The sequence below is a fragment of the Dasypus novemcinctus genome, chromosome 22 (genome assembly GCF_030445035.2).
Source record: "Dasypus novemcinctus isolate mDasNov1 chromosome 22, mDasNov1.1.hap2, whole genome shotgun sequence".
NCBI classification, from domain to species: Eukaryota; Metazoa; Chordata; class Mammalia; order Cingulata; family Dasypodidae; genus Dasypus; species Dasypus novemcinctus.
Genome location: NC_080694.1, coordinates 61099270 through 61171358, shown reverse-complemented (window position 1 = coordinate 61171358; position 72089 = coordinate 61099270). Strand labels below are relative to the sequence as shown.

At 37.5% G+C, this 72089-nt stretch overlaps 1 pseudogene; it reads left to right on the top strand.

The window, feature by feature from the left end:
* The first annotated feature begins 37871 nt into the window (after positions 1-37871).
* LOC101417256 (olfactory receptor 2M3-like) lies at positions 37872-46659 on the top strand (annotated as a pseudogene).
* Positions 46660-72089: the final 25430 nt, after the last annotated feature.

Below are 72089 nucleotides of genomic sequence, written 5' to 3'. Positions count from 1 at the left end.
CCACTCATCCAGCACATGGAGCCCAGGGATCAGGCATTGTGAAGGGCTGAGGTCATGAGAAAGAGTGACCTAAGTCATCCTTTGGCAAAATAAAGCAAGGTTGGGCAGAGATTCTGGACAAAGTCATATTCTTGAGGCTTGTAATTGAGGTGATTAAGTTAGAAGAGATGAGTAGATTAAGAAGCTAGACAAACAAAAAGGAGTAAAGCATGTATAGCGGGTTTCTGGATTTGAATTTTGCCCAGTAGGCGCTAGCAGAACTGATGATGATGACTTGAGCTATGCTTAAGACTCTCTTCAAACAGATGAAGAGTTGTGTGACACTCTGTGTATGAAAGCATTTGTCTTACATGCCAGGTCATCCATGAGATTTATCAAGCCAAAGCTGCTGCTTCCGGGGGATTCCTACCATACAAACCAGCATCATGTGCACTGGTGGCAAGTGGGTTTTTATTAGGCATATGGGCCTCTGCCTAATACTCATGGTGAAAATATAAGCCTAGCTCACAAAGAGAGTGACATTCCCCATGATGCCAAATCCAGTTTGAAAGAAAAACACAATTCCCAGGGTGCCATCCATTGAAATCTTTCTTGAATTTCATGGAATGAAGAACTGTGGGATAAGCTTCAGAATCTGTTTTTTAAAATTTCTCAATTTAGCAATTATTATCTGTGAGCTCAAAGAGGCATTTAAATAATTAACTGCTACTCTCTGGTTAATTTTGAGAGTTTTGTTTGGTGAAGGTTGCTATTATCACTTGCATTGCCATCATGAATTAGAAGATACCTGGCATTGAGCTAAATGTGCATAGTGTGATTATATATTTGTGTTGTTTAGCAATATTTGCACCCTCAACACCCTTCCTATCTCTATTTATTATGACCCAAGACTGCCCTGTATTCCTGCCTCTGGGAAGGAAGATGATAGAAGAAATTAGAGTAAAGAGTAAAGAAAAGTTTTTTAGACTTTAAATTTCAATGACTGAAAATGGAAATGAAAAGGGCATAGTCAGAGTCAGCATTCTATGGGGTAAAACCATCAGATACTTCTATCTTTACTACTATCTCAGATACTACTATCTTTACTCCATTTTACTTGAGTCCCATTAAATCTTTTAATTTATTTTTTAATTTTTTTAAATTTGAGAAGTTGTGAGTTTACTGAACAATCATGCAGCATACTATACAGGATTACCATACATCACCCCATCACCAACACCTTACATTGTGACACATTTGTTACAAGTGATGAAAGAACATCATCATAATATTGCTGCTATCTGTTGTCCGTAACTTACATTTGGTGTATTTTTTTCCCACAAACCATTCCATTATGAATACCATATATTTCATATTGTGTATTTGTTAAAGTTCATGAAAAAATGTTCTCATATTTGTAATGTTAATCACAGTCCCTCATTCACCACAGGGTTCACTGTGTTATACAGTCCCCTGACTTGTACAATCCATCCAAAGTGTACACTCAGTGGTTCTCAATTTCATCCCAGAGTCGTGCTGTCATTTATCTAAGTTTATTTCAGAATGTTTTCATTACTCCCAAAGGAAAAATCCCAACCCCCTAAATCACCCCAATTATTGATCCTTAACATTGATATAGTACTTTCTTTACTATTGCTGTAAAAATATTTTAATATTAGTGTTAACTATATACATTACATTGGTTGTATTTTTCTGTGTATTTACATGTTCTTAATATCTTGTAATAAAGGAACATGTTCTTAAGATCATCTCCTTGTACTATTAACCACAATTATCATCCATCAGGATCACTATCATACAGTCCCTAGATTAACCTCTAGCTTTCTTTCAATTGACATTAACCTCCCTAGACTACCCCATCATGCTCACTATAATGATTATCTTCAGTTCAATGCATTTACCCACAATTACAGTCCACCTTATTAAATATTCTACATACATTTAGCATCAGTTCCCCTTCTCAAAACACAGTCTAACTCTCAGTAGCCTATACGCTAGAGTTTAACTCCATGACTTTACTCATTGTATTTATTTAATATTAGTGAGATCATGCAATATTTGTTCCATATTGCATGCCTCCCCAGTTCATTTCTTCTTACAGCTGAATAGTATTCCAATGTATGTATACACCACATTTTGTTTATACATACATTGGTAATGGACACTTGGGTTGTTTCCATCTTTCAGCAATTGTGAATAACACCATTGTGAACATTTGTGTGTAAATGTGTGCTCGAGTGCTTGCTTTCAGTTTTTATTATATTCCTAGTAGCAGGATTGCCAGATCATACAACAGTTCTATATTTAGCTTCCTGAAGAATTGCCAAACTGTTCTCCATAGAGTCTGCACCATTTTACATTCCCACCAACAGGGAAGGAGTGTTCTGATTTCTCTGCATTCTCTCCAGCACTTGTAGTTTCCAGTTTGTTTGTTTGTTTGCTTTTTTAAACAATGACCATTTTATAAGTTGTGAAATGTTATCTCATTACAGTTTTGATCTGCATTTCCCTAGAATTTAGTGATATGGAGAATCTTTTCATGTGCATTTTTGTCATTTGTATTTTTTCTTTGGAAAAATGCCCGTTTAAGGGTTTTGCCCATTTTTAAACTGGATTACTTGTCTTTTTATTGTTGATACCCTCTTTACATAAAATGGAGATAAAACCCTTATTGGATATGTGGGTTCTGAAAAATTTCTCCCATTATGTAGGCTGCCTTTTCACCTTCTTAACAAAGTCATTTGGAGCACAAAAGTGTTTAATTTTGAGGAAGTTCCATTTGTCATTTTTTTCTTTTGTTGCTCATGCTTTGGGTGTAAGGTTTAGGAAGTCACCACCTACCACAAAACTTGAAGATGTTTCCCTGCATTTTCTTCAAGGAGTTTTATTGTTCTAGCTTTTATATTTAGGTCGTTGCTCCACTTTGAGGTAATATTTGGATAAGGTGTGAGATAGGGGTCCTCTTTCTTTCTTTTAGCTATGGATATCCAATTCTCCCAGCACCATTTGTTGAATAGACTGTTCTGGGTGGGTTTGACAGCCTTGTCAATATTCACTTGACTGTAAACATGAGGTTCTATTTCTGAATTCTCAGTTTGATTCCATTGCTCAATATGTCCATCTCTATGTCAGCACCATGTGGTTTGTACCACTGTAGCTAAGTAATATGCTTTAATGTCAGGGAGTGACGGTCCTCCAACTTATTTATTCTTTTTAAAGACATGTTTGGCTATTTATTACCCTTCCAAGTAAATCTGATACTTGGCTTTTCCATTTCTGCAAGGGAAGCTGTTGAGATTTTATTGGGATTATATTGAATTTGTAAATCAGTTTGGGGAGAACTGACCTCTTAATGATATTTACTCTTTCAAACCATGAACGTGGAGTGTCCTTCCATTTATTTAGGACTTCTTTGCTTTCTTTATGCAATGTTTTGTAGTTTTCTCAGTAAAGGTCCTTTATATCCTTGGCTAAGTTTATTCATAAATCTTTGGCATTTTTTTAGTTGCTATTATAAGTGGAATTTTTTTTCTGACTTCCCCCTCAGATTGATCATTAGTAGTGTATAGAAATGCTACTTACTTTGCATATTAATCTTGTAGCCCACCTCTTTTCTCAACTCATCTATTCATTCTAGTATCTTCGTTGTAGATTTTTAAGGATTTATAGGTGTAAGATTATATCATCAGCAAATAATGGAAGTTTTACTACTTCCTTTCCTGTTTTTATTTCTTTATCTAGCCTAATCTATCTTGCTCTAGTTAGAATTTCTACCACAATACTGTTTAACAGTGGTAACAGTGGGCATCCTTGTCTTGATCCCAATCTCAGTGGGAAAGCTTTCAGTCTTTCACCATTGAGCACAGTGTTAGCTGTGATTATACATACATGCATCAGACCACGTCAAAAACCTTCCCTCTTTTCCTATCTTTCAGAGTGTTTTTATCAGGAAAGAACGCTGTATTTTGTCAAATGTCTTTTTTCTCTATCAATCAAGATGATCATGTGATTTTTCTTCAATTTATTAATGTGGTTTATTACATTAATTGGTTTTCTTATGTTGAACCACCGTTGCATACCTGGGATAATACTCACTTGACTGTGGTGTATTATTCTTTGAATATACCTTTGGGTTCAGTTTGCAAACACTTGTTGAGGATTTTTGCATTGATACTCATTAAAGAGATTGGACTATAACTTTCATTTTCATAATGTCTTCATCTGGTTTTAGTATTAAGGTATATCTTCTTCATAGAATGAGTTTGGTAGTGTTCCTTCCTGCTCAAATCTTTAAAAAAGCTTGAGAAAGATTGGCATTAGATCGTTGTGGAATGATCTGATCCTGGAACTTTCATTTTGGGGAAGTTTTTTATGACCTTCATTCTCATTACTTGTGATTGTTTTTTTGAGGTCCTCTGTTTCTTCTAGGGTCAGATTGGGTTGTATGTGTGTTTCTAGTAATTTGTCCATTTCATCTATGTTGTCTAGTTTGTTGATTCATAATTGTAATAGTATCCTCTTATGGTCTCCCTTATTTCTATAGGGTCAGTGGTGATGTCCCCCCTCTCATTTATGATTGAATTCCTTGACATGTTCTGTTTTTATTCTTCATCAGTCTAAGAGTTTGTCAATTTTGTTGATCTTCTTGGAGACCCAATTTTTGATTTTGTCCATTCTCTCTATTTTTTTGTTCTCCATTTCATTTATTTCTGCTCTGTTCCTTATCATTTCTTTCCTTCAGCTTGTTTTGGGATTAGTTTGCTGTTCTTTTTCTGTCTTTAAGTCTCAAAAAGCTGGAAAGAAAAAGATGTACTAAAGAAAATATTTGTCTGACTGTGAATCTGATGACAGTAAATCAAAGAAGAGAAGAGATGGTGCTGAAAAACCCAGAGGCTCTGCTGGAAGGCTTGACCCTGTTTGATGGGGGCCACAGACAGAGATGGATGTTTCTTATGAATTGTGAAGGCACACAAGGCAGGTGTGGTGCCTGCAAAAGGGACAAATGTGAAGTGCCCTCAAATTGCAATTTCTTTTTATGAAGAGGCTAACTTGACATTCTTGTCCAGAAAGTTGGGCTCAATAATTGTTTGCATCATTGCTTCATATATACACATAATATCTTCAATTTTCAATTAATTAGTATGAAGAATAACTACATTCTAATGGAAATCAAGTTTGATATGTTTGTTTTGAAGTAGTAGTACTGGGGGAGTTGTTGGTGGTTTTTTAGGGGGGGCTTTGGTTTTTGTTGTGTGTTTTGTTTGCATCAATATCACTGGTTCCTTTGAACAAATGAAAGATTTCTGTGGTTGCATCACTTACCAGAGAAGAGCATTTGATACCATGGTTCATAATTTCCTCTAGGTTAGAGAACAGCTTTTACAAATGTGGGAAAATTTTTCTAGTCATTACTTAATTAGAACTTGTGTTTAACCCATATATGCCTAAGGACCATTCTGGAGATATTTTTGCTCATATATAGCCATATAAATGCAAAATATCTGTAAAACCCTGAGAGAAAAATTTACCACAACAAACAATCTTCCAAGCCAGAAGAGAAAACAAGGTAAAAATTGTAGTGTTTTCATTAGCCAAGCAAGACTTAGTTAAATGGGCATTTAAAGCTTCCATCTAGAGAGCCATTTCTTTATGGAAAATTGAAATCGTGTGTTGTACGGCTAAAAAGGTCATGCTTCATGGAAACCTAGTCGATGGTTAAAGATGTTGCAGTTTACAACCTGTTGGCATTAATGGGTAAAAAGACTTTTGTAATTGAAACTATTAACTTCCTTGTTTTTTCTTTTCCACCAATGCATTCTTTATATGTGGGTTCAATCTTTCCAGCATCTGGGTTACTGGTTCAGCACAAGCCAGGAAAAAAAAAAACTTCATAGTAATTAGAACATTAATCAACTGTATATTGTTTACTTTATTGTAAAAACTTGTGAGCAGTGGTCAATAAGTGGTTTTATATTCCTTTTAAAATTATGTCATTTACATGAGGTGCAGCAGTGCTCAGATAGGTATTCACCAAATGCAATGAATGTATCATGATGATGGAGGAGGTTGTTGTTATGGGGGGAGGAGTGAGGTGAGGGGTATGGGAGGAATATGGGGACCTCATATTTTTAAAATGTAATATGTGGTTTAGATGCATGGATGATTCTGGAAAAATACAGACTTGTTAATAGCAGTATCTTCTATTCTAGAATGGGACTGCTTTGTAAAGGAAAGTCATTTTGCACTGAATATTTTTCCATGTGCAGTTTTCACAATCATTAAAAGACTATGGTGAAATGCACAGAGGACTAATATGGGTAGAGGACATGAGGTGAGCTTTCTGCTCTATGGGCAGGTAAGCATGTGCTCTGCCTTTCCCTAAGTCAACTGAAGGGGTCTCCAGTAGATAATTTAAAATGATGGGCAGGAAGCAGATATGGCTCAAGTGATAGAGCTTCCACCTACCATATAGGTGGACTTGAGTTTGATCCCTGGTGTCTCCTGGTGAAAAAGAAGAGAAAGTGTGGCCACGGAGCAAGCCAGTGCCTGTGTGAGTACATGTGTGGTGAGCTAGTACCCGTGCATGAGTCATGCAGTAAGATGATGACACATCAAAAGAGAGACAAGGGGAGAGTCAAGGTGAATCACAGCAGAAACCAGCAACTGAGATGGTGCAATTGACAGGGCACCTCACCCCATCAGAGGTCTCCAGGAGTGAATCCTGGTGAATTCTAGACGAGAGAAAATGAGAAGAGGAAGCAACACAGACAGCAAAAACTTCCAGGGCTGGAGGGGAGGGGGTGTAAATAAATCTTTAAAAAAATAAAAGCAAGGGCAGGATATCACTCCTGTGGTATATTTTTGCCTGACTTCATATGGTTCAGCCTAGTGTCCCCCTCTGGAATAGACTCCTTGGGAGACCATGCTGGGAGCTCAGGAGAAACTCTTGTTAACCCTTTGCTATCCCTTGGTTACTATGGAGAATAGGAAGGGGATGTCTGTGCCCCTGCTGTAGGGAGCTTGGTTGAGCACAGCCTCTTGTTGCTGCTCATCTGCAGCTGTGGCTCTCAAGTGCCACGATTCATCTGGTTTTCCTCAGGAATGTCCTCAGAGACTAGAGGACTGTCATGAAGAGGAAGAGGTCCAGGAACATCAAACACATAACTGGAGAGCTCAGCGCATCTGAAGCTAAAGAACCGGCTGGAACCCAAGTGAGGCTGGAGCACCTCCTGGCCACTGAGCTTAGCTCCATGTGGAAGGTTTGTCCCTTTTCCTTTTCTGCTCTCACGAGTGGTGGGCTCAGGTGAGAGTTCCTGGAGAGTCTGACTCGTGTCTGAATGAAGGGAAGGGGAGAAGTATTTGAGGAAAGAACAGAAGAGGAAGATGTGTATAGAACACCTAGTTAGGTTTGGATCAGAAGCTCTGACTTATCTTCTGTGGGCCATGTTTTAAAGTTATTTTATTTTCAAATCACTTCCAGGAGTATTCTTATCAATCATGCATGATACCTCCCCAGTGGCCAATCTGGGACCTAGGTGATGTTTTTTCCTGTACTTCGGTTCTCAGACATCTGATATGTATTTAGCTATAGATCCAGACATATTCAGCACAAGGTGAGACCAGGAGTTCATACACAACTTTGTGTGGCTGATTCTTAATCTCCTCTTCTCTGAAATCTCTCTGGCACATTTAGGGTCTCAGGAACCCCACTTAAAGGACTTCTACCCCAAAAGTCAGGGCTTTGTTTTTCCCTCTCTCCTTTATACTTCCTGAAACTGAGTCTGCCTCTAGCTTAAATGTCAGGGTAATTAGAGAAAAAATAGAGAACAAAAGCAGTTCTATGGTCATGGCAGATGGGGTTCACTGCCATGGCAGATGGCCCTTCTTTGGAGCTGGTGTTTCTGCGTGATGGAATTGGACTCAGAGGGGATCTCTTTTCACAAGACTTGCATGCTACTTTATTGGAATTGTAGTTGGTGCTGGGGTTTTAGATATATTTAGGGGATTTGAATCTCTGGACTGATAATATGACACCCAGGCCCAGAGCCTTAACAGACTTCAGCTCCTACACTTTGATTTTTTGGACTTACCCCACTCAGCTAACATTGAGTTGAAGAAGGTCAACCACCACACCATGGAGCCTAGAATGTCTACAACTGAAAGCAGGAGGAGTGCATCCAGTATCCATGTGGAATCTAAGCCCCCACTTGACATAGATGTGCAATGGACACAACCAATCCAATGTCCACAGAGAAAATGTGGAATGGGTGTGGGAAGGGTAGCCGTGGTGGCTGCTGGGTTTGGGGAATGGGAGGAAGAGATGAGATGTGGAGGCATTTTCGGGACGAGGAGATGTCCTGGGTGGTGCTTCACGGACAATTACGGGACATTGTAGATCCCCCCAGGGCCCACTGGATGGAACGTGGGAGAGTGTGGGCTATGATGTGGACCATTGACTATGGGGTGCAGTAATGCTCAGAGATGTACTTACCAGGTGCAATTGATGTGTCACGATGATGGGAGAGAGTGTTGCTGTGGGGGGAGTGGGGGGTGGGGGCGGTGGGGTTGAATGGGACTCATATTTTTTGAATGTAATTTTTAAAAATAAATAAATAATTAAAAATAAATAAATAAATATAATACATAATAATTTAGAAAAACTAAAGCTAAAATTAAATTAAACATTGGGATAATAAAAAATAATTAAAATATTTAGAAATTAAGAAAAAAAAAAGCAGTAGAGATGTACCCACTGAATTAGACTACAATTCTCTGGCCAGGGTGAAGAGTTCTAGGTGTCTGCCTCACTGAAAGTTGCATTTTGCCACTAGAGGATGGTCACTACAAGATGGTGTGATTCTTGTCTAGGAGCTAGAGAAAAGGAGAGACCAACAAAAATAACCCTGGATACTGACCCCCAACTTTCATTTTCATAGGGACTCCCCTTACTACACTTAAGTCAAGAAAGAGATGGCTTCTTTCTGGATTCTTTCAGTCTGCACCCTCTAGGCAGTTCTGGAATTTGGGCAACTTTGAACCCAAGCTGGGAGATTTGAGAGAAAAGAAAAAACAGGAAAGAAAACCATCACCTGATAAGCTTTACCTTGAGTTCTGATTTCCTTTCCCAATTGCCCTGCTACCACTTACATTTAAGAGTCCTCCAATAGATGATGATTTCAGTTCAAGTGTTTAGTTTTATTTAGTAGGAAGCACAGGGTGATGTGTGCTTACACCATCTTGACTGGAACAATAATGTTTAAATTTGCATTTCCCTGATGGCTTATGCTGCTGAGATATTTGCACATCCTGTTTTGCCAAGTTCCTATTCAAGATTTTCTTTTAATTTGTTGGATCATTTTGATCTGTATAAAAATCCTTTGTTAAATATTGGATTACAAATAATCTGATAATCCGGGGTATGATTTTTCCTCTCTTAATAGGTACTATTGATGAAATGATGAATGTAGTAATTCTTAATTCATTAGTCTTTTATTTCATGGTTACTGATTTTGTGATCTGTCAACAAAAACTTTACCTATACCAAAATATTAAAGATATCCTATGTTTTCTTAAAAAAGTTTGATTTTCATATCTTTCAAATTTAGATCTATAATTCAGCATATTGCTGTGTGTACAATGGTGTGTAGGTGCAGTCAAATTTCATTGTTTGACATGAGTCTCTTAATTGGCACTTGAAACTCTTTATCAAAAAGACCAACTTTAACTCCCCTTACTTGCAATGTAGACTTCTTCAGAAATCAGGTGACCACAAAAGGATAACCTCTTTTTTTTGTTCTTTATTCAGCTCTTTGCTGTATCATTACCTTGGGCCAATTCTATTCATCCTTAATAACTGTAGCAGTGTCAGAGTATTGGTATCAAGTTGTATAAGTTTTCCACCTTTATTCTGCTAGTACAAAGTTAAAAATACTAAATCATATTTTCATACAAATTTTAGAATCAGCTTTTCAATTACATACAAAAAACCTTTTGTGTTTTAGACTTAGAGAGAGTACATTGAATTTATAGACTATTTTAGAGGAGTTGATATCTTAACAATATTTAAAGTTTCAAACTATGATCATAATCTATTCCTGAACTTATATGTCTTCTTTAATATCTAATTCATTGTTCTTCAAATATTTTATTAGATTTATTCCCACTTTAAATGCATTTCAGGGAAACGGACTTTGGCCCAGTGGTTAGGGCGTCCGTCTACCATATGGGAGGTCCGCGGTTCAAACCCCGGGCCTCCTTGACCCGTGTGGAGCTGGCCATGCGCAGTGCTGATGCGCGCAACGAGTGCCGTGCCATACAAGGGTGTCCCCCGCGTGGGGGAGCCCCACGCACAAGGAGTGCGCCCGTGAGGAAAGTCGCCCAGCGTGAAAAGAAAGTGCAGCCTGCCCAGGAATGGCGCCGTCCACACTTCCCGTGCCGCTGACAACAACAGAAGCGGACAAAGAAACAAGACGCAGCAAATAGACACCAAGAACAGACAACCAGGGGAGGGGGGGGGAATTAAATAAATAAATAAATCTTTTAAAAAAAATGCATTTCATATTACTATAAATTATGGTATTGATTTTTAAAAATATTTTTCTAATTTTTTGATTTATGTAGAAATGCCATCAATTTTTAAATATTCACCATTACTCCAGTTACTTTGCTGATTTCATGCATTAATTTGAGAGTTTATTTTTAAATTATTTTGCATTTTTAAAGAAAAATATATGATGAAATTGTCACTTTAAATTCTTCCTTTCAAATATTTATAAGTATTTTTCTCCCTTTATTGCATTGTCTAGGTCCAGCTACAAAATGCCAATTACAAGTTGTTACAATGGAGGTCCTTGTGTTTTTACTGACTTGGAGGGGAATCTGTAGCGATTTCCTCATAATGTATGATTTTAGGAACAGTTTCCTTGAGGATACACTTTATAAGAGTAAGGTTGTCCCCTTCTGTTATGAGTTTGCAGTGAACTTTCTTTTTATCAGAACAATGATTATTTTATCATATAATATTACGCATTTATTGAGATATGTATTTAGTTGATTATTGTTTCTTATTCAATGAAACCACAGATATTGATTGGTTGATTGATTAAATCAACTTTACATTTCAGGAATAATCCTGGAGTATCTTTCTTGTGTATCATGGTATTTATTATTTAAATTTTAATGTATTTTGGGTGTTCTATGTTCGTGAGATAATCACCTGTAATTTATCTTCCTATATTTATCTTGTCTATTTTTCTCAAGGGAGAATAGTGGGAAGAATTTTTGATTTTTATAGATTCCTGAAAATTTTCTGTTTTTCTGGGATTATGTGTTTTTAAATATTCATAACAATTCACCAGTGAAACCTTATAAGCCTGATGTTTACATTTTTGGATGATTTTAAATGACTGTTTTAAATTCTTTAATGGGTAAAGGAACACTAGATATTTGGTAAGTTTTTAAAGGGAATTTGTATATTTGTAGTTTGTGCAATTTCTCTGTTTTCAATTTTATATGAAAACATCAGTTCATGTCATTTCTTTATGTGTTTATTATTTGAAGGCTATGCAGTTATGTCCATTTATATATTCCTAAATTTAGTAAATGCTGTTTTCCTTGTTTTATTGTTGTTCTTTCTTGGGGTTTATCAGTTTTATTAATCTGACAAGGAAAACATCTTTTGGAGATAGACATACACACATTTATATATGGACATTTGTATCTGTTTCTAAATCTCTTTTACCATATATATTTTAAAAATCATGAATTCACACTGGGTATATTAAATCAAATTCCAATCTCACATCACAGGCCCTTTCTGGTTTTTAAACTATCTTCTCTTAGAGTGAGGAACATAACCCCCACCACAAAGTATGTGTTTACTTATTTGTTCAATCTTAAAATATATGTAAAGTAGTTTCAGAATTATTAGTCAATAACACAGTGAAAACTCAGACCAGTGACTGAAATTCAATATTTATGCAGAGTTCTTTTTGTTTTGACATTGAGAACATAGTCAAAATCCATTTTCTGTGCCATATACATAGAGTGGAAATATTTACATTCAGGTGCCCATTGTCAAAGCACATAGTAGTATGCCATAAGTTAATGACAAATATGGAACCATAGGAGGTGATTTTTAATAGATGAATAGTGTTAAAGGTATAGGTATATTTTAACTAAGATTTTGGAAAGAGTTAAACATTACTTTTCTCATCCATTGGAAGTTGCTTTTCTTATCGCTTATTGTCATTTAGAAATTGAGTCATATTAGAGTTCCATCTTATGTAGCTCACTTTTTGTCAGGATTTCTTAGGTTTTAGTGATAAATTGCTGACTTGATTGTCTCAATCAAACATGGTTTTCTCAATTAGGCATGATCTAGTGCAACTTTAGAAGTGTTAGCCCTCGATCAAAGCATGATGAGAGTATAAATAGGAACATTAGGAGAGAAAGAATTTGAAGATCCAAAAGCTAGTTGACATAAACATGCAGTAATAATAAGTTATGGAAATTTTCTCGAATTATTTTCTCAGTTCAACTAAAAAAAAAAATCTTCAGCTACAACAGAATATGCCTGTCCTTCATAGAAATTCCAAAAAAAGATCTCATTATCACTTGTGACAAAACTCACAAAATATCTTAAAAATTACCCTTATAATGCTTGGAATCTTCTAGGGAAAATTTTTTCCTGAGTGATTCAGAAAAAAGAGGGATAAGACTGGCTCCTCAAAAGGAAGACAGAATATGTAAAAAATGATAAACCATTCCAACTTAATTTGCACTTTTAAGTCAAGGCAAATTTTGGAGTAAAAAATTGAGAATACTGTACATATGAGAGAAAAAATATTATAAGCCGGGCTATGAAATTAAAAAAAAAAAGGTAATATCCAATCCTAGACATGAAAATACCAGTCAAATACATAACTACAAAATTGTTTCATTTTTAATTATGCTGATGCAAAAAGAAATAATGTCTTGAAACAGGTTTTAATATATATTTACAGGTGTACACTTTACACATGATAAAATAAGGTATAAGAAGAAAATATAAGGTATGACTTTGCATTTGGCAAATGTTCCTAGAGATGACAACAAAAGCACAAGCAACAAAAGAATAAACAAATAAATTGGAGTTCACGGAAATGCAAACTTTGTGCTTCAAAGGACAATTCAAAGAAAGTGGAAAGATATCCCACAGAATGGAAATTGTATGAAATAATATATACAAAGAATTCTGCTACTCAGTAATAAAAAGACAATAACCCAATTTAAAAATGAGAAAAGATCTGAAAAGACATTTCTCCAAAGAGTATGTACAAATGGCCAATAAGCATATAAAAAGATGCTCAACATCATAGATTTTGGATTAATGCAAACAAAACTGCAATGAGATACTTCTTACCCACTAGGATGATTAGAATAAAAAAGTCAGTCAGTAAGTGTTGAGGAGGATGTGGAGAAATAGGAACCCTGAGGAACTCCTGATTGGAATGCAAAATGATGCGGCCATTATGCAAAACAGCTTAGCAGTTCTTCAAAAAGTTGAGTATAAAGTTGCCAGATGATCCAGCAATTCTACTCTTAGGTTTGTACCCAAGAGAAATGAAAACATATGTCCACACAAAAACCTGTGTACAAATATTTATAGCAAAATACACAAAATAGCCAAAAGGTGGCAATAATCCAAATGCTCATCAACAGATCAATGGATAAAGAAAATGTGGTATATCTACACAATGGAATATTTGTCAGCCATTAAAAAGTGATGAAGAACTAATACAGTCTAACACATTGATGGGTCTTGGAAACAGGCTAAATGAAAAGAACGAGTGACAAATCACCACGTATTATATGGTTCTATTCATATGAAATGTCCAGAACAGGGAAATTTATAGAGATGGAAAATAGATCGGTAGCTGCTTGGGCCTGGTGTAGGGGATAAGGATAGGGAGTTGATAACTAAAGGGTACAGGATTTCATTATAAGGTGATGAAAATGCTCTAATACTAACTGTGGACAACTTTGTGAATATATTGAAGACTGTTAACTTGTACATTAATGAAGTATAATATATGGTAGGGGAATTATATCTTAAGTTTTAAAAATGATATGTACATATTTAATATTTAAATTCGGATATGAAAATGTGTGATAAGGCTCTTTGAAGAAATAATTTTTAAAAACTTGGCTACTCTGAAAAGAGTCAAAACAACATAAAATATTAAAGAAAGTAAAATTAGATTTAAATGTTAAATAGCAGAAAATACAAGCCAACACCAAAAACAGTGTTAAGGAGAATAACAAATCACAGGCAGCTTAAATTTTTATAACAATAATTGAATCTCTATATAATCAAGAATTGAATAATTTATAAATACAAATAAAATTTAAGAAGAAATGATGCACTTTGAAATGTGACCTGACAGACATCAAATGTTATTTTGTAATGATACCAAAATTTTTTTAAAATTATTGCTTTCATTAAATCCTTTGATGCCACCACCAGTGGCCAAACAAGGCTCTGGTATTTTCTCATCCAAGATGGTTTATAACATTCCATTCTTTTATTTCATGATGGGATCTCTCTCGTTTCAGCTGAGTTTCTGCACAGAAAGAGACTGGTGATGAAAATGGGGTCCCTGATGGGGACCATCTTCCTGTTCATTATTGGTGTTCTTGGAAATTCTCTCCTGGTCCTACCCAGCTTGATTTTCTTCACTGACCAAAGACCCAGTCCCATACATGTAATCATTGCTCAACTAGCTTTTGGAAATTTCATGCTTCTTCTCTTCAGGGGAATCCCTTTAGTAATTCTGAATTGGGGGAAGAAATAATTCCTGGATGATGTAGGATGTAAAATTCTCTTTTATCATCAAACAGTTGGATGTGGAATGTCCATCTGCAGCACCTGCTTCCTGAGTGGTTGCCAGGCCATCACTGTCAGTTCCCTCGCTGCCAAGTGGGCACATCTCAAGCAGAATGTCCTCAAGTACAGTATCATCTGCTCTTTCCTTTGCTGGGTGATCAAGACATTCATACATGTTTCTCTTCTAACAGATATAAATGGACCTAAGAAGTAGTTAATTATCACAAGTTGATTAGACTTAGGTTATTGCTATTGGGCTAGTGTTCTGACTTATCCAGCAATTGTGTACACTGCTCGAGATGTGATTTTTGTGGTTCTCATGATCTGGTCCTTGTTGGTCCATGTTGTACTTTCTATGGAGCACCACCAGCAAGTGTGACACATTCACAGTACCAACCTCTGTAACAGCACAAACCCTGAGATCAGAACCACCAAGAGAATTTTGCTGTTGGTCATTACATTTGTCTCATTTTACTCTGTCAGTTGCTATCTTCTCTTCTATATTACATATTTGCTCACTTTAGTGTCTGGATCCTGGATACATCTGCCATCATGACTCTTGTTTTCCCAACCATTAGCCCTTTTTTGCTGATGGCCAATGGCAGGCACATACTCAAATGTTGTGCTGTTTTCAGGGAGAAGAAATTACTCTACTGCAGGGGCTGTGGGTATTTCTAAATAATGACACAGATCATTTATTGCTGAGTTTAAGGTAAAAGATTCTGAAATGTTAAGGCAAAATTCTCTGAAAGAGTAATATTCTGATGGATCGATTATATTAAAATACAAGAGACAATTGAGTCTTTCAATAAACATATGATTTTCTGGTCCTTAGGGGTAAGGTAAAAAAAAAAAAAAACTAGGTCAATGAACACATTTTCTCCTACTACTGCCATGCAGTTCTTGCTTCCAGACAAATGTTAAATATGAGAATAGATATAACATTTTAATAAAGTCTATATTCCATAATTTGTTTTAAATTGACTGAACATTTTAAAAAATATATTAAAAAGTAAAGCAAAAATTAATTATGTTTCAGTGTTTTTGAACCATTAAAAAGACTACTGTTTTAGCCAAGCTCCTCCTAAAAAAGAAAAAAATGAAAAAGAATACTGCTTTAAAAATTAGTTTCAAGAAAATAAGTAATGAAAAAAGATACAATCACATATAAGTGATCAGATATTGAAATTTTTTCCTATTAAGAAATGTAACTGGACAGTTAAAAATTATGAAAATTATTTCTGAAACTACCACCCAGAAAGGCTAATATAACTTTTTTTCCTGAATAGGTCTCAAAATTGACAGAAAAATAAGAGTAAATTAGTAAAAGACATTGTGATGGTTAGGCTAATGTGTCAACTTGGCCAGGTAAGGGTACCCAATTCTTTGGTGAAGAAGCACTGGGCTTATTGAGGTAGAAGGTCATTTCATTGACTTGAATCATCAATGAGTTGGTTGCATCTATGGACATCTACAGCCAACTGAGACGATTGCTGTCAGCAATGAGTGATGTCTCATCCAATCAGTTGGAAGGTTTTAAAGGAGAAGTGATATCAGCATTTAGAGAGGGGATCCCCATCTCTACTTCAGACAGCCAGTTCCTGGGGACCTCATACAGACCTTCATAGGAGTCCCTGGCTTGCAGCTTGCCCTACAGAATTTGGACCTGTGCCTCCCCACAGTTATGTGAGGCAAGTTTATAGAACCTCAAACTGTTTACCGATATCTCCAATTGGTTCTGTTTCCCTAAAAAACCCCAACTAATACAGACATATTCAGGTATTCCAAGTGCAAATAAATAAAGGGAAAAATTCCAGCACAATGCCATTTTATGAATTAAGATTTTGTAAAATATTTAGGTGTTATTTTTACTAGCTTTAATAATACAATTTCACTGTTTTCCAAGGTATTTTGTGTTGGAGACATCTTGCATTAGTAACAGCATATAATCAATATAAACTTTGCCTGGAGAATTTGCACATTCACACAATAGCCTTAAACATCCATATAAACTTTACCAATATTGTTCTACATCTGAACATTTTAGAAAATAATAAAAAAAAAACCCTCGTAAAATTCTATGCAGCCAAAAAGAATTTGTTGCAGAATATTCATGATAAAATTATAAACAGTCCTTTATGTCAAAGTGGTCTGTGGTAAAGTAATTTTGATAAAATATTTGATAGGCTATTTTATAAGCTAAAGAATGAGTGACTGTGACAGAAGAGGCATGTGTAGGTAGATCAATGTGAGTCTATGCCTCTTCTGTCACTTTTACCGAATCTTTGGTTTGCACTAGGGTTGGTGTATACTCAGGAGACTTGAATCTCTGGACTGGCCTTGTGCCAGCTGGCCCTGAACCTCAGCAGAGTTGCAACTCCTACTCTCTGGTTCATTGGATTTACCCAGGGCAGCTAAGAGGGAGGTGAAGATGGTCAACCTCCACACCAGGGAACCAAGAGTGCCTACAACTGCAAGCAGGAAAATTACATCCATCATCCATGTGGGATCTAAGCCCCCTCTCAATATTGAGGTGGAGTGGACATCACCATCCCGGGGTCCCCAGGATGGAAGAATAATATATGATTAGAGTGGACTTACTGATATTCCACTATAGAACTATTGTGACTAGTATCATTAATGTGGAGAAAGTGGCCATGGTAGTTGCTGAGAGCAGGGAGAGGGAAGTGGAAATGTGATGTGGGGGCATTTTCAGGACTTGGAGTTGTCCTAAATGATATTTCAGGGACAGATGCTGGACATTATATATCCTGCCATAACCCACTGAATGTACTGGGGATAGTGTAAACTACAATGTAAACTATTATCCATATGGTGCAGCAGTGCTCCAATATTTATTCACCAAATGCAATGAATGTGCCACAATGATGAAAGAGGTGGTTGATGTGGGAGGTGTGGGGTGGGGGGTGGGGTGGGGTATAAGGGATCCTTATATTTTTTAATGCAAAACTTTTTATGATATATGTATCTCCAAAAAATATAATTAAAAAATGATATGGTGGGGTTGTGGGGAGTGGGGTATATGGGAACCTCTTGTATTTTTTAATGTAATGTTTTGTGTGATCTAGTAAGTGTAAGGAAAAGATATAATTTAATTTTTTAAAAAAAGAATGAGTGAATGTGAACAGTATATAAAAAGTACTGATAAAATGATCAGTGAAAAGGTTTAATTCAATAAGATATAATACAGTTGCATGAGGAAATACTAAGAATAAATAATTAATTATAAGCAGTGATTTTTAGGAAGATGGTGGGGTTTTCTAAGGGAATTATGAGTTCATTTTACTCTGTAATTCATCCTAATCTAAATTATCTTTTATCTTTTACAAACAAAATTTATTAAATAGAGTATAAATATCTTAATATTGCACTATAAAAGTACTGATTATAAATAATTTGAATCTCAATATTTAAATTTAGGCCAAACTAAGCAGTAATTTCTTCTATTTTGGTATTAGCACATACATACTCCCTCACCAGAGTTGATGACTGACTTTACATAGTCTTAAATGAGTTTTTTTCGGCAAGATGGTGGCTGCGTGAGCTTGCCTGGTAGTGTCTCTGCAGGGGGCGGCTGGGCAGCGTTGAAGGCTCTTTGGGACCGCGCTGTTTCGGGGATTTTTGCTGGTTGGAAGGTGTCTGGACATCAATTCGGTGGGAAGGTAACAGAGAGGATACATCTATAATATATAAACGGAGGTCCCAGCTGGGCTCGGGAAGTTCCCTCCTTGGGTGGGCGGAGCCGCGGTAGCGTGTGCTCCTGAAGCTCCGGAGCCGCGGCGGCCAGGGTTTTTGTTTTTTTTTTCCTTTTACTAGAGGCTTTGCGGTGCTGAGAAATTCGCGGATACTGTGCTGGCTGGTGGGGGATTGTTGGGACAAGACTCCTTTGCAGATTGATTTGGGGAGACAGACGGTGTTTCCCTGTGAAGCGGGGGACGATTTTGGTCGCGGGACAGGGGGGGTAGCGCTTCCGCCTGGAGCCCCATCCCCACAGGTCCGGCTGCCGAACTGCAACGGAATTGGATTTTGGACAATAAGGGGACACAATTGGGAGACTGTTGTAGGGTGCAGTGAGGGAGGAGGACACGTCTGGAAGCTGATTGGGGGATATTTTGCGAAGTTTGGGATTTCGGATCTTAGAGTCTGTTTTCGGCGTTTCCAGCTGAAGCCCACCCCACCCGGCGGGGCTTGGGATCTGGGTCATTGAACTGGCCGTGGTGTAGAGGCGCCCTCAAGTGGCCGTTGCGAGGGAGCACAGGGAGGGAGCTGTCCAAAGGCTGATACCCCGAGGAGTTAGGTGAATTTCAGGGATCAGAAATTCAATATAAAATTCGCGGATCTGGCTTCCCCCACAGGGCTGGCACCCAGCTACGGGGATCCCTGAGGGCTGTGTTGCACTGCGGGGCTCCTAAGCTTTCTGTGGACCAGATTTGAGCTTGCCAGGTCTGGGTCCCCTGAACTCTGGCGGTCCACACCCCAGACTCACACCTCTTGAGTCTTCAGTGTCTCAGACTTTCCACCCCTGAATCCATCACGCTCTGGGGTCTACCTGGGGTCCTTGAGTGCCCTGGACCTTAACGTTTGCGTTTTATCTTTATTGGTTCATATTGTTTTGTTTTTATTTTCACTTTATCTTATTTTTTACTCTTTTTGACGCCCTGATTGCTAATATTGCATTATCCCCTAGTCTTTTCTCCTAGCGTCTCCCCCAAAGTCCTTTTTTTTTTTTATACAGATATTTAGGGGTTTTTTTGGTTGTTGTTTTAGATAGTGTTGCAATTGTGACACGTGTATACCTGTATCTCTCTACCCCCTATCTGTTCCCCACCGTTTGCCTATCCTCTTTTTCTTTCTTCCTTTCTTTTTTTCTTTATTATAATTAGTGTTTTTTTTTTTTCGGTTCCCTCTTTCCCTCTTGTCCCTCATTTTCCACTTATTTTATTTTAATTCAAGTACACAATACGTGCTACAGGGAACACCTCACATTTGCTGGGTTTTCCCATCCTCCACTGCCTCATTTCTGTGTGAACTGATTTAGGCTACCTACACTATCCCTCTTCCCCTGCATCTTGATAACCACTATCATCTACTGTCTCTCCTATATTCCACCCCCCACCTCCCATTCTTTGATCCACAAAGTGTCTAACTCTTAATTTCTAATACCTTTGTTCTGTTTTCTGTCTGTTATCCACTCTTGAAACTATTACCTTTCTTTTCTTTTTCCTTCTCTCATGAAAACAATAGCTTTGTAGTTCATACCATATTCCGCCTATATTCAGTCATCTACTTCATAAAAGATACTCTACCTACAGCTATAACTCTATACAATCTACATGAATCTAACCTCCATCCTCCCAGATCTCATATTCTTGCTTTGTTAACATACATTACCAATACCACTTTACACTTTACCCTTGCTGACACAATTGCCTTTCCCCAACACTAATACTTTCTTCTAAAGTGAACTTAACCAACAACAAGTAACTTGAGTAAGAAGAAAAAAGTGACAAAGAGAAGATATAACACCTATGCAAAAATAACAACTAATTAACCTCCAAAAGCAGACAAAGAAGCTAAGGAACTGATTAAATTCGTCAAAATAAAGAGATGACCAGAAAGCAACAAAAGTCTACAAACCAAACCAATAATCAGGAAAACATGACTGAATCCAATCAACAAACCAATAATCATGAAGGGGAGCAAAACTTGGCACAAGCAATGAAAGAACTCAGAACATTTATCACCGACAAATTTGATGCAGTAATGAAAGAGGTTAACAACATGAAGACATCACTTGGAGGGGAAATTGCAGACATACGCAAAAACATAACAGATATGATGGGAATGAACACCACAGTTCAAGAAATCAAAAATACACTTGCAGCAAATATCAGCAGACTAGAAGAGACAGAGCAGAGAATTAGTGATGTGGAAGACAGTACCTCAGAAATCAAACAGATAGTAGAAGGGGTCAATAAGAAGATAGAAAAAATCCAATTAGGATTTAGGGACCTGAATGACAATGCAAAACGCTCAAACATACGTATTATAGGCATTCCAGAAGGTGAAGAGAAGGGAAAGGGGTCAGAAGGAGTGTTGCAGGAAATAATGGCTGAAAACTTCCCAAATCTACTGAAAGAGACAGATGTACATATCCAAGAAGCACAGCGCACTCCACAAGTCATAAACCCCAACAGGCCCACCCCAAGACATATACTTATCAAATTATCCAAGGCTCAAGACAAAGAGAAAATCCTAAAAGCAGCAAGAGAAAAGAAAACCATCACATACAAGGGAAGCTCAATTAGATTAAGTGCTGATTTCTCTTCTGAAACCATGGAGGCAAGAAGACAGTGGTATGATATAGTCAAGGTACTAAAGGAAAAAAACTTCCAACCAAGAATACTCTATCCAGCTAAACTAGCATTCAAACATGATGGAGAGTTCAAAATATTCACAGACAAACAGAAACTGAAAGAGTATACCAACAAGAAACCTCCCCTTCAAGAAATTCTAAAGGGAGTTCTGCAGGAAGAAAGGAAAAAACAGGAAAGGCAAAGTTGGAGGAGAGTATAAGACCAACAACAACAACAAAAAAGACCAAAAAAATATACAAACAAAATATGACAAACACAAATCCAATCAAAATATGGCTAACACAAATAATTCCTTGATAGTAATAACACTGAATGTCAACGGATTAAACTCACCTATCAAAAGATTCAGACTGGGACATTGGATAAGGAAATATAACCCATCCATATGCTGTCTACAAGAGACACATCTTAGACCCAGAGACGCATGGAGATTGAAAGTGTATGGCTGGAAAACAATCATACAAGCTAACAATAACCAAAAAAAGGCAGGAGTAGCTATATTAATATCAGACAAAATAGACTTTAAATGTGAAACAATTGTGAGAGACAAAGAAGGATACTACATTTTAGTGAAAGGGAAAATCTGTCAAGAAGATCGAACAATCATAAATATCTATGCCCCTAACAAGGGTGCCTCTAAATATGTCAGGCAAACGCTGGAAAAACTAAGTGAAAGAATAGATACATCTACAATTATAGTGGGGGATTTTAATACACCACTATCAACTCTGGACAGAACATCTCAAAAGAGAATCACCAAAGAAACAAAACATCTGAATAGTATATTAGAGGAACTCGATCTAATAGACATATATAGATCGCTACACCCAAACACAGCAGGATATACATTTTTCTCAAGCGCACATGGATCATTCTCCAAGATAGATCATATGCTAGGCCACAAAGAAAGGCTGAACGAATTCAGAAAGATTGAAATCATACAAAACATTATCTCTGACCACAGTGGAGTCAAGCTGGAGATTTGCAAGGGACAGAAGCCCAGATTTCACACCACGATTTGGAAATTAAACAGCACACTCTTAGAAAAACAGTGGGTCAAAGAGGAAATCTCAAAAGAAATCAATGACTACCTTGAAACAAATGATAATGATAACACAACATACCAAAATTTATGGGATGCAGCAAAAGCAGTACTGAGAGGGAAGTTTATAGCCATAAATTCATATATCAAAAAAGAAGAAAGAGCAAAAATCGAAGAACTAACTGCACATTTGAAGGAATTAGAAAAACAACAACAAAGTAACCCAACAGGAAGAAGAAGGAAGGAAATAACAAAGATAAGAGCAGAACTAAATGAAATAGAAAATAAGAAAGCACTTGAACAGATAAACAAGACCAAGAGCTGGTTTTTTGAGAAGATTAACAAAATTGACAAACCTTTAGCAACACTAACAAAGAAAAAAAGAGAGAAGATGCAAATACACAAAATAAGAAATGAGAAAGGCGATATCACCACTGACCCAACAGAAATAAAGACTATCATAAGAGGATATTTTGAAAAACTATATTCCAACAAAAATGACAATCTAGAGGAAATGGACAAATTCCTAGAAACACATAAGCAGCCCATATTGACGAAAGAAGAAATTGATGATCTTAACAAACCAATCACAAGCAGAGAGATAGAATCAGTTATCAAAAATCTCCCAACTAAGAAGAGCCCAGGGCCAGATGGCTTCACAGGTGAATTCTACAAAACATTCCGGAAAGAACTGACACCAATCCTGCTGAAACTATTCCAAAACATCGAAACGGAAAGAACATTACCCAACTCATTCTATGATGCCAACATTACCCTAGTACCAAAGCCAAACAAAGACATCACAAGAAAGGAAAATTACAGACCAATTTCTCTGATGATCCTAGACGCAAAAATACTTAACAAAATACTTGCTAATCGTATTCAACAATACATTAAACGTATTATACACCACGACCAAGTGGGATTCATCCCAGGTATGCAAGGATGGTTCAACATAAGAAAATCAATCAACGTAATACACCATATAAACAGATTGAAGGAAAAAAATCACATGATTATATCCATTGATGCAGAAAAAGCATTTGACAAAATACAGCACCCTTTTTTGATAAAAACACTCCAAAAGATTGGAATACAAGGGAATTTTTTGAACATGATAAAGAGTATATATGAAAAACCTAAAGCCAATATTGTTTACAATGGAGAAATCCTAGACTCCTTCCCTCTAAACTCAGGAACAAGACAAGGATGCCCACTGTCTCCGCTCCTATTTAACATTGTCTTAGAAGTACTTGCACGAGCACTGAGGCAAGAACCAGAAATAAAAGGCATTCAAATTGGAAAGGAAGAAGTCAAAATTTCATTATTTGCAGATGACATGATCCTATACATAGAAAACCCTGAGAGATCTACAATGAAGATTCTAGAACACATAAATGAGTTTAGTAAAGTCGCAGGTTATAAGATCAATGCGCAAAAATCAGTAGCATTTCTGTACACCAATAATGAGCAAGATCAGGAGGAAATCAAGAAACAAATACCATTCACAATAGTAAATAAAAAAATCAAATACTTAGGAATAAATTTAACTAAAGAGGTAAAGAACTTATACAACGAGAATTATACAAGATTGTTCAAGGAAATCAAAGAAGACCTAAATAAATGGAAGACTATTCCTTGTTCATGGATAGGAAGACTGAACATTATTAAGATGTCTATCCTACCAAAACTGATCTACACATTCAATGCAATCCCAATAAAAATCAACACAGCATTCTTTAAGGAATTAGAAAAACTCACTATGAAATTTATTTGGAAAGGAAAGAGACCCCGAATAGCCAAAGACATACTGAAAAAGAAAAACGAAATTGGAGGAATCACACTACCTGACTTCAAAACATACTATAAAGCTACGGTGGTGAAAACAGCATGGTATTGGCATAAGGAAAGCCACATAGACCAATGGAATCGAATTGAAAGCTCTGATATAGAACCTCACATATATAGCCACATAATATTTGATAAAGCCACCAAACCCTCTCAATTGGGAGACAGTGGCCTATTCAACAAATGGTGTCTGGAGAACTGGATAGCCATATGTAGAAAAATGAAAGAGGATTACCATCTCACACCTTATACAAAGATCAACTCAAGATGGATCAAAGACCTAAATATAAGAGCCAAGACCATAAAAACCTTAGAAAGCAGTGTAGGGAAACATCTACAGGACCTTGTAATAGGAAATGGATTTATGAATATCTCACCAAAAGCACGAGCAGCAAAAGAACTAATAGATAAATGGGACTTCCTCAAAATTAAAGCCTTCTGCACCTCAAAGGAGTTTGTCAAGAAAGTAAAAAGGGAGCCCACACAGTGGGAGAAAATATTTGGCAATCATATATCTGATAAGAAACTTATAACTTGCATATATAAAGAACTCCTATATCTTGAAAATAAAAAGATAAACAACCCATTTAAAAAATGGGAAAAAGACTTAAACAGACACTTCTCCGAAGAAGAAATACAAATGGCAAGAAAGCACATGAAAAAATGTTCCAAATCTCTAGCTATCAGGGAAATGCAAATCAAAACTACAATGAGATACCATCTTACACCCATAAGATTGGCAGCTATGAAAAAAACAGAAGAATACAAGTGCTGGAGAGGATGTGAAGGAAGGGGAACACTCATCCACTGCTGGTGGGAATGCAGAAGGATCCAACCATTTTGGAGGACAGTATGGCGGTTTCTCAAAAAACTAGCCATAGATTTGCCATATGACCCAGCAATACCACTGCTGGGTATATACCCAGCAGAACTGAAAACAAGGACACAAACCGATATATGTACACCAATGTTCATAGCAGCATTGTTCACTATTGCCAAAAGTTGGAATCAACCCAAATGCCCATCAACAGATGAGTGGATCAATAAAATGTGGTATATACACACAATGGAATACTACTCGGCTGTAAGAACAAACACACTACAAACACATGTGATAACATGGATGAATCTTGAGAACCTTATGTTGAGTGAAGCAACCCAGACATTGAAGGACAAATACTACATGACCTCAATGATATGAAATAAACAAGCTGCCCTAGATAGCAAGAGACTGAACGATAGGCTTACAGGAAATCGGAGGGTGGAGGAAGGATATGAGCCGATGTCTGCAGGGGTGGAACTTAAGACGAGATGGTGGTAAGTATGAACACAAAGAAGAGATAAAATGGGGGCAAGGGGTTGCCTTTGGTTGGGGCTTTACGGGTTTGAGGGTGGCTGGGGAGGGACGGTTGGGTAATGTTGCCCAAAAGTGGGGGGAGGGAGGGGTAGCATACGAACGCCGGAGAGGGTTAGGAGGTGGTGGAGAGTAAAATGCCGAGAAAATAATATCAAAATATAATAAAGAGGGTTACCTGTTTAGAATGCTCGGAGGGGAGGGTCTGATGCAGGACGGGCTCCTGGGGAATGTCTAAATGCTCATTCTGCCAGAGTGGGTGACACCATGGGGTAGAATCCCAAGTAGTGAGAGTGGGGGTGGACCCACATCCTGGGCAGGACTAATGCCACCAAATAGAGGGAACTCTATCCCTCGAGAGAAAGGGTGGCTCCCAGGGCATTGGGGCAGATGAGCAAGTTAGGCCCTAAACACTATTCCATCTATCTCTGGAAGTGGCCCCTCAGGAAACGGAGGTTGGCTGTCACTGTGGGCACCAAGGTGGAAGGGAAAATGGACGTTAAATGTGTGGAACCAAAGTAAATGGGGGGCAAGGGAGGAGTTTCTTGAGAGTACACAAGAATGGATATAAAACATGTAATATTACACCATAACATATAGGAGACGACAGACTGATAATGTAAACCATAATGTAAAACATAGGAGAACTAAAAATGTAAAGAACTGTGTATCCTAAAGTATGCACCATAATGTAAGCACAGATATTACCATGTTAGAAAGCTAATATCTCAGACTCTGTACATCACCTTAAGTAAATATGATGTGAATAGGGTGTAAGAGTAACGCTGTGGAAGGAAAAAGGTGTTGTGGTGGATGTATGGGAGTGCTGTATATTATATATATGCATTGCTGTGGTCTAGGACTCCTACGAAGAAATGCTGAATAATTGGGGGGGGGAAAAAAAAAAAAGGATAGGATGTGGAATTTTTTCAAGTCAACATTCTTTATCTAAGTTCTTTATCTAACTTTATCTAAGTTCTTTATCTATCCTTTAAACCCATCGCTATATGCCATTCCCTAGTAAGGGACCATGACATTATATTGGGCTTCAAATTTCGGGGAGTTCTGGATCACAGAGTGTTTCAACAATGGCAATGGAGGGATACTGGTATGGGATACCAATGACAGGTGATATATAGCTGACAGAACATATGTCCAGGGTGCATGGTAATGATTGGATATACTCATAGTGGCAACAATTAAAAATCCAGCAGGGGCGGTACTGGGTTCCTGGCCAGTGGTGCTCTGTCATGATCCCTAGGGGAGCAGCGATAGTCTCCCAGGTACAGCGGCGGGGACCGGGAGGGAGTGAGGGTTCAACAGTGAGCCCCTGATGCTAATGACTATGCTTGTGAGCTGATAAACCTAAAATAAGAACAAGGCCTAGAGCAACATTGTGCCTGGGAATTTCCTCCTGTCAGCCTTCATGTTACTCAAATGTGGCCAGTCTCGAAGCCAAACTCAGCATGTAAATGCAATGCCTTCCCTCCAGCGTGGGACATGACACCCGGGGATGAGCCTCCCTGGCAACGAGGGACCACTATCAAATACCAACTGATGATGCAACTGGAAAAGGACCTTATATGGAAGGTTCAATGCGGATCAGCAGAATATCCATGTCTACATAAAATAACATGACTTTAAAATGCTGTTTGACCTAAAGTAAGGGGGAAATGGAAAGGAGAAATGAGTTTATATGGCTACGCGTTTCTAAAAAAGAGTCTGGAGGCTGGCAGAAGGATTGCCCTCATGCACAACTGAGCAGAGTCAGAGAGACAGATAAAGCAGATACAACCCCCAGATATTGGTTCCTATGAAGGCTAAAGAGACCCATGAGAGTTATGGTCATGGTCGATGGGGTTTACTACCAGGGCAGATGGCCCCTCTCTGGAAATGGTGTTTATGTGTGATGAATCTGGACTCAGATGGGATCTCCCTTCATAAGACTTTCATACTAATCTGCTGGAGGTGCAGTTAACGTTGGGGTTTAAGATATAGTTAGGGGATTTGAATCTCTGGACTGATAATGTGATAGCCAGGTCCTGAGCCTCAACAGACTCCAGCACCTACAATCTGATTTATTGGACTTACCACACTCAGCTAAGATGGAGTTGAAGAAGGACAATCACCACACCATGGAGCCTAGAGTGATTACAATTGAAAATCGGAGGATGGCAGCCAGCATCCATGTGGAATCTGAGCCTCCTCTTGACATAGAGGTGCAATGGACACAACCAATCCAATGTCCACATAGAAGAGGTGGCATTGGATTGGGAAAAGTGGGCATGGTGGACGATGGGTATGGGGAAGGGCAGGAAGAGTTGAGAGGTGGGGGCGTATTTGGGACGTGGAGCTGCCCTGGATGGCGCCTCGGGGGTGATCACCGGACATCGTGGATCCTCACAGGGCCCACTGGATGGAATGGAGGAGAGTATGGGCCATGATGTGGACCATTGTCTATGAGGTGCAGAGGTGCCCAAAGATGTACTTACCAAATCCAATGGATGTGTCATGATGATGGGAACGAGTGTTGTTGGGGGGGGAGAGGGGGGGTGGGGGGGTGGGGTTGAATGGGACCTCACATATATATTTTTAATGTAATATTATTACAAAGTCAATAAAAAAAAATAATAATAAAAAGGCAACATAAAAAAAAAAAAACATAGTGTTAAATGAGTGTGTAATGCCCATGCCTAGCGTGCATAATATAGATTAAGACCCCTTTAAAATAGATACAATATTTACAATTACAACTTGAATTTTACAGAGAAGGAACTTTTATTTATAAATTGATACAAAAATGAGGAAATTGACTATTAATAAAGTGGTGATTTAGCAAAAATCAGAAATTATAGGCTTGGTTTTCACTATTCACCCACTACTGTACTATATTCTTCTATAAAATTATGCTCATCTTTAATATTTATTAAAAAATTTACTAGAGGTATGTGATTAAGTGGGTAAGTACATTACAGCATGCGTTTTAAAAATCAGATATTTTGGAAGCAAATCATACCAGTGATAAAAACCTAGCTCTCTTAGTGACTTGAGCTATTTTCTTGGCCTCCCTCAGGCTTTTTAAAAAATTTTTGAAAAGATTTATTTAGTTTATTTATTTCTCTCCCCATTTCTGTACAGTTGAAGTGATTTATTACATATGAAGAAACTTGCTGAGTATATGACTGCACTATTCCATTAGTCACTTTGTCTGATTGGGCACTCTTTATTATCAGCTAAATATTGAAATACATTTTATTATCAGGAATAAAAATTAACCTTTATCTTCAAAAATACTTTGTATATTATCATGTGTTGGTAAACTGACAGACTTCAGAGTTACTTAAAGATAAAAATTGTGGTATTTTTCGAATGATTCTAATGTCAAAAATTCAATGAGAAATAGAAACATTACAACAGTATGCTTTTCCAGCCAGAAACTTTCTTTGTTTATATTGCTTTGTGTCTTCTTGTATAGCTGTATTTTAATTTTCTTTATTTAGGTCATTACTTAATATGGACATCATATAGCATATGTGTGTATATATGTATATATATGAAGTTGTATGTGTTTGATTCCTATTGTGACTGAGATTTTAAATTAACTTTTAAATATTTAATATAGATATCACACTTAATTTTCCTAGGAGGTGAAGTTTTGTTTGCATCTCTAATTTTAATAACATTTGCTATTAATATAATTTGACTTCTTTACAGCAACCTTTTTTCTTCTATTTTTTTCTTATTTGTTTTTATTTCCAGATTTTACCAGAATGAAGATTGAATCCATGGCATTTCTTATAAATCTGTAAGAAGTTATGTATAATTTAAAAATATAATTCTATATTCTTTGATTTTTTGACAGATACGAGAGATATATTATTCCTGCTTCATTTATAACAGGAATCTGAATGCATTTGATTAAATAAATTGAGGAATCTTACCATATGATCATTTGATTTTTCTCTTTGAACAATTAATATGGCAAAATATATTAATACTTTTTTGTAACTTTACACTATTCTTCCTTTCTTGCAATAACTATATTTGGCATGCACTGTTTTTAATATACTGCTGAATTTGATTTATATGATGAATTTTGCAACTCTATTCAAATGTGAGATTTAGTTGAAGCTCTCTCAGTTTCTGGTATCAGAAGATTTAACATAGAAAATGGTGGATTCTCCTTCTATATCTGTACCCTACAACAAATAAATAACATAGGAAGTATTTGTTCATTCCATGTTTGAAATATATGTTATCAAATTGCTTAGGATCATTGTAAAAAGTGTAATTACTTCATAAGGAAAAAAATTTCCTTCATTGCCACTGGTCAATTCAGACTATCTGACAAATCTCAAATGAATTTATGAGGAAAACATTTAATTTTTCAAGAATTTCAAAATTATTATTATGAGACTGTCAAAAACTTCAAATTTAAACTAACTTTTGCTTTTAACAATCCTTTAATGATTTTTCCTTCAAATATTAATGCGTATTTGTATTTAAATACTGTTCAATTGTATTTATTTTATTGTTGGTTTAAAAATTGATTCTTAAATATGTCTTTAATAGTATTTGTTTTCTATTCCTTTCAATATTCACTTTAATTTTCTAAATTTTTTTTACATTCATGAGATTTTTTTCTCTTTCTGGCATTTAATGGATGTTTTCATGTATTCTCGATAGAGGTTTTTTATCAGTTTTTTGCTTCACACATATTTTTCCCAGTCTATGGACTTTTTTTTTTTCATTCCCTTAATCATGCATTTAAAAGAACAGAAGTTTTAAAAAATTTTATTAAACCCAGTATATCTTTATTTTTATTTTTAAGGATCATGCTTTTAGTATTGTATCTAATAAATCTTTCCCTAGCTCAAGATCACAAGGATGTTACCATCTAGAAGTTTTATAAATTTAGGTTTCATAATTTGGTCTATGATCCATTCCCAGTTAATTTTTTAATTGGGTGCAAGGTACGAATCAAAGTTCATATTTTTTTGTATATGAATAGTGACTATTTCAGCAACTTTTTTAGAACATATCGTCTTCCCTGAATTGCCTTTGCATGTTTGTTAAAAATAAGTTACTATATGTTTCTGTGTATAATTTTGTCTCTATCTTGTCCCATTATTCACTCTTTATGTCAAGAATACACTGGATCAGTGGCTCCCAATAGGTTAGGGCAGTCAAGTATGTCAAGCCCTGAACATTTTTGCAAGTATCTCTCAATATGTTCCCTCAAGTAATGAAGATTGATTATCATGGCGGGCCCTAATGGGAGGGTAAAGAGGTGTTGAATACATGGAATCAGGGTAACTGTTGGCAATGGAAGTGTTCCACAGGATCATGCCATGATGTATATAGGTCATGTTAAATTATACCTAAAATGTATAAAAGTTTTTTGGTTAAACTGTAAACCATAATGTAAAACATAAGATAACTGAGAATTTAGAAAATTGTACAGTGTAAAATATAAACCATAATGTAAACTCAAATGGAACCATGTTTTAAAGCCATCATTTCAATATCTGTACATTAGCTACAGCAAATATAATAGGAACATGTAGAAATATTATTGTTGGGGAAGAGACAAAGGGTTTGATGTTTGATATGTGTACCATATATTGTATATGAGAATTGCTTTGACCTAAAACTTATGTCAAGGGAAACAATAATCAATAAAAAAAAAAAGAAAGGAGGAACATACTGAGGAAGAAATGTAAGAAATTGCCTTGCCACTGTACATACAGGGCAACACTGTAGCAGTGATGAAAGACAAAATGTCAAAAACAAATCTTTTTCATTTTTTCATTTTTTCAGTTTTTAGATACCCAATTTATTTTTCCTTTATTTTTCTAAATTTCTATGTATTCTATATCTAACCTTTAAACCCATCACTATATTCCATTTTTCTATTAATGGAACCTGGTTATATATTGGGCTTCCTTTTTGAAGAACTTTTGACTACAGAGAGGTTCAACTACTGTGGGGGAGGAGCACTTGTGTGAGGTGTCATTGGTGGTGGCACATGGTTGGGTGGGAGTGATCCAGGGCATGTATACAGTGTACATAGAAAGTTTTGGATAGTTTCATAGTGGTTTCAGTTGGAAACGACAGATGGGAGAATGCTGAGTTCCTGGCCAGGGGAGCTCTAACACATTCCCCAATGGAACAGCAACAATACCCCAAGTGCAATGGCAAAGACCAATAAAGATGAATAGTCCAATGATGAGCCCTTGACACTGATGGCTCTGATTATGAGCCTGTGTGCCTGAAATATGAACTAGGTCTATAGCTGTGGGGTGCCTAGAAGTTACCTCCTGAGAGCCTCCATGTTGCTCACATGTGGCCATTCTCTAAGCTAAATTCAGCATGTAGATGCACTGCCTTCCCCCCTGCATGGGACATACCTCCTGGGGATGAGCCTCCCTGGAGGCTTACTACCAAGCACCAGCTGATGATGTAACTACAAAAAGTCCTTGAACAAAGAGGTCAACTCAGACCAGCAGAATATCTCAGCCTACATGTATAATAAGGTGTTAAAAACTGCATTTTGACTTTGGATAAAAGGGGGAAATGGAAAGGACAAGTGAGTTTATATGGCTATGAGTCTCCAAAAAATATTTGTGATGTCATCAGAGGGTGATGCTTATGCATTCCTCGGCAGGGTACCAGAGACAGCCAAGGTAGATGGAAACCCAGGTGCTGGTTCTCCTGAGGGCTGCAGAGACCCACAGTTTCTATGGTCATGGCAGATCGCTCTGGAGTTCAGTGCCATGTCAGTCGGTCCTATTTGGAGTTTGTGTTTCTGAGTGTCATGGAGTTGGACTCATATATAACCTTTCTAAACATGCCTCTTCTGTTACTTTTACTGGACCTGTGGTTGGTATTTGGCTTGGTGTATACTTAGGAGACCTGAGTCTCTGAACTGCCCATGTGACAGCCAGGCCGTAGGCCTCAGTAGACTTGCAGCTCCTACCCTCTGGTTTCTTGGACTTATCCTGGCCAATTGACAGGGAGATGAAGAAGGTCAATCACCACACCAGGGTGCCAAGAGTGCCTACAGCTGCAAGCAGGAGAATTGTATCCATCATCCATGTGGAATCTAAACCCCCTCTTGATGTGTAGGGTGGGACTAGACATAGCCATTCTATGTCCACAAGATGGAGGAATAGAGTGTGGATTAGAGTGGACTTCCTGGTGTTCTTCTGGGGAACTATTGAGATTTGTAAGGGAAGAAATTGTAGAAGTAATGTACAGATGGTGGCCACGGTGGCTGCTGATGGTTGGGAGAAGGAAGAAAGGATGTTGTGTTGGGGCATTTTGGGGATTTGGAGTTGTCCTAGGTGGTGCTGCAGGTATGGGTGCTGGATGTTGTGTCCTGTCGTGACCCATGGATTGACTGGGCGAGAGTGTGGACTCCAATGTGGACCACTGTCCATGTGCTGCACTGGTTCTCCTGAATGTAGTCACCCGGTGCAGTGGATGTGCCACAATGATGGAAGGGGTTGTTGATGTGGGAGGGGTGGCATGGGTGGAGTGGGGAGTTATGGGCACCTCATATTTTTTTAATGTAACATTTGAAAGAAAATAAAGAAGAAAAGATATCTACAACTTTATAATAAGCTTTTGCCCTCTGAATTTGTTCTTATTTTTCAAATTTATTTGGTATTCTAAATCCTTTCCATTTCCATATAAATTTTAGTTATCATTTTGTTAACTTCTACAAAGAATCCTGCTTGTGTGTTGCTGGGATTTTGTTGTATATCTATAGGTCAAGTTGGAGAGAATTTTTTTTCACAATATTGAGTCTTCCAATCTATGAACACAATATATCTCTCTGCTTATATAGGTCTTCTTTAATGTCTCTCAGCAATGATTTTTAGATTCCAGTGACATACATTGCACATTTTATGAGATTGAGTCATAAGGGTTTCTAGAGTTTCTATAATGTTGTAAAAGATCTTCTTTTCATTTTAAAATTTCAATTATTCAAAGGAAGTATGTATGTTTTAGTTTGCTAGGCTGCCAAAATGCAATATACCAGGAATAGATTGGCCTTTGCAATGGAAACTATTTTCTTGCAAACCTTGTAGTACCGAGGCCATGAAAATGTTCAGATCAAGGTTTGATCAGGTGGTGGTTTCTCCCCAAAGACTGGCCCCTGGCAATCCTGGACTGCACTGTCAAATGGCAAGGCACATGTCCGCATCTGCTGGGCTCTCTCCTCCAGGATTCACTGCTTCAACTTTCGCTTACTCTGGCTTTTTTGTTTTTCTCTTCTTGTGGTTTTTTTTCTCTGTCTCTCTCTCCATATTCATCCTGTTCATACAGGACCCCAGGATTGAGATGAAGACCCACTGTGAAGTAACCTAAGCAATTGATCTTAAGCTGAAGTAACCTTATAAAAATATCCCACCTAGAAAAGATTTATATCCCTGGGAATGGATGTTGTCTAAGAACATAATTTTCTAGGGTCCACGAGCTTCAAGCTGTCACAATATAGAAATGCATTTGATTTTTGTGTGTTGATATTGTATTCTTCAACCCTGATGTCTTAGTCCTTAGGACTGCTATAACAAATCACCATAAATCGGAAGAATTACAACAACATACATGAATTGTCTCACAGTTCTGGAGGGCAGAAGTCTGAAACTCAGATGTCTTCAGGGCTATGCTCTCTCTGAAACTTGCCAAGGAAATTCCACCCCTGTCTCCTCCTAGCTTCTGATGGTTTACCAGCAATCCTTGCTATTTCTTGACTTGCAGCTGCAGCTCTTCAGTCTCTGCCTCCATCACCATATGTCCATCTTCTCCCTTATCTATTTTCTATCCTCTTTTTATGAGGATGCCAGTCATATTGAATTAGCATCCTGCACCAAATCCATTATAACATTGTATCAATATACCTAATTCTATTTGCAGTGACCCTATTTCCAATAAGGTCATGCGCTGAGATACTGTGGGTTAGGACTTCAACATCTGTTGGGGAGGCACAATTCAACCCATAATGAGCATTCTCTTCTCCCCAAAATTCCTTCCTTCCCTATGTGCAAAATCGATTCATCCCATCCCACCATCTCCCAATGATGTAACATTTCAGCATCCACTCTAAGAATGCTAAGAGTGAAATTGCATCTGACACAGTATGGGTGAAACATGGGTTATGGTTCCTCCTGGAGCAAAATTGTATGTCATCTGTGGGCCTGTGAAATCAGGATTAGATGATCTTTTTTCAAAATACAGTGGTGAAACAGACAATAAAATGGACAATCTCATTCTAAAAGGGTGAATTCAATGGACAAATGGGGTCATAGGTCTGAAGCATGTCCTAAATCCAGCAGGATAATTTCTATTAGATTTCAGACCTGAGAATACTCCTCTATGGCTCATTGCTCTGTCTTTCAGGCTGGCCAGGGTGTCACCTCCACCTTCTGTCATAGCAGGTAGGAACCCTGCTCTCTCAGCCACAGAAGGTCCCTTTGACCCAGTCTCCTGCATCTCTTGCTCTGCCCTCAGAGTCATTCTTCATTTTTTTCCTTCTCTGTCCCTTCCCATCTGGTCTGGCAGTGTTTCTCCTGATATAAATTTCTCAAAACCTTTGGAGTAGGCAATGCTATTCCCAGGGGATACAAGCTAAAAGACAAAGGCACCCCCCATCTTTCCTGGATAAGTACATCTCTATTGCTGGCTTCTGCTGGGATGGTTGACAAGAGCCACAAACCACACACCCAAAGTATTATATAGCCACATATTGCCCCTGTTTCCAGGGCACACTGTCTGGATATATTGAGAAATTTCTAGGTCATCAGTTGCTCTTTCCTTTTTTCTTTAAGCAGTTCCTTCCTCAATTTCTCTCTTTCCTCTTGCCTTTTGCTATAAGAAATGGAGAAACTGGACCACATATTCAACTTTTCCTTGGAAATTTCATCCAAATACTCATGTTCAATTCATCAAGTTTTGCTTTCCACTCAACAGAACTGAATTCATTCACATTACCTGTCAGTTTATAAAAAGGATCACCTTTCCTTCAGTGCCCAATAAAATACTCCCCATGTCTGGCTGAGGCCTCACCAGGAGCACCTCAGGCATGGCCTCTTTAAATCCTCTAAATAATAGATTGCACATTGTTTCTTTTATTACTGAAATTGTAGGTTTATAGAAATACCATGCATAAAGTACCAAGCTCTAATATTAACATTTTGCATTAATGTAATAAATTTTTTGCACTTGAAAGAATATTTTTGTAATTGTATTCTGACCTGTAGTCTATAGTTTCCTTTATGGCTCACTGCTTGTGTCATACTATTAAGAAATAAAAGCATAACCTTGCAAAAATATTTAACATGTCACTCCTGCCCCCACTTCAGTTGAATGAGGGCTTGGTCTTGCAGGAGAATATCAAATAAATAACTCCTGCCCCCTGTTTCTGTAAATCAGCCAGTGAAAACAAGGCCTTGTAGACTGATATCAAATGAGTGACACCCCCTCTCTGCTTCTGTAAATCAGCCTACAACCTTGCAGGTGCATTCTGCTTCTATAACCCCCTGCAAAATATCACCTAGCAATGCATTAGCCAGTGAGCAAAAGTTATGTGGATGCCACCTGAAATCCTATATAAACCTATGAAAACTGAAAAACAGGGCTCAGAATTTGGAGATTAACTCTCCTCTGGGCCCACACATAATAAAACTGTTCATCCATCTCTCTGGAGTGCTGGTTTTGAGTCTTTCCCTTGTTCCACATTTGTTCCCTGACCGGGAAACCCAACCATGCTGGCCCTTTAAGCCTCCAGTTTGGGACTAGTGGGCATGGCCAGAAGAGATCTCCACACAAACAAGGTGATGCCAACTGTCTCCGTGAGGGGGCCTTCTTCAGGGAAAGGATCCCTGTGGGCCATGTCCTCCATGTTGGCTGGACTTGGTGGAGAGGTGGATTAAGCAACATTAGGAAACATTGAATGGTAAAGCTCCAGGATTCTGTGTTCCAGTCGGGGCTGTCTCCAGACAGAAGGGAAGACTGGTCACCTTCCAAAATATCATGATTTGAGATTCCAGGATAGGGCAGTCCCTTGGGTGGGACTGTGTAACAAAGCTGAGTGACTGAGTGAATGAATGGGGACTACAGAGGCCTCTGCTGATCCAGTTTGTGGCTCCACTGCATGTGCTATGGAGTCTGAGTGGGTCCCAACCTGCTCTCCATGGCTACAACATATGGCATAATGGCTAATCAAAACTTTACACAGATGCCTTAGCTAAAATGAGCCTAAGTTCTCACAAGAGACATGGACAGGTGGGTATCTGAGTGCCTTGTGAGAGGGCACACTCCTTTGTCCTGCGACACTGGATCAGGGAGGGGATCATCACAATCCAAACTCACATTTTTAGAGTGTATGTTAAAAAACTTCAAGAAAGGCATTTCCATGGATTAGAGTGTCCATAGGTCCCCCAAGAACTCTCCAGACTCCGTGCAAAGTAGAGTGGCCTAAGTTTAGTGTTAATGAGCCCTCAGAAAGAACCCTAGCAGTGGCCAAAGTTTGTGCAGTTTAGCAGACAGTCACTGCAGCCCCTGGCCTCCCTGATCAGTTTCCCTACATCAATTCCTGATTAAAAATTGCCCAAACCCTGCCGCCTTAGGTTTGATTCTATGTTGAAAGGAAGGGTCAGAGCAAGGTCCAAGTAGCTCAGATGGCCAGACCTTGAAAGCCTATTATTCTACAAGGACCTCTGGAGAAAGACAACCACAATATGTTCCAGCCATTCTAGAGCATCTTCCTGACCCAGAGCCTCCCCAAGCAGATATCCAAGAGACTTGTCCACCTTCAGTTTCCCTGGGCCCATCAGCATCCCCCAAGAGGGATCCTGAGACACTTTTGACAAGAGGAAACTTTGATCCACACAGCCTGCTCTTCAGATGCCCTTTCATAAACACAGAGCCCAGCCCTGATTGGTGCAGATGGGACCGTCCAAGCCAGTAGGCCAATCGTGTTTTATTAGCCTTTCACAACTACTGATCTTTTAAACTGGAAGCACCACACCCCTTTATATTCAGAAAACCCTCAGGCTCTTATCAACTTCATGAGTACATTTTCCAAACCCACTGCCCCACCTGGGGTGATTACCACCAACTCCTCCAAACCCTGTTCAATATGGAGGAGAGATACTGCATCCTTATATAGGTCAGAAAGTGGTGGCAAGAACAGGCCCCCACAGGTGTTTTGGAGCCAGAGGAATGGGCCCAAGAGGCAGTAACGGAAGCCCAACCAGCCTGGAACTTTAACACAGCTCAGGGGCAGGCTGCCCTTCATGATATCGAGAAGCCCTCCTCAGAGGGGTACAGGAAGGAACAAGGCAGCCCACAAACATGCCCAAAATGGCTTCTGTCACTCAAAAGCCTGAAAAACCTCCAGGACATTTCTATGAGCAATGCTGCAAGTCCTTCAGGATCTACATGTCCTTTGACCCAGAGGTCCCAGAAAAGTCAGAGGATGGTCAATGCAGCTTTCATCACCTAGACTGCACCAGACATCAAACAAAAACTTCAAATTTAGATGGGTTCACAAATATAAACATCTCCCAGCTCCTCAAAGTCAAAAACAAAGTATTCAACAACAGAAAAAAAAATTGCTGAGGGGGAGTAAAAAAGCAAATAAAACAGCAAGTCTCCCTATTAGCAGCAGCCTTAAAAATTCAGACCCAACCAATCAAGAAAGGTCACCCCAAAAAGGGGGAAATACTTCACCATGGAACTCCCGCTGCTGCCAGTACTGCCTGGGGCTGCCTGGTGTACTTGTCTGGATTTAAAGAATGCTTTTTTTCCTTCTACCTGCTGGTCGCTACCCAGAGTCAGTCACTATTTGCTTTTAAAAGGAAGAATCCCAAGACTCAAAAAAAAAAAAAAAACCCTCAAACTCCAAGCTCTGCTGCTAGTGCCTCAACTGTCCCTTTTATAACAACACATTGAAAAACTAAACTACACCTTGGAGAAACAGGAATGAACAAAGGGAAAAGGAGGGCACCAGACCCCAGAGAGAAACTGGCTACTCCCAGATAGATGAGTCTTCATCCAAAGGAGGGCCACCTACACCCTGGTTCAACAATACCACCAGCTCGCCCCCCTGGGAAAGACTGCTTTAGGAGCCTTGCTCAAAAAATATTACTGCATTGCCCAGATGACCTCACTCTGCACCACCGTTAGTAGCTGTTGTCAAACCTGTGCTAAAACAACTCTCCCCAAGATCCACAGACCCTGGCCAACATCCAACACAGAGGAACTGCCCATTTTAAAAACTTAACAATGAACTTTACAGAAATAAAAGGTATAGGTACTTATTAGTAATAATGTGCTCCTCCTTAGGCTGGGTCAAGGCCTTTCCCACTCACACTGAAAAACAAAAATGTAACTAAGGCTTTGCTCCAAGAAATAGTTCCTTGGCATTGGATACCTTTATCTATAAGCAGCAACAATGGCCCAGCTCTCCTGTCAGCCATCATCCAAGAGCTGACAAAATGCTAGGAATTAAGTAAAGCCCACACAGTATATAGACCACAAAGCTCAAGTAAAGTAAAATGCAGAAATCAAACCCTCAAAACCACCCTAGCTAAGGGCTGTAAAATTAAAAATTAAAAAAAACCCTGCCCTCCCATGAGTAAATCTCCCAATAGCCCTCATTAACATCAGACTGCAGCCCCAGACCCTCAGGCTTTTTACCTTTTGAAGTTCTGTTTAAGCAACCACCCCAAATATTCAAATCTTCAAGGGAAATCTCAGGCTCCTAGGAAAAAATGGCCAGGATTCTATCCTTCAACGGTTAAAAAACTCTAGCCCAAATACATAAAACTATCCTGTCTTGGGATTCCATCCCATTAAGCCACCAGTACAAAAACACTTACCTGGAGACCTAGTTTGGGCAAAAGACTGGAAAAAGAGCCCCTCCAACCTACCTGGATTGGCCCACATACTGTTATCCTTGTAACTCCCACTGCTCTCAAAGTTTCAGTTATTGGTCTTTGGATTCATCATACTAGAGTTACAAGTACACACTCCAACAAGAAACAAAACAACTGGACCACTCACCCGTAGGTGATTGTTCCTTGAATATCCAAATTGCCTGGAGCCACTGAGAATCACCATCACCTGACTAGATGGGCTCCTGTTCCCTTTGGTTCCTACTCCTCTTCAGACTGCTTGGCTTGCTGTTTGGGACTGGACTGGCAGCCATGGTTCCCAGAAACTGGAGTGTAGCTGAAGGGACACTAATCTTAATAGTGTGCTTGTGTCCTATAGAATTCTTTACTACCTTAAGTTGTTTTTCCACTGAACGTGAGTAACACTCTATAAAATTTATAGGGGCATTAAAGGGCAGAATTGTTAAGAAATAAAAAGCATACCTTGCAAAAATATCTAACATGTCACTCCTGCCCCCACTTCTGTGGATCAGCCTGTGAGGGCATGGTCTTGCAGGAGAATGTCAAATAAATAATTCCTGGCCCCTGTTTCTGAAAATCAGTGTGTGAAAACATGGCCTAGTAGGAAGATATCAAATGAGTGACACCCCCCTCTCTGCTTCTGTAAATCAACCCAAAATCTTGCAGATGCATTCTATTCTGTAACCCTGCTTGGAAAATTTCACCTAGCAACCTGTTAGCCAATGAGAAAAAGTTATGCACAGCCCACCTGAAATTCTATATAAATCTATGATAACTGAAAAATAAGTCTCAGAATTTGGAGATAAACTCTCCTCTGGGCCCACATATACTAAAATTGTTTATCCATCTCTCTAGAGTGCCAGTTTTGGGTCTTTCTGCAATTCAGAGCTCCTGGCTTTTCTGCAACAAAACAGTTCTATGGATTAAAATTTTTTTTCTAATAGTATATATACAGCCTAAAGTTTTCCCTTTTATTCACATTAAAAATATATATCTATCTCTGGACTGATAATATGACACCCAGGCCCAGAGCCTCAACAGACTTCAGCTCCTACACTTTGATTTATTGAACTTACCCCACTCAGCTAACATCGAGTTGAAGAAGGTCAACCACCACACCATGAAGCCTAGAGTGTCTACAACTGAAAGCAGGAGGAGTGCATCCAGTATCCATGTGGAATCTAAGCCCCAACTTGACATAGAGGTGCAATGGACACAACCAATCCAATGTCCACAGAGAAAATGTGGAATGGGTGTGGGAAGGGTAGCCATGGTGGCTCCTGGGTTTGGGGAATGGGAGGAAGAGATGAGATGTGGAGGCGTTTTTGGGACATGGAGTTGTCCTGGGTGGTGCTTCACGGACAATTACGGGACATTGTATATCCCCCCAGGGCCCAGTGGATGGAACGTGGGAGAGTGTGGGCTATGATGTGGACCATTGACTATGGGGTGCAGTGATGCTCAGAGATGTACTTACCAGGTGCAATGGATGTGTCATGATGATGGGAGAGAGTGTTGCTGTGGGGGGAGTGGGGAGTGGGGGCGGTGGGGTTGAATGGGACCTCATATTTTTTGAATGGAATTTTTAAAAATAAATAAATAATTAAAAAAATATATATATCTAAGTGCTGTTGTTGTTTTTTTTTTAAGATTTATTTTTATTTATTGAATTCTCCTCCTCTCCCCCGGTTGTCTGTTTTCTGTGTCTTTTTGCTGCGTCTTGTTTCTTTGTCCACTTCATTTGTCGTCAGCGGCAAGGGAAGTGTGGGCGGCACCATTCCTTGGCAGGCTGTTCCCTCCTTCGTGCTGGGCGGCTCTCCTTACGGGTGCACTCCTTGCGCGTGGGGCTACCCTACAAGGGGGACACCCCTGTGTGGCACTGCACTCCTCTCGCGCATCAGCACTGCGCATGGCCAGCTCCACACGGGTCAAGGAGGCCCGGGGTTTGAACCGCGGACCTCCCATGTGGTAGACGGACGCCCTAACCACTGGGCCAAAGTCCGTTTCCCTAAGTGCTGTTAATTACATTCACAATGTTGTGCTACCATCACCACCATTACCAAACTCTTCATCATTCCAAATGGAAACTTTGTACCTTTTAAGTTTTAAGACCCTAACATTTCTTACTCCCTTACCCTGGGCCCTGGTGACCTACTTTCTACTTTCTGATTCTCCAGATTTGCTGATTCACTTGATTTTGTATGAGGCAGAGATCTACCTTCATTCTTTTGCATACATATATCAAGAGAAATAGAGTTTTAATGATATTCTACAAACTTAGAATAACAGACAGTACAAGAAAAAATATGAAAGTAATATAATGATCAAAATCTGTGAGAAAAAGAGAAAATAGATGATAGTGTTAGATAAATTCTTAACTTTCATGTCAGGGTGGTTAATCAAAAAATGAAGGAATAAATATAGTATTATGGTGGTAACTAGCAGGTGAAATAATTAGAAATTATTACATTTCATTGCTTTTGTGGAACAAGAAGTGGATGAGGACTTTATATATTAAAATATATGTATTTTATTATAATTCCAGACTTTTAAATAATTATAATTAAAACAAAAATATGGGCGAAGAACAGAAAACTTCTACAAGATTGTTGATATAGCCTGATTAATAAAAAATTGGTAATAATTTTCCCACATAAACTTGCGAATTTCTCTAATGATGTATTTAGAAAATCATTTTCCAAGAACCCTAAAAAGAAAAAATAATTCAAGCTCCTGAAATCATTAGCATAGAGGATGTGAAATTGGAATGATAAAGGATTTTACTAATCATCTTGATTTTCTTGAGGTTGCATTTTATCCAGAGAAATGTAAAGAAGAAACACGTTAACTGAAGCTGGCTGACATACCAATCATCCTTTGCAGTACTGATAAAACCCATACACCAGCTTGAGAGCAAGAACTGTAACAAAGAGGTCAAGCTGACATGAACAAATTTCAATGATCTTCACCACAATCTTATATCAACATCCTGCTTGCTAATTACGGAACTGGACATCGAGGATAGCCCCTTAGCATCATAGTACAAGGAATGCATGTGCCAAGTCTAAATCACGTTCTTTTTATCCCTCCCCATTACCCCAACACCTTCGCTTTGTCTCAAGCAGCCATATAAGCAACTCACTCAGCTCACTCTTTGAGCAGAAACCTCTTTTGGTGCTGCTCATGCAATAATGCAATTTTTTTTTTTTTCAAAGATTTATTTATTTTATTTAATTTTCCCCCCTCCCCTGGTTGTCTGTTCTCGGTGTCTATTTGCTGCGTCTTGTTTCTTTGTCCGCTTCTGTTGTCGTCAGCGGCACGGGAAGTGTGGGCGGCGCCATTCCTGGGCAGGCTGCTCTTTCTTTTCACGCTGGGCGGCTTTCCTCACGGGTGCACTCCTTGCGCGTGGGGCTCCCCCACGCGGGGGACACCCTTGCGTGGCACGAATTTTAACTCAATAAGCTTACTTTGTACCCCCTTTATACGTGTGTTTATTTTATTTTCAGCACAACAAGGAATATGGGTTACTTGCAGTTTCCAAAATAATTCTTTGAACTTTTTTAAGTACTCACTGAATGAATGCTGAACAAACAAATTTTTTTTATAGTGGTCTTACTTTGTATATTTTTATTGCAATTATCTTTACATCTAATTTCCATTCAATATTTTTAAAGATTATTTTTATGTATTTATTTATGCCCCCCATCATTTGTCCTTGCCATCAGCACTCTGTTTCTGTTCATTGTGTGTTTCTGTGAATGTTCATCTTCTTTTTTAAGGAGGCACTGAGAATCAAACAAAGAACACCCTTTATGGGAGGGAGGTGCCCAATCACTTGAGCCACATCCCCTCCCTTCTTGTTGTGTCTCTCATTGTTTCCTTGTTGTGTCATCTAATTGTGTCAGCTTGACATACAAGCCCATCCTGTCAGCTCACTGTCTTGCTCTTCCTCCTTAGGAGGCACCAGGAACTGAACCTGGGACCTCACATGTGGTAGGTGGGCTCCAAATTCTTTGAACCACATCTGCTTCCCTCCACTGAATTGTTTTAAGTATAAAGTGCCCATTATAAAATTTGAGGAATTACTAAATGGAGATAAATGTATTAACATTATATGGGCTCTGGCCTTAAAACCCAGTGTACAGTTCCAGAATAAAATCAAAAGGCTAAATATTGATTTTTATCAATCTTTTAAATTAGTTCTGCTTAAACAGACTAGAATCAAAGTACACTGCAGTCTCCCATGCAAAGCACACATCCAAATCATTCATTTCAACATTCATTTTTAAGAAGGACAATATAGAGCAGACCTGCCATCTCCAGAGAAAAAAGAATGAAAATGGAGGAAAAATAGGAAGATGATCTTCACAAACAAAAGAGCAAGGGAGGCTCACCTGAGCAACTCAACCACTAAGCAGGCAAGAAGAGAGCCTCTGGAATGAAAAGCTTGTGTGGGCCTTCTCCCAAGGAAGTGGAACAATCTCAGGTCCAATTCCTGTTGCACCGAAAGCTTATTCAAATTTGATGCCCACCTCTTTAAGGAAAAAGAAAATAACATTATGAAGAAAGAACTGCTATAACTATGTAATGGGGCTATAAGAGGGTTGCTGGAACTTAAGCTTAGTTGGCTTGAGGGTGTGTCTTCTCCTGGGTAGAGGTGAAAGAACAGAAAGAGACTTGAGGACTCAGAGGTTTAAAAATGTCCTTCTTTTCCTAAAAATTTTCTACAAATGGACTGCATCATATATCATATATACCTGAGGCCTGTGGACTAGAAACAGTGAACATTTGTCTCAACAGCAATTGCTAGCAAACGCCTGAAGCACATCCAGTCTTTAAATGATTCCATTGAGCAGTGCTGGGCAGCTTGAGAGCACACCCTTCCTTTAATGAAACAATAAATCCTGCCATGCTTCAGCTGGGCTCCTCTATGGTGGTTCAACAATGTAAAGAGCTGTATCTGTTTCATTTGTTTTTGTCTAATCTTTATAAAACATCCATTTTCCCCTGAGTAGTAAAAGCTAGCCTTGGATGGAGATATACTAAGACTTTTTCCCCCCGTTTGTAGTTGATTTAGAGAAGATGGCAGAATCACAGGGTTTGGAATTTGGGCACCTTTCTACAGCTTCTCAAAGTTCCTTAATTTTTGTGCATGTGGAAAGAAATCTCAAGTTACTGCAGTCCACAAATGGACATAAATGATAATTCTGGTTTTAAACTTCTCATCCACAATTAAATCACCTATTAATGTGTGTTATTTATGCTTATTTGCCAATTATTCTGAATTTGAAGTTCATAATCTGTGGTAGTCCTGTTTATTATCCAAGTTTGATACACTAATGAAATAACAAATGTATATGTCAATATTTCTTGGAAATGACAGATTATTAGTTGGAGTAATTTTACTTTACTATACAGTTAATGACATTCAAAAATGCTTTATAGTTCTGCTATAGAATATGTTAATACTAATATATAATATTTTTAATATACTCATATCTAATACCATCTTATATGTTCCTTGAAATATCACATGCTCTGTCCCAGATACTATGTTTTTATCTGAAATCTTCTTTAATAATCACAATTTTATATGAAATTATTCCTATTTTGGAGGAAATAAAATGAAGCCCTTGATTGTAACTTGGCAAAGAGAAGAAAGTTAGCAGTGGTAGATGAGGTACTCATAATTGACAGTACCTGACTGTGAAGATTTTATGCATTCTTTATACATTTCTGGCCATACCATGTGTGACAGTTTGAAGTTTTAGAAAAACCAGAAAAGATCATGTTGTTTGAACTAATCCGTATCTGTGGGTGTGGGGTCCCTTGATTGCATTAGATTTAATTAAGGGACCTTTTGATTAGAACACTTTAGGACCTTTGATTGGACTATGTCAGTGAGGCATGACCCAGGTTGGGCATTTGCCCTCTTGCTGGAGGATTATGCAAGTGGAGAACTGAAAACAGAAACATGGGAAAAGATAGCTGCCATTTTGATCCTGCCATGTGAGAGAGAGGATAACGTGCAGCTACAGAAAGAATAAGAAGCCCAGAGAGACTGAGGGAGGTCCTTGAGGCTGGAGGCTTGAATCTGAGGAGCAGAGAAGGACAGAAATAGGTGCCTTCCCAAGAGGCTAGGCCTTTGGAGCAGCATAAATATGAAAGAGAGGAGGCCTCGAAAGAGCCAAACCAAATGCTTGATGGGCTGCAGCTGAGTATGAGGAGAAGGTGGGCCATCCCCCTGGAGGGGATGGCAAGGAACTCAGCCAAGATCAGCTACCACTTTGTGGCAGGAGGCCAGGATCTGCCAGCATCTCTGATGATGCCTTGATTTGGACATATTCACAGACTCAAGAACTGTAATATTTTCTCCTTAAATCCCATTAGAAAAGGCAACCCATTTCTGGTATTTTGCATTGGCTGCCTTAGCAAATTAAAACATCATGTATGTTGTGCTGCAGACTGCCATGCAGAGTCTGCATGGGGAAATCACTAACCAGATGTTTACCTTTGATAACTTTTTGTGGTTCTCGGTAAAGAAATACCCATCATGGGATGGGCAAATCAGACATTTAGCCCCAACTTCAGCCTCCTGGGACTGTTCAGTCACACACGCACTCACATGGTCTTCTTCTCCCTGGACCTCAACATCTTCACAGGGGCCATCTTGGGAAATAGACTCCCGGTTCTCCTCATCCATTTGGACACACCACTCCATATGACCACCTCTCCCTCAGACACCTCTCCCTCATGGACCTCATGGTCATCTGTACCACTGTCCCCAGAATGGCCTACAACTACTTATCTGGCAGTAAGTCCATTTCTGTGGGAGGCTGTGAAGCCCATATATTACTCTACATGTCCCCTTTTGGTGCCAAATGCTTCCTCTTGGCCATGATAGCCTATGACTGCTACGTTGCCATTTGCCACCCTCTTCGATACCCCCACCTCATGAGCCAGAAAATATGTAGATCATGGCTGCCTCTTCCTGGGTCCTTGGATCCTTTGATGGGATTGTTGATGTGGCAGGCACTTTGTCCTCCTATGGTGGCCCCCAAGTGATCACCCAGTTCTTTGGAAATGTGCCTGCCCTACTCAGTTTCTCATGCATGGATATGTCTATAATTGAAACACTTGCCTTTGTCTGCTCTATAGGGATGCTTTTCTTGCATTTATCACTCATCATTGTCTCCTACACTCAAGTAATTAGTATATCTTAAGCTAAATACCACACTTCCCTATTTTATTACTTCAAAATTAACAGTCAAACCAGAGAGACACAGATATTTCCTCATTTCCCAAAAGCATGTTCTATAAATGAATTCTGTTTGTTTTGGTAAAGGGATGACTTTTTCCCCCTATTTTGACTTCCTTTGCACTTATGTCTTTACAAATTGTTTTACAGTGACACATTTATTCCAAGGTTCTGTTGAATAATGCATTAGTATTATACCAGAGTTTGTATTTCTTTTCATTTGGCTTGTGGAAATCTAAAATTGTATAATGAAACCCCAGTTGCTTTGCTCCCTACCTAGAAATCATAATCACTATAATTTCCATGCATTGAATTAGGATGGGAATATTTATGTTCTTCATAGGAAAATAATCACAAGCAAATGAGTATTTGAAAAGCTTCCATGAGTTAGAAAGTGATGTAATAAAAGTTTTAAAATCTTATTATGACAGTTGTCTGCATTTCTCAGTTTCCTGATTTTTTTTGTTTTTTAAAGATTTATTTATTTATTTCTTCCCCCTTTCCCCACCCCCTGCCCCACTTGTCTGTCCTCTGTGTCTATTTGCTCTGTCTTCTTTGTCCACTTCTGTTGTCAGCAGCATGGAAATGTGTGGTTCTTTTTGATGCATCATCTTGTTGGGTCAGCTCTCTGTGTGGGCTGTGCCATTCTTAGGCAGGCTGCACTTTTTCTTTCATGCTGGGCGGCTCTCCTTATGGGGCACACTCCTTGCATATGGGGCTCCCCTACACGGGGACACTCCTGCATGGCATGGCACTCCTTGCATGCATGAGCACTGCATATGGGCCAGCTCTACACGGAACAAGGAGGCCTGGGGTTTGAACTGGGGGCCTCACATGTGGTAGATGGACAGCCCTAACCACTGTGCCAAGTCTGCTTCCCCTCAGTTTCCTGATGATCACTGGCTAGTAGCAGTATGAATGTTCATTGATCTCTGATGTCCCTGATCCTAGCCCCCCATTCAGAGATAACTATACAGGCTTCTTAATGGAATATACTCAAATTCAATAGGAAGGCTCCACTTTGGTGCAGGTGGGAGCAGGCAAATGAAACCTTTTTCTATCTAAAAGATCAAATTTCAATGAAATTGACTGGTTCTAACTGAGAAATTGCATAAATTTAGAAGGATCAGAATTAGGTTTACAGAATTTGCATATACATCTCTAATTTATTTCTTGGCATTTAGAGTTGAGATGAAAGGATATATCTAAAATAGCATCAGACTTGGTATAAATTTACTTAACATATGGTGGCACTGTTGGCAGAGAGAGTGGTCAGTGCCTAGGTTCATGGCTTCATTGCAAGAAAGAATTCAAGGACATGCCACAAATTACATAGGCAAGTAGAGAATTCATTGGGGGGTCAAACAAGAGAACAGAAGTACACCTTCAGAGTTGAAGGCAGGCATTCTCAAGGGAAAGAAATGCCAAATTCTGTCTTGGGGTCCCCTATTTTAAGGGGGTGCAGGACACCAGGGTCTGCACTGATTGGCATATTTGAGGAGAAACAGGGGAACTCTACTGGGTGATTTGATTTGCCTAGGGGGGTGGGGATTGCTCTCCAGTGGTGACTGGCTTCCAGCTGCTGTCCTTGAGGTCTGCAGGGCATGTTGGCCAATGGCGATTAGCTTCTGGTCATTGTCCATGAGATGTGAGATAACCTAAAATTGGGTGAGGGGTGGTGGAGTCCCTCCTGCCCCTTCACTCTTTGCCACCATGTAATGGTGTTGTTGACTGCCTTCTGATAACACCGCCCTTGGGTTTACGTGCTATGAGCTGTAGGGTGAGTGCTCTAAGGTGTTAGTCAGTAGGCTGATGCTAGTTAGAGGGACATTGCCTCAGTTTCTGTTTGTGTTGCTTATTAGGTTCTCTGCCCCCATCCTCCTTAGGTTCCTATTCTATCCTGCCTCAGCCTTATTTACAAGAGTGTAGAGGTATGCGTATTGTGACAAATGCTATACCCAATGCTTCAGTGGGCATCTTAAAGTACAGGATCCTGGAAGTAAACAGAAAGGAGGAACATGAAGGTTTTAGATGTACATAATGAACACCACTGATTATTTGGGTCCTTACAGAGATCGTGAAAGTCAAGTGTAATATTATTAAATATTTCTAAATTTTACAATATAGAAATACTTCATAGCTGTTTTGCTAATTTGCAAGGGAAGGGTAGAATTTCCCCCCAGATATGAAAAAGTGCCAAAATATCATTCTTGACATGAGAGTTTTCCTAATTGGCTTTATATTTGTAACTGATCTAATTAAATCTTTGAAACTTGATTCTTTCTCCTATTTTTGACAACATATTTGTCATCTGTGTACATTTTTTACTGAAAAAATATTGTAATTTATATTGAGTTCATTAAATTTGCTTTTGCTTAGGAAAAATATTCTAAGGAATTAATTACTGATTATATGTTAATTGACTATAGCATCCTCTAGATTTTGTAGGTATGAACAGAGTGTTATCATATTTTTAGGTATTGAGTATCCCATAGGAATATTTTGGAATTTGGATACATTTACACAAAGTTTAAATCATGTACCTTTGAGGTGCTGAAGTGCCATTAAGAATCCCTGTCAGATCACTTCAGAGTCTGTCAATCCCATAAGGATAAAGCAACGCATATTTGTGTTCCTAATTTCCATAGCATTCAACATTTGTAAACTGTTGATCAATTAATGGCGTAACTTGACATGAATGACTTTGTTTATTGTAATAATCTTTTTAAAAATTTAAACTAAAAAATTTTAAAAAAACTAATCTAATAAATTTATAGTAAAGAGTAGTATGCAATATATAACTGAAACATTCTTTGACTGCCAAAAATATATTAGAATACAAATCATCATTTGTATATTATATAAAAGAAATTAATATATATTACATAATTAAACTGAATTTGACATTGTTTTAAATACTTCCCTATTTTAACATAATACACAAAAGTACACGAACACAATATCAGAAACAAAGAATTCCTTCAAAAAGATTTGTTTCAGAAAAACAGAAAAAAGGTGCTGTGTACATAATAAACAATGACATAGTGTTTTAATGCATCATTTACTCTTCTTTTGTATGAAATCTTATTTAATGGAAGTGAAAATCAGAAATTAAACCTGAGCATACGTTCAATTAAAAATTAATAAAAAACTACATATTACCACTAATTTTCAGAAGACGTTTGTAGGTAACTATTAAAATCAAATTTCAATCAAAATTTATATTTTCAGTAAATGTACATTGATGAATCTGATTCCATGAACTCTATACTTCCATTTCTAGAAATTCTGGCAATAATTATGTATGGCCTAATAATACTCATCTAATAACAGTCCATTTTTTTAGATAAACTGAAACTCTCTAACTTTGAGAATAATAGTTTCCAATAGCCAAATATGATGAAGTTCTTACAGAATTATCTGTCTAGAAATTCATCAGCCTCAACTTTTGCTCACAAATAAAATAGGTAAACCAAAAAAAAAAAAAAAAAAGGAAACCTTTTTACCAGTAAACCAAGTATTCTGCCAGAGGTATTTGTTTCCCTGCTTAGGGGTAAGAAAAGCGAGGGAGGAGGATGGTGGCAGCTCTACATGCTTTGTATTGCAGGCCCATTCATTTCATATGTAGTCTGACATCATAGAAACTAACATTATTTGTGTGACGCTGCATTTGGTATTTACCATAATGGTGTGTTCTGGCCTGAGGGTAGACTCACAGGGCACAATTCATGATGAAAGACAACCAAGGGCTTCTGGTGATCTTCACCATGAGCTGCCCTAGTCAGTGCCAGGCAGGATATACTGCTGCATCATCATTGCGTAGGAGACCTCTTAAGGGCCCTAAAAGTCTTAACTGTATATCTCATTTGTCCCAGTGCAGGTGGATACGCCAGCAAGTGTGAGCAACTGAAACCCTAAGGACTAACCTGAGGGTCATCGATGCTCCACTGGGAGCTTCTGTGAATCCAGTACCCTGACTTACTGAGACCTGGATATTAAATGCATTCAGGTTTAAAAGAGAAGGAAGCAAACTTGGGAAAATATGGTCCTCCAGAGTAGCTCAGTGTCTGCTCAAGATTGTTTTACCTCATTCTCCTCCATGGGGAGGAGTGCTAGCAAGAATGGATCCATTATAAGGACTTGAATTGGAATAAGGAGGGAAGATAAAGAGCTTTAGGTATGAAGGGGTCAAAGCCCTTGGCATATCTCCCCTTCAGTATAGTGAAAGGCAATTGGTAACAGGTGGAAGAAGTGCTCTTAGAGATGTTAGGTGAACAGCTGAGAGGAGGTTTGGCTTTAGGTTGTTGGGAAATAATTCCTCTTTCCTCAAATTCTGCTTAACAGGTTTTTCCTGTGAATAACCCTTCTGCATCTTGAGAGTAGTAAATGTATATGGCTGAAAGTTGTGTGTAGACACAGACAGGAAAAGGCAGTGTGAGCTCTGAGCCAACATTTTGGTGTTTATGAGTTTTACCCATTATGTGGTTTAGTCCAGCTCAACAGGGAATTAAGTTGAGAATGGGGATGGGGGTCTAATGGAAACTAAATGTGTATTTACTTGACATTGGCTTCTGAATATTCCCTTGGTGTTGATCTGAGGGAGCTCTGTTCATTTGTGATCTTGAATGTCTAGATAAAAACCGTCATTCCCACTGAGATGGGCAAATGTGGGCAATTTTGGATTCTCAGGAGTTTTTCAGCTGACTTCTAATTTGAAAGTAAAAACTCCATACTCTAACTTAGTGAAGTGGAAAAAGACCTCTATCTGGCACCACCTGCTGGCATTTTTATTGAGGCCCAGATATATGGAATTATTTCATTAACACAACTAATATCGAAGGTGGGAGAGGGACCCCAGCCACTCTAAAAAATGGTATTTGTTAGTTTCTAAGCGGATCACATTTTTCTGGTCCAATATGATATTTCTTTTTTTTTTAAAGATTTATTTATTTATTTCTCTACCCTTCCCCCCCACCCCGGTTTTCTGTTCTCTGTATCTATTTGCTGTATCTTCTTTGTCCGCTTCTGTTGTCATCAGTGGCACAGGAATCTGTTTCTTTTTGTTGCATCATCTTGTTGCGTCAGCTCTCAGTGTGGGCGGTGCCATTCTTAGGCAGACTGCACTTTCTTTTGTGCTGGCCAGCTCTCCTTATGGGGTGCACTCCTTGTGCATGGGGCTTCCCTATGTGGGGGACACCCCTGTGTGGCACGGCACTCTTTGCACCCATCAGCACTGCACATGGGCCAGTTCCACATGGGTCAAGGAGGCCCGGGATTTGAATTGTGGACCTCCCATATGGTAGACAGATGCCCTAACCACTGGGCCAAGTCCACCACCCTCTAATATTTCTTATATGTTTCTGTCAACTTCCAAATTTTACCGGTCCATTGAAGGAGGTTTGGCGAGTCATCTGAGATTGGTACCATATACAATAATTCTTTTTGGGTTCAACATGTCTAGAGGACAAGATTTAATGCGAAATGTATTGTGTGGTCTTTGATTCTAATGTTTTCTGATGGGGGTGAGGATTATTACCATCTCAGACCAATGATCTCTGGAAATTTAGGTTCAGTAGAGAGGAACTCTTCCTGATATAAGTAGTGTTTTGGGCTCATTAAATGAGGTACCTTGTGTTGGCTGAAAACTTTTAATGAGCATAGCAAATGGGAAGACTCAAGTTGCCTAGCCAAATAATGGCCTACTTGGAAAAGTGTAAAACTCGAGTGATTCCCAGGGACCTAGCAACTATGTCCAACTAGTGAAAAGAAGAAACTGTTATTATGAGCAAACTCAAAAGGACAGAGCTTTTTGATTACCTTGGATACACCTGATGGAGAAATATGTCTGATAATAGTCAATATGCTTTGACCAAAATGATGTAGCAAACCAGGTAATAGTTATTCCATGATAATTAAACAATCAGTATATAAAATGCTAGAATTTAACTTTTGTGACATAAATATTGTTTCCTACAAGTCTAATCCAACTACACAATGTTAAAATACAATCACTACAAATGTATACCCATGATGAATTAACTTATTACATATAAATATGTATTTGTGGCAGGGAAAGATAATGTAAGCATTTTGAAAAACCCAGAGGACATTAAGATTGACAAATTTGAAGGCATGGCAGTTTAAAACATGTATATATCCAAAAGAATAGTAAATAAGGGAAAGATATATAACAGATTGGGGAAAATATATTCAAATATTTAACAAAATATCTTCAAATAAACTACAAAAGATATTTAACAAATATCTTCAAATATTTCAATCAATACAAAGATAAACATTCCAAAAGAAAATTGGACCTTATGAATAGGCAATCCCCACCAGACAGACTGCATGTAGCATATAAAAATGTTCTAAATATTCCCACTGATTTACAAAGTATAATTTAAAACAACAATGACTTGATCACCAAGTAATCAAAAAATGAGAAAAGACTGACTATATTCAGTGGTGTCATGGGGTGAGGAAAAGGGCATTTTCACCTATTGGTAGACTTGTGCAAATTGTGTCACGACAATTGGAGTATTATTTGTCAGTATATAACATTTTAAAAGAATGTACCATATGTGCCATAAGTTTTTTAATAAAATTCAAGTTTTGGATAAAATTATTAGCACAGGGCTTAAAGATACATTTATAACATTTTATAGCACTTTTAGTTTCCTTAAAAAATGAAATAAAATAATTGAAACAACATAAATGCTAACCAACCAGCAAACAGCTAAATAGCCTGTCTTATACCCATATACCTAATACCATGAAGCTGTATCTGAAGAGTAAGGATGCTCCGTTTACAACGTCACTGCATGTAGTGCAGTTCTACAGCATATATTTAAGGTTAAGGCAAAATTCCATATCCAAACTATAGTTAGAAATTGACTTCATTTAAATTTTTAATTCAGAAAATATGAACTGGATTTCACTGAACTAAATTTTTAATTCAGAAAAGTGAACTGGATTTCACTGAACTTGAAAATATGGAAAAGACTAGGCCATTTATTTTATCACTTTTAGTTTTTACACCAGAAATTTTCCAAATGTAAATGTTTCTCATGATCACCTTGAGTATGTTACTATAATTTACATACAACTTTTTCATAAAAAAGAAGTTTCATGAAAATTTTGTAAAAATGCAAAAAGACAAATGGAAACATCTTACTCAAGCCTTACCACACAAGGCAACCACATTTGGTGCATTTGCTTTGTTTCATGACAGCATCCTATTTATGTTGAATGTGGTTTAGTACAGTTATACCACTTACTTTCAATAGATGAGAGACTCTCCAGAGACATTTTCCCTCTGAATCCAAAGCTGGGCTCATGACACTTGCCTAAGGGAGCTGTAGCAAACATGAATACTCAGGGACTTCAAGAGATACAAAGGTCACTCTAGGTGCCACACTCAGACTGACCCAGAACAAGATTCACAGCACATGGGAGTTTTCCACTTGGTGAGTGAAATGGAAAATTAGGATCTGACAATCGGGGGCAATTATAAAGATTTAGGCAGCACAGAAGCGTGGTCAGTACTTTGGAAAGCACTATCTGGGCATTGGAGGAATCAGGTCAAGAGGTGTCAGAATTCATCGGTGAGAAGGAAAACTTGAATATAAGTCATGTGTGGGGTGATGGCTGAAAATGAGCATGATGGCATATGTTTCTTGGTCCCTCTCTTACTGTTTTACTCCTCCAGTAATGATTTCCTCCATTAGGAGCTGCTGGGAATGAGCTTTTAAATGTGCAACACCGCATGTGGGAACAGGAATTAACAGCAAGGACCTGGAGACATAAGGCCTGGTTTAACTGCTGTCACCTACTGGATTTATGAATTTAGGGAATTTATTACGCTCACTTCATGTCATTGTCCTCTTCTATAAAGTTGATATAAGACTTGTGCTGGCTTCATAGAGTTGAAAGTATCCAGTGTTCATTATTCAATTGTCCCAGAGCCATGTTCCAGTCCTGATGACTTGGTGTGTGTGGAGGGTGTCTGTTTCTCTTTTTTTTAAGCATTATGCAGAAGGAAATCTTTCATATCTTCTTTATTCAACATCTCAGGATCATAAAAAAGGAGTAAATAATGTGAAGACGACTAAAGCTGGATTACTCTTTGGAGGGACCCAACAACTCTGTGCAGGAGAATATTTCTCTAGTAGGTAGAAATATGAAGTTTATACTTTAAAAATTCAGGCTCTCACAAAATGTTAATGCCCTCAATATCATGCCCATAATTTCTTAGGAGGCTGTTAGCAATTTCCCTATTTGAAACTTTCATATTTATTTTTTACATTTAGGTTATTTGTTTCAATGGTAAAACCAATAATGCTCATTCTTAAAATGGTAAAATGCAAAGTGAATGAATGACTTAACAAATAGAAAAAAGGACAACATCACCCATAATTCAAGTTAGAGAATTTGAGGATCCATTAATAAGATTTTGGCATATTCTCTTCATGTTTCTTTTGACAGAGATTTTTACATATCTGAAATAAATTATGAACATTTCACATCTTTAATCAAAATTCCATAAATATCTAAGTATAATTTAAAACCCATTTAAGATATCTTTCTAATTTTCACAAACAGAAGAAAATGTAAGTTATAGTGTCAAATTTTAAAAATGTAAGAAATAAAAGTTTCAAATCCATACACCCTTCTAGTTCACTTTCTCAAGAATGAATCACAATTCATTACTGAGAATGAACAATATTTATCACTTCACTCCATGGGTGTTGCTATGTAGGTCCATGACAGCACATGAGTGATGATTCTAACCAAAGAGAATGCTCAAAACAAGTTCCAAAACAGACAATAAGGCTTTCCATTGAAAATAACTGTGAAATCTCAGGAGCATATCTCTGCTTGTTTTTCTGTCAAACAGTGTGGCATCCAGGGAAGGCTGACTGAAGTGACTGTGCTGGAAATATGCTCAGGAGCTACGCTTTGAAGTTACTGAATTAGCACAGGGAAAATCAGAGGTAAAGGCCAATGAGAGGGTAAGAGAGAGAAGAACTGTTTGGCCTTTCAAAGAGCAGCCAGAGCAGTAACAGACAGGGATATGCATTATTGCCCATGGAAGGGCACAACGCCAGATTTATTACTGCTCTTTTCTAAGAATATTTTGTGATCTCACTCCCATTGTTCATACACACACACAAACAGAGGAAGTGTGCACACTCAACGTTCTGTTCTATTAGAAGTTGAGTTGGAAAAACTCAGAAAAACTTTCAAATTATGTGCTTTGTTGAAAGGCAAAACATTTATAAAGAAGGTGATGAGTTTATTCATAAACAATACATGCATTATCAGATGTGTTTTGTGTGTGTGTCAAGACAGTACAAACTCTGGGTTTGCACTATCTCTGGGTTATGAGAAACGAGTAGCAGTTAAGTTTCATGTGGTAGTGATGCGTCATACATGCACTTGAAAATGGTGGGGATTTAAAGAGGTCAAGATGGTAGAGAGTTTGAAGATACCCAGAAACAGGAAAAGTTGAGCAGAGCTACGTATGTCTACTAAACATGGGGAATCTAGTATTTCAGGAGCGTCAAAAAATGCTTATCTCAGGAAATGAGGATTGAAATATATCTTGGGACCAGTGTTTAATAACAAAATAGGTCCCTGAAGAGTCACCTAGGCTTGGAGAGACAGCATCCACCTGTATATTATGTGTTAAATGTTCAGAAGCTCTCAGGGAGTATTCTCAAATCATCAGCCTCTAATTATTAAATATTCTGTCTGGAATTAACTTGGATGAATCAAGAAGTTCCACATATGGAAACAGTCAAAGAAACTCTACATGTTTCAGCAAGGGTTTGAGAGACAAACTGCATAGACAAGGGATATAACCAAGATGATTTTTATCAAGAGAATGCAGTGACTTCTTATCAGAGTATACTTTAGGATGACCTGATTGAAAACAACAAAAGCAAAAAAGTGCTTTCTCAAGAAGTTGGCAAATAAAAACTAGTAATAATAAAAATAAAAAAGAAGTTGACCATGAGAGAGAAAGGGCTACCATATATATGCAACAGTTCAAAAATAACTAAATGTAGTAGCAAAATTATTTCAGTTATTTATAAATGACTGAAAAAATTCCTGTAATCCTAGTTTTCAGGTAGCTCTGACACACTCGAATGAGATTATCTTTTTACAAAATTTGGATGTCTCAAACCTCCTTAGAGTATAGAATTTATTTTGAGAAAGACTACTTGAAAAAAAGAAGTGGCATTCAATACTTAATGGCTAAATGAGAGTTCTTAAGAAATACATTGCACCTTGAGGAGCATCGGCTGTGGGGAAGGAGGAGTTAGCTTAAGAATTAAGCTACTTGGGTTTTTCTCAATCTTCTAAGAAAGTGACTTAGCTTAGTCCCAGTGAGAAGTCTTTATGCTGAGACAGAGACAATTGTATTTACTTATACTGTAGAGATGACATGATGAACAATGTCTAGAGGAATTACCAACATTAAGATACCTTTTATTGTATTGATGATAACATGTTTCCCAAAACCTACACAGCAAAACCCATAACTATATTCTTAAGAAAAAATGTTCTATAAAATCTGTTTTCATTGCTATGCTAATATAAATTAATATCACTGGTGGAAACTACCAGTGTCTTCAGAGAAAATGTAAACATGAAGGTAACATAAATATGAGCAGAATAAGGCACAACACACAAAGTCATGGGTTCAAATAAGGCTTCTGGGCCAATTTGAAATTACTGCTTAACTTTATATCTTTACAAGTGGTTCACATAAACTGTGGAATGCTTTAGCCATATGTAGCGATTTCACATGGTCTTTGTGTAATTTATAGATAATCCTACATTCAACAAGCCTTTTAACAATGTTTGTACTAAAATAATGAGCTCTCATGGAAAGTAGAATGGTGTATAATAAACAGAGTTTATAACCACATTGGATTAGAATATCAAAGAAATTAAACTCGATTGTCTATAGATCTTTTAAATATTTATTTTTCTATTTAAACTGAGAAACCCATATGCATGTTGTGTGTATTAGTTCATTAAGTAATAATATCACTGGTATTGAGAAATTATTGCTTTAAAAATAATCCCCAAAGGCTATTGTTTAAAAAATGGAAAATAAACCGTTGTATGGGTGGATGTAGAGAAATTGGAATCCTTGTGCATTGATAATGCAAAATGGTACTGTCACTGTGGAATGTAGTTCCTCAAAAGTTAAACATAGAATTAGTATCTGGCCTGGAAATTCCATTCCTGGCTATCTACATCCCCCCAAAAATCATAGAAAGCAGACTCAAACAGACACTTGGCCATTAGTTTTCATAGCAGCACTATTCACAATAGCCCAAAGGTGGAATAACCCAAGTATCCAAGGACAGCTGAATGGATAAAGCAAATGGGCATATACATAAAATGGAATATTGTTCAGCCTTAAAAATGCATGGAGTTCTGACACATGCTACAACATGGATGAATGTTGAAAACATTATGCTAAATGAAAACAGGCCAGATATAAAAAGACAAATATTGCATGATTAAACTTACGAGATATATAGACTAAGCAAATTCATAGAGACAGAAAGCAGATTAGAGGTTACCAGAGGATGGCAGGGGCAGGGGTATGGGCAATTATTGTTTAATGGGTACAGATTTTCTATTTGGGGTGATCACAAGTTTTAGTGATGGATGGTGGTAATGATAGCACAACATTGTAAATGTAATTAACGCCTCTGAACGTACACTTAAAAATGGTGAAAATGGCAAATTCCATGCTTCATATATGCTACCACAGTTTAAAAATAAAAGGGATTCACTTTTTTAAAAAAACAGATCCCAGACAACATCATAAACTTTCTTTTTTTTGGACTCACAAAAGAACACATTTTTGTTTCCCTAAGTAAATTCCTACATCTTTACCAGAAACCTGGTGGCACTAAAGGAAGTGAAAATTCCATGATTTTGATGGAAAAAGGCAGGACAGGCAGTGGCCTCCTTCCTCACCCCGGTCTCCTGAACTTGCCCTTTTTTTCTTTCCTTTGTTCCTTTCCTGCTGTATTTTTTTGGTTTAAAATTTCCCTTATTGGTTAACTTTCTCAGTGACATACTCTTTTCCCCAAACGTTACTTTTCGCTATTTTCCTTTTACCATTTTTCCTGAGTCATCTACTTTCCCTCCTCATCATAGTTTTCATTTCTTTCTTTTAACATTTTTCCTTTGTTTTCCCCCAATTCACATACTTATCTTTCTGCATACATCCATATAACTTTTTTTCCCCCAAGTTATTACCTGTTATTTTTCATTTTTTTTGATTAGAGAAGTTGTGGGTATATAGAAAACTCATGCCCATAAACCACCCTCACACACATGCAAACATGTTTTTTCCTATTATTAATACTTTGTATTGGTGTGGTATGTTTTTACAATAGATGAAACAATATGATTATAATTTTAAGTATAACCCATACTTTACACAAGGGTTCATTGTGTGCTACAGGCCTATGGTTTTTATTTTATTTTATTCTAGTAACATAAAACCTAAAATTTCCCCTTTTAACATTAAAATATATAATTCTGTGGCATTAATTATACGTATGGTATTGTGCTAATATCATCACTATCAATTACAAAAACTTTCCATCACCTCACCTGATCCCCCAGGAGCCTGTATTCTATTTTCAGACACTATAAATTTGCATATTCTAATAATATTGAGCTCATACAATATTAGCCATTTTCTGTCTGAATACCTCATCTTGGTAAAATATGCCAAAGTTCATCCATGCTGTAGCATGTATCAGAACTTCATAACATTTTATAGCTGAAAAACATTCCATTGCATTATATATCCTATCTTGTTTATCCATTCATCTTTTCATGGACACTTGAGTTCATTCTATCTTTTGGCAATTGTGAATAATGATACAAATATCCATGTGCAAATATCTGTTCAAGTCCCTGATTTCATTCTTCTGGGTATATATACACACTGAGCTACAACCACTTCCCCTCATTATATTTTTGATTTCCATTTCAGCATTGGATAATTATATTGAGCAATTTTCATGTGTTTTGTGGCTATATGTTTATCTTCTTTGAAGAAATGTTTAAAAGTCATTTCTTCATTTTTTATTTGAGTTGTTGGACTTTCTGTTGTTGAATTGATGGACTACTCTATATATTCTGGATATTCAAGCACTATCAGATATGTGGCTTCCAAATATTTTCTCCAATTCCATAGGTTGCCATATTCCTTTCATGATGAAACCACTTGTTATGCAAAGTTGTTAATTATGATAAAGTCCCTTTTATCTAATTTTTTTTGTTGTTACTTGTGCTTTGGGTATAAAGTCTAAGAACTATTGTTTAACACAGGGTCCTAAAGATGCCTTCCTATTTTTCTTCTAGGATTGTAACAATTTTGGTTCTTATATTTAGATCTTTGATCCATTTTGAGTTAATGTTTGTAGGAGTTAGGTAGGTCATTCTTTTGCGAATGCAAGTTTTCCCAACACCAATTGTTGAAGACACATTTCTTTTCCTATTTAGTGAATGACCCCTTTTCAAAATCAGTTGACAATAGAAGTTAGCATTTATTTCCGAAAACTCAAATCAATCGATTGCTCTTTATGTCATTGGTCTTGTGTCAATACCATGTTGTTTTGACTCTGGGAGCGTACGCTCACCTCCCCATAGAGCAGCAAGCCTCGCCTCATGTCCTCTGCCCACATCAGTCCTCTGTGCACTTCACCATGGTCTTTTTATGATTTGAAAACTGTACATGGAAAAATGTTCAACAAAAATGACTTTCAGGACAGCTATTAACAAGTATGTACTTTTCCAGAAACGTCCATACATCTAAACCATATATTTTTAAAAAGAATATAAAACAATTTATTGACCACTGTTCACCTGTATTTACAATTAAGTAAATAATATCGAGTTGAATATCTTTCTGATTACTATGAAGTATTTTTTTTTCTTGGCTTCTGCTGAACTAGTAACCCAGATATTGAAAAGATGGAGCCCATAGTTAAGAATGCTTCCTGGGTAAAGAAAAAACAAGCAGGTCAACAGATTAGATTACAAAAGTCTGTTTACCCTTTTATGCCAACGGGTCATAAACTGCAACATCTCTAACCATCCGACTAGGTTTCCATGAATCATGACCTTTTTGCCAGTACAGCACAGGGATTACAACTTTCCATAAAGAAATGACACTCTAGGGGGAACCTTTTGTTGGAGAAAATACGGTGCTTACTGGGACACGGAGACTGAAATGACTGTAGACACAGACTTATTGAGAAGCTCTCCCAATAGAGGGGGTCTGAAGAACAGACTTCAGCCACTCCTGGAAGGGGGGTCTTGAATTTATATAGAACTTTCCTAGGCAGGGGAATGATCGTTGGTGGGAGGGGGTCGAAGGTCTGAGGGAAGTGCAGGGGCCAATAGGAAGTCCTAGAGATGACAACTTTCCAGGACAGTGACTAGAACATAGTGGGTTAGGGAGTTATGGTTTCTTGGAATGCTGCAGGAGCAGGTGTTTCTTTGTTCTGTAGGAATTTTATCTCCCTCTGTTATGTAGTTAGGGAAGGTTTCCATTTCCCTTTACTTCGTCTCTATGTGGTTCCTTTATTTAACCTGTGGGGAAGTGCTGTGCCCTTGCACACATAGGCTTAAGGGGGATGGGGTTAGCCTTTCTCCAATGAATGTCAAGGGTACCTGAGCTACAGCTTGTTAATTACTGCAAACCTCTAAGACCTTTAAATGTCCATTTAACTAAGTCTTGCTTGACTAGTGAAAACACTACATTATTTACGTTGTTTTCTCTTCAGGTTTGGGAGATTGTTGGTTGTGGTAGATTTCCTCTCAGGGTTTTGCAGATATTTCATATTTATATCACTATAGAAATAGACAATGAATTTGATCTTGCTGCTTTAAATTATGTAACTTAAATTATCCCTATTATATTTACATTATCCTACTAATTACTGAATCAGCTATTTGATTTGAAAGTTTATGACTTGAGGAAAATGTTCAGTACAACTTGAAGTGATTTCCTGCTTTGCTGAGAATGATGGCATCCCACCCAGAAGCACCATGGGCTTATCCACGGTCATCAAATGCCATTTTTATTTTGAGTAGATTTTTGTGAATAAAAAAATACAAAAATATAATTATTTATATATTTACATACACAAACACACACAAACCAGGAAAAAAAAATCTCTGGAATAGTCCTTAGGCATATATGAGTTAAACACAAGTTCTAATTCAGTAAAGAATGGAAAATTTTTTCCACATTTGTAAAAGCTGTTCTCTAAAGCAGAAAAAATAATGTACCATGGAATCAAAAGTTCTTCTTTGATAAGTGATGCCACCACAGAAAGCTTTCCTTTGTTCAAAGTAACCAGTGATATTGATACAAAAAAAAAAGTATACATCAAAAACCAAAAACCCCCCACAAAACTCTAGCAACTTCCCCAATACTACCACTTCAAAACAACATATCAAACTTCATTGCCATTAGAATTTAGTTATTCTTTATACTAATTAATTAATATCTAATATGTATATATGAAACAATGATTCAAATAGTTATTGAGCCTCATTTTCTGGTCAAGAAACCTAAGTTAGCCTCTTCATAAAAAAGCAATTGTAATAGTGAATAATGCTGCTATGAACATTGGTGCATATATCAGTGTGTGTCCTTATTTTCACTTCTTCTGGGTATATACCTAGCAGTGGAATTGCTGGGTCATATGACAAATCTATAGCTGACTTTTTGAGAAACTGCCAAACTGTCCTCCACAATGGCAGGATCCTTCTGCATTCCCACCACCAGGGGAGGCGTGTTCCTATTCGTCCACATCCTCTTCAGCACTTGAAAACTTTTTTTTTTTTTGGTACCTGCCAGTCTTATGGGAGTAAGATGGAATCTCATTATAGTTTCGATCTGCATTTCCCTATTATATCTACTGATTTTGAGATTTTTTCATGTGCTTTTTAGCCATTTGTATTTCTGCTTTGGAGAAGTATCTGTTCAAATCTTTTCCCCATTTTATAAATGGGTTGTTTTGCTTTTTATTTTCAAAATATAGGCATTCTTTCTATATGCAGGATATAAGTCTCCTATCAGGTAAAGTAGATACAACCCTAGGTACTGGTTCTCCTGAAGGCTACGGAGATCCACAGGGCATACAGTCATGGCAGATGGATTTGGAGTTCTGTGAGTTCAGTGCCATATCAGAGGGCCCTACCTTGGAATTTGTGCTCCTGAATATGATGGAGCTAGACTCAGATGTCACCTTTCTACACATGCCTCTGCTGTCACTTTTACTGAACCTGTGGTTGGTGCTAAGGTTGGTGAATACTCAGAAGACTTGAATCTCTGGACTGTCCATGTGCAGCTGAGTGCTGAGCCTCAGCAGAGTTGCAACTCCTAGTCTCTCATTCTTTGGACTGACCCATGTAAGCTAACTGTGAAGTGAAGATGTTCAACCACAACACCAGGGAAACAAGAGTGCCTACAACTGCAAACAGAAAAATTTTCTCCATCATCCATGTGGAATCTAAGCCCCCAATTGATCTAGAGGTGGAGTAGACATCACCATCCCAGTGTCCACAGAATGGAGGAATAAAATATGGATTAGAGAGGTCTTACTGATATTTTACTATAAAACTATTGTGACTAGTAATAGGAGAAATTGTAGCATTGAGGTGGAGAAAGTGGACATAGTAGTTGCTGAGGGCAGGGAGAGGGAAGAAGAGATGTGATGTGGGGGCATTTTTGGTACTTTGAGTTTTCTTAAATGATATTGCAGGGTCAGATGCTGGACTTTATATAGCCTGCCATAACCCAATGAATGTACTGAGAGAGAGTGAGAACTTCAAGGTAAACTATTATCCACGTGGCTCACTAGTGCTCCAAAAAGGTTTTCACCGATTGGGATAAGTGTGCCACAATGAGGGGGAAGGTTGTTGATGGGGAGGAGTAGGGTGGGGGTGGGGGGTAAACGGGAACCTCTTTTCTTTTTTTTTAATGTAACCTTTTATATGACATACGTATCTTCAAACAAATACAATTTACAAAAATGATGTGGGTGGGGGTGGGGGTTGGTTATATGGGAATCTCATGTTTTATTAATGTAAAGTTCTATGTAATCTATTAACTTTCATTTTTAAAATGTGTAATAAAAAACAAAAAAAGAGACACAGTAAAAGGGTGAGGGTATATAATCCAAAATCCAAAGAACTCATCTGTCACTTTATCTCCCTGGTAGAAGCAATTCACTTTAGAGGGGATATGCCAAAATGCCAGCTATGCTACTCAAAATATGGTCAGGAATTAACAATGTATTACTTAGTTGCTTGTTAGAAATGTTCATCTCAGACCCAACTCCAGGGCTTACTGGATCAGCATCTGCATTTTTTTTGTTCTTGTTTAAGAATGGAAAGTTTATTTGTTCAATACACCAAATAGGACGCAGGCAGTGTCATGACAAATATATAGGAAAATGCAGACTGACACAAAGCAGTAATTTAGTTTAAATGAAAGGAAATCTTTTAGTGATATGACATATTTCCAAGAGAATATTTTCTTCAGTTAATTACGCATTTAACAAAATAAAGATCGGTTAGGTGGCGTGCATGAATTATCCTTAAAAATAAAACTCCAGCTCTATTAGTACTTGCCAATTAAACACTATCACTAAAATTTTCAAATAAGTGCAAAAGGAGAGAAGAGTTAGTCACGTTTTTGTTTTAACAGTCCAGAGAACAATGCTTACTACAAATACAGTGGGCAAACAGTTAGAATGGCTGATACAGAACATAACATATGACTGAATTTGAGTGCCAAATTATGCTAAATGCTCTTTAGTATGACACATTTTGATCTACAATGTGATTTAATGCCAAACTAGTTCCCAGTGTGTTACAGAATCACATAGATTACTATACATTTTGTTTTGTTTTGTATGTTTTTTAAAGAAATCAATTTTACTGATATACATAAAGCATAAAATTTATCCAAAAAAAAAGTGGGCCAAAGGCTCGAATAGCTATTTCTACAGAGAAGATATATAAATAGTAACAAAACACATGAAAAGATGCTCAAAAGCATTACCACTGGCAAAATGCAAATCATAAAGCTAATAATATACTATTTCACACCCTCTGGAATGGTCACTGTTTAAAAATGGAAAATAACAAGTGCAGTAGACGATGTGGAGAAATAAGAGTACTCATTCATTGTTGGTGAGAATATAAAATGGTGGAGCTGCTGTGGGAAATAGTTGGACAGTTCCTCAGAAAGTTAAATATAGAATTAACATATGACAGAGAAATCCCCTTTCTTGGTATATAGTCAAAAGAATTGAAATCAGAGACTTGATCACATATTTGTGCAGTGATGTTTATAGGGGCATTATTCACAGTTGCCAAAAGATGGAAGGAAATCTAATGTCCATCAACTGATAAATAAAGAAGCAAAATGTGGTTTGTACACATAATAGAATATTATTCAGTATAAAAGCAAATGAACTTCTGATATATGGGACAGCATGGATATCTCTTGAAGAAATGTTGAGTAAAACAAGCCAGGCACAAAAAGACAAATATTCTATGATCGCAATTATATGAAATAATGTAAATAAGAAAAATCACAGAATCAGAAAGTAGAAAATAGATCACCAGGGCCCAGGGTAAGGGAGTAAGGAACGGGGGTTAATGCATAAATGGTACAAAGGTTCCATTTGGGATGATGGATGAGTTTGCTAATGGGGGTGATGGTAGCACAGCATTGTGAATGCAATTAACAGCACTAAAATATATACATTTTAACATGAACAAAATGGGAAACTTTAAATTGTACATATATTACTGGAATTAAAATATTTTAAAAAATCATAGGATATTACAACACAAGCAGTGAACCATAAAGGAAACCATGGACTATAGTTCATAGTACAATTATAAGAATATTTTCCAAGTGCAAAAAATTCATTACACTAATGCAGTGTTAATATTAGGGTAGTATATGGGAACTTGGCACTTTATGCATGAGATTTCCATAAACCTACAATTTCAGTAATAAAAGAATCAATGTATAAACTATCACTAAGGGTATGTAAAGAGACCATGCCTGAGGGGTTCCTGGTGAGGCCTCAGACAGAAATGAGGAGTATGCACTTGGGCACTGAAGGAGAGGTGAACCTTTTATACAGTGACAGGTAACATGACTGCATCCTGTTCTATTAGGTGGAAAGCAGAACATATAAGAAATGAGCAGGGATATTTAGATTAAATTTCCAGACAAAATGTTGAGTATGTTGCCCATTTTGTCCTTTTCTTATAGTAAAAGGTGAGAGGAAAGATACAAATTGAGAAAGGAAGTGCTTTAAAAAAAAGGAAAGAGCAGCTGATGACCTGGAGATTTCTCAATCCTTCCAGTTAGTGTGCCCTGGAGAAAGAGCCAATGGGTGGCTGTACAACCCTTTGGGGTGTAGTTTGTGGCTCTTCTCACCCATCCCAGGAGAAGCCAGGAATAGAGATGTAGTTATCCAGGAAAGACTGGAACAGCCTTTGTCTTATAGCTTGGGTCCCCTGGGAATTGCAATGGAGACTCACCAGGGTTTTGAGAATTTTATGTCAGCCAGAAAGACTGCCAACCTGGATGGGAAGGGACAGAGAAGGGACAATATGAAGAATGACCCTGGCAGCAGAGCAACAGATGCAGGAGCCTGGTCAATGGGGCCTCCTGGGTGTGAGAGGGCAGGGCTGCTGCCCCAGAGGCTGAAGGGGTCAAGGATGCCACCCTCTTGGTCAGAGGGTGGGGCTGCCATCTTGTTCAGCCTGAAAGACAGAGCATTTGGCCACAAGGACTACTCTCAGGTCTGAAATCTAATAGAATTTTCCTGCTGGGTTTAGAACTTGCTTGGGACCCATGGCCCAATTTTTCCATTGAATTTCACCCTTTTTGAATGGGAATGTCCGTTGTAGGCCTGTTTCACGACTGCCTTTTGAAAAAAAGATAATTTTTTTCCTGGTTTCACAGGTCCCCAGATAAACTGCAATTTTGCTAAAGAATGGACCATATCCCATGTCTCACCCATATGGTATTAGAGGCAATCTCACTCTTGCTCCTTTTAGAGGTGATGCTGTAATGTTACAACTTTTAAAGACAGAGGGATAGGATGAATGGATTTTGCACATAGGGAAGAATAAACTTAGGGAGCAGAGAATGTACATTATGAGTTGAATTGCAAAAAAGAGAAAAAAATCTAATGGAAGTATGAAAACTTTAGGAAAATTGAAGTGAATATTGAAGGGAATAGAAAATAAATAATATCAAAGACAAATAATTAATAAACAATTTTTAAACCACCAATAAAATAAATACAATTGTACAGTATTTAAATACAAATATACATTAATATTAGAGGGAAAAATGCATAAAAGGATTGTTAAAAGCAAAGGTTATTTTAAATTTGAAAGATTTTTACTTTCTCATATTAATAATTTTGAAATTCTTGAATAAAATGAAGTGTTTTTCTCATAAAGTCCTTTGAGATTTGTCTGACAGTCTGAATTGACCAGTGGCAATGAAGGAAATTTTTTTCCGTATGAAGGAATTATACTTTTTACAATGATCCTAAGCAATTTGATAGCAGGCATTTCGAATATGAAATGAACAAATACTTCCTATGTTATTTAATTGTTGTGGGCATTTCAAATGTGAAATGAATAAATATTTCCTATGTTATTTAATTACTGTGGGCTACAGATATAGAAGGAGTGTCCACCATTTTCCATGTTAAATCTACTGATACCAGAACCTGAGAGAGGTGCAACTAAATCTCACATTTGAATAGAGTTGCGAAAATGCAAATACAAATTGAATTCAGCAGTGTATTAAAAATAATATATGTCAAGTATATTTCTTGCAAGAAAGTAAGAATGGTGTAAAATTAAGAAAAAGTATTAATATATTTCACCATATTAATTGTTCAAAGAGAAAACTCAAATGATCATATGGTAAGATTCCTCAATTTGTTTAATCAAATGCATCAAGAATCCTGTTATAAATGAAGCAGGTAAAACATATCTTTCATATCTGTCAAAAAATCAAATACAGAATTTTACTTTGAAAGTATACATAACTTCTTACCGATTCATAAGAAATGCCATTGATTCAATCTTCCCTCTGGTAAAATCTGGGAAATAAAACAAATTATAGAAAAATAGAAGAATAAAGTTTGCTGTAAAGAAGTCAGCTTATACTGCTAGCAAAATTTACCAAACTTAGAGATACAAACAAAACTTTATCCACCTCCTAGAAAAATTAAATAAGATGTCTGGAATTAAATATTTAAAAATTAGGCTAGCAATCTCATTCACAATAAGAATCAATATACAACTTTATATGTATACATATATACATACACATGTGGTATATAATGACCATATTAAATAATGACCTAAATAAAGAAAATTAAAATACAAACTATACAAGAAGACACAAAGCAATGTAAATAAAGCAAGTTTCTGGCTGGAAAGGCATACTGTTGTAATGATTCTATTTCTCACTGATTTTTTGACAAAACAGAATCTTTTGAAAACTATCTCAGTGTTTATCTTTAAGCATCTCTGAAGCCCATCATTTTACCAACACATGATGATGTACAAAGCAATTTTGAAAATAAAGGAACAAGGCTAATTTTTATTCCTGATAATAAAATGTTTTTCAATATTTAATTCATAATGAAAATAAGAGTGAGCAACCAGACAACATGACTGGTGGAATACAGAAGTCACACACTCTGGAAGTTCCTTCATATGTAATAATTCATGACAACTGTTCAGGAATCCATACAAGTAGTAATGATACCCATTTCACAAGCTAAGAGACTAAGACTGAGGGAGGTCAAGAAAATATGCCCTAGTCAATAAGAGAGCTAGGTTTTTATCACAGTTATGATTTGCTTCCAAAGTATATGATTAAAAAATGAGTGTATCATTTTGTAACCTATTCTGTCAAATACCTCTAGTAAATTTTTTTACAAATATTAAAGATGAGCACAATTTTATAGAAGAATAAAATATGGTTGTGGGTGAAATTGTGAAAACTAAGCCTATAATTTTTTATTTTTTCTAAATCACATCTTTCTTAGTCAATTTCCTCATTTTTATATCAATTTATAAATAAAGGTTTCTTCTGTGTAAAATCCATGTAATAGTTGTAAATATTGTATCTATTTTAAAGTGGTCATAAACTATATATACACACTAGGCATGAGTATAGATATTCATTTAAGACTATGTAAAGTCAGTCATCAACAGTAGTGAAGGGGTAAGTATGAACTAATACCAAATTAGAAGAAATTGTTAGTCAGTTTGGCCTAAATTTCAATATTGAGAATCAAATTATTTGTAATCAGTATTTTTAATAATGCAATATTTATATAAATGTATTCTATATGATAAATTTTGTTTGCAAAGGATAATATATAATTTAGGTTAGGATGAATTACAGAATAAAATGAAACTCATATTTCCCTTTTAAAACTCCACCATCTCCCTAAAAATCACTGCTTATACTTTGATCATTTATTCTTAGTATTTCCTCATGCCATTGTATTAATTCTTATTAAATTCAGCTTTCTCACTGATCATTTTATCAGTACTTTTCATACTCTGTTCACAGAGTATTTAGCTTATAATATAGTCTATTAAATATTTTATCAAAATTGCTTTACCATAGACCACTTTGACATACTGGATTGTTTGTAATTTTATGGTGAATATTCTACAACAAATTCTCTTTGGCCGCATAAAATTTTACAAGATTTTAAATTATTTTCTAAAATGTTCACAAATAGAACAATATTGTTTAAAGTGTATATGGCGTTTAAGGATACTTTGTGAATGTGCAAGTTCTACAGGCAAAGCTTAGATTGATTATATGCTCTTACTGATGCAGAATGGCTGCAACTCAATATGCCTTTGGAAAAAGTGAAATTCTATAATTAAAGAGGTAAAAAATATACAACATCTTAATTCATGAAATAACATTGTATTGGAACTTTTCCCTTTATTTATTTGCACCTGGAATACCTGAATATGTCTGTATTAGTTGGGATTCTCTAGGGAAACAGAACTGACAGGAGATGTCTGTACATAGTATGAAATTTTACAAAATTGTCTCACACATCTCTGGGGATGTACAGGTCCAAATTCCATAGGGCAGGCTGCAAGCCAGGGACTCCTATGAAGGTCTTTGATGAGTTCCCCAGGAGAAATGGCTGTCTGCAGTAGAGATGGGGATTCCCTCTCTGAATGCTGAAATCACTTCTCCTTTTAAGGCCTTCAGCTGATTGGATGAGACATCACTCATTGCTGACGGCAATCTCCTGTGTTGGCTGTAGATGTCCATAGATGCAATCAACTCACTGATGATTACAGTCCTTCCAGCACAATAAGCCCAGTGCTGGCTTCACCAAACTGCTGGGCACCATTACCTGGCCAAGGTGACACATCAGCTTAATCATCACAGTGTCTTTTATTAATTTACTCTCATTTTAGTGTCAATTTTGACAACTAGTCAGTAAATAAGTAATATTAGCCTTTCTGGGTGTTAGTTTCAGAAATATTTTTCATAATTTTTCACTCTACCATTAAATTTCTTAATAAGTAGAAATTTCAATATCTGGTCACTTATATTTGATTGTATTTTTTTGGTTACTTCTTTTATTGGGTTTAATTTTTAAAGCAGTAATCTTTTTCTTACTTTTTTTTTTCAGGAAAAGCTATACTTGCTCTGTTAAAATATAAAATTTTATTGGTTCAGAAACACTAAATCATAATTTGTTTTTGCTCTAATTTTTAATATATTTTTAAAAATTCAAACCATTTATAATTTATTATGGAATGCAGAGTTTGTTTAAATTTTAAAACTATTCTTGTATTTAACATTTGTCTAGATGCAAGAACTGCATGGCAGTAGTGGGAGACTGTGAGATTAATGACCTTTTTTTTTACCTTACCCCTAAAAAAACACAAAATCATATATTTATTGAAATACTCAATTGCCTCTTGTATTTTAATATAATACATCCATCAGAACTTTACTTTTTCAGAGAATTTTACCTCAAGTGTCCAGAATCTTTTACCTTAACTTCAGCAATAAATTATCTGTGCCATTATTTAGAAATACCCACAGTCACTACAGAAGAGTAATTTCTTCTCCGTGAACGTAGCACACCATTTGAATATATGACTGCCATTGGCCATCAGCAAAAAAGGGCTAATGGTTGGGAAAACAAATGTCATGAGTGCAAATGTATCCAACAAATGCAAGTGAGCAATGTATGTAATATACAAGATAAGACAGCAATTGACAGAATAAAATGAGACAAATGTAATGACCAACAGCAAAATTCTCTTGATGGCTCTGATCTCAGGGTTTGTGCTGGGACAGAGGCTGGTACTGTGAATGTGTTGCACTTGCTGGTGGTGCCTCCATAGAAAGTACAACATGTACCCACAGGACCATATCATGAGAACCACAAAAATCACATCTCGAGCAGTATATATAATTGATGGACCATCCAGAACTCTAGGCCAATAGCAATAACCTAAGTCAATTCCACTTGTGATATTTAACTGCTTCTTAGGTCCTTTTACGTCTGTTAGAATAAAAACATATATGAATACATTGAGCACCCAGCAAAGGAAAGAGCAGATGATGGTGTACTTGAGGGCATTCTGCTTGAGATGTGCCCACTTGGCAGTGAGGCAACTGACAATGATGGCTTGGAAACCACTCAGGAGGCAGGTGCTGCAGATGGACATTCCACGTCCAACTCTTTGAAGATAAAACACCATTTTACATCCTACATCATCCAGGAAATATTTCTTCCCCCAATTCAGAATTACTAAAGGGATTCCCCTGAAGAGAAGAAGCATGAAATTTCCTGAAGCTAGTTGAGCAATGATGACATGTATAGGACTGGGTCTCTGGCCAGTGAAAAATATCAAGAGGGGTAGGACGAGGAGAGAATTCCCAAGAACACCAAGACCAATAAGGAACAGGAAGATGGTCCCCAGGAGGGGCCCCATTTTCATCATCAGTCTTTTTCTGTGAAGAAAGTTAGCTGAAACGAGAGAGACCTCATCAAAAAAGAAGAAAATGGAATGATATAAACCATTTTGGATGAGAAAATACCAGACCTTGTTTGGCCACTGTTGGTGGCATCAAAGTTTTTAATGAAAGCAAGCTGAGAGAAAAATAATTTCTCTTAAAATACTGGTTTCATTATAAAACAACATTTGCAGTTTGCCAGGTCACATTTCAAAGTGTGTCATTTCTTTTTAAATGGTATTCATGAT